At 35.7% G+C, this 72,089-nt stretch overlaps 2 protein-coding genes across 4 annotated transcripts in view; both read right to left on the bottom strand.

Annotated features, from left to right (window-relative positions):
* Positions 1-12,756, bottom strand: part of LOC136038086 (speckle-type POZ protein B-like) — a 77,199-nt gene extending 64,443 nt beyond the window's left edge. The window contains exons 1-2 of one of the 2 annotated variants that reach the window (XM_065721086.1): positions 12,477-12,756; positions 7,305-7,518 (exon numbers count right to left, since the gene is read on the bottom strand). In XM_065721086.1, the coding sequence (XP_065577158.1) occupies positions 7,305-7,518; positions 12,477-12,490 (228 nt within the window). In that variant the 5' untranslated portion in view covers positions 12,491-12,756. The remainder of the gene's footprint in view (positions 1-7,304; positions 7,519-12,476) is intronic. The other variant, XM_065721087.1, reaches the window with a different exon arrangement.
* Positions 12,757-28,884: 16,128 nt separating this feature from the next.
* Positions 28,885-59,875, bottom strand: LOC136038085 (chaperone protein DnaJ-like). 2 transcript variants are annotated; one of them, XM_065721084.1, is made up of 8 exons: positions 59,769-59,875; positions 47,521-47,678; positions 44,173-44,399; positions 42,236-42,484; positions 40,333-40,442; positions 36,743-36,924; positions 29,711-29,886; positions 28,885-29,417 (listed from the first exon to the last, which is right to left on the bottom strand). In XM_065721084.1, the coding sequence occupies exons 2-8, from the start codon at positions 47,641-47,643 to the stop codon at positions 29,300-29,302; spliced, it is 1,185 nt and encodes a 394-aa protein (XP_065577156.1). In that variant the 5' UTR covers positions 47,644-47,678; positions 59,769-59,875; the 3' UTR covers positions 28,885-29,299. The 2 variants fall into 2 exon arrangements, with proteins under 2 accessions (XP_065577156.1, XP_065577157.1); XM_065721085.1 differs by having other exon boundaries at positions 29,146-29,417; positions 59,815-59,863.
* Between the last annotated feature and the right edge of the window lie 12,214 nt (positions 59,876-72,089).

The following is a 72,089-nucleotide window of genomic DNA, read 5'->3' as shown; positions in this document are numbered from 1 at the left end:
ATCCCTAGTTCCGATACATTCAGAACTAAGGCTCTTATAACCCTCTCATTTTCTCGCTTAGTCCCGTATATTTTGTTTTTTCATTATAATTAATTTTTACCTCAAAAACACATTCGGAGCCAAGGCCCCATGGTTCACACCACCCCCAGAGGTTAGAACCCAAAAAGTCACAATGTATGGCTTTTACTTCCTACCAAGTTTGGGCGGGATCTGACGTCCCCAAACCCAACAAACCCCACATAAAAAAATGTGACAAAATTCAGTACCCCTCCTCCCAAAATAACGTCGAAATTGAACAGACCCCAAAAGTTAGAAGATCTGATAATCCCTCATACTAAATGCCATGAAAAAAATAATTTAGGGAACACCACAATGATTATATCGAATCCAGGGACCCCATGTGGGGTCCCTGGAGAGATTGGATTATTCCGGATTTTCAAACAGCCCAGCCAGAGTACTTCCCACAAAGTTTTATTGAGAGCCTAAAATCCCCTTTACTGTACGTTATTACGGCAAGATTTAGCCCCCTCCCATAGCAGAGGTCGGCTCCAACAAGAAGCTGCAAAAAGTGCGATTAGAACACTTATTACTTCTTTCAAAAAAGTTTGTTTAGACAACAACTTTTTCTGGTAGAATTCTTGAAGTTAAGAATATAAAATCGTACTCTCCTTTCCATCCCCCAAAGAGGTCAATTGGTGTCCAATATCTAAAAAAAAATAGATATGACATTTCTTATTAACAAATATAAACCGTCAAAGCACCCAAAGCTACATTGCATTCTGAACGGTCAAAGACGAGTCGAAGGTCAACAACCGATACCTGAAAAAAAGACTGATCTCTTACATTTTTACGAAAGAACCGGATCTTTTTGAACGTAGCAATCAAATTGCAGCCAAGAAAAGCCCAACGCTAAGTACGGACTGCCTGATCATGATATAATTAGAAACTAACAATATTGCGGAATAGGGATTTTACGATCATGCAATTTCATTACTTTTATTTGCCATCTTTCTCTCTATTAGTAATAGCAAAGGATGCCTTTTTCTAAGATGTCTTAGAAAATCAAAATCGTATTTCAAATATAAGAGAGGAGTAATATAATAAAGGTAATAAACCATAGAATTAAACAAAACCTAGGCCACTTAACCCCCGCAATCAATGTATTTAAGTTTAGTCAAAGAAGATTCCGGAAACGTGCATTTCCGTATTTTACTTGAGAACGTGTTAAACTTCATAAATTCATTATACAGACAGGATCAATATTGATAAGCCGAAGATAAATCTGAACTAGCAGGGCCTAGAATTAAATATTTGAATCGACGAGAAACATCGGAAACTGATGTTTCTTGGACATTTTTGATTATAAATAAATTTTATCTTCCATTTATACTAAACCCAGTGGATTGCTTGCTAGCAAAGTGGATTGATGTTCTGCTAGGAGAGTGCCTATTGGGGGTGCCCCCTCCACAATACTTTAGAGAAATAATTGCTTATTCGGATATGGACCCCTCTTGCCCCTCCCCCTCCAATAAAATGCTGGAGCTACGTTCCTGACGAGCGGCAGTCACGACCTGCAAGACACCAAAATATGAAAACACAAAAATAATCGTGGAGGAATAAATTTAAAAAATATAAAATTTTTAATCCGGCCAATTGGTTTTGAAGTTTTTTTAGTTTATAGCAATTCGAGTTGTTTAAATCTTCCATTTTTTACGTTCCAGACCCTTTTAAAAAAGCTACTAGGTTTCACTTTATTTCACAAGTTTGTTGTTGACTCTTTGCTTTTGCCCAGCTACTGCCAGGTTGAAAGACAAGCTTGCCACTTGTCCCTTTAAACGACGCCATATGTGCTGCCAAGGGCTCTGGACAAACTTTATCCTTATCATTTATACCAAATTCACTGTTTTCTTCGAGAGTTTAACCTCTTGTGGGTGGTATAATACTCCACTGTTGCATCTCCTCGCGACAAGGTAGCGGTGGCTATCTTCACACGGTAACCCCCCCCCCCTCTCGAAAGCATGAAGCATTCGGACCCTGACAAGGAGTATTAGCAGTACCATAAAATAACGCGGAGACATTCAGGGAATACGGAGCCAGGGATCTTGGAGATTCTTGGAACCCGGGGTCAACACTGAGAGAGGGCAAGGAGACGAAATGGGGAAAAAGATGGCCCATAAAGTTTGCTGTTTCTTTTCTAATGTTAGGAAATAGATTTTGCTACCCCACTCGTTATACATGGCGTGTTCACTTTGTGCTTTTTGATTTTAGCACTGATGACGGCTAAGCGGAGGTCTAAGCCAAAATATCAGCCTTATTCTTCGCTATTCACTGGCTGAAAATTATCCTTATTTTTTAAGAAAGGATACAGTCACGTGCGGATTAATTGCGACTAGTACACCCTATGAAGCAACGCCTAACCGTTTGCGACCTCTCATGAGAACATGGGAGTATTTCAGCGTTAAGCGGCTTCCCTAAGGTGGGAGCAACCTGTGTGGTGAGGCAGAGACATGAATATCAGGGTACTACTCCAAACAGGAGAGTAAAAATAATTATTTTAAGCTTTACGTAAGAACCGTTTTTAGAGCGAGGATGAGGAAACAATAAGTAAAAGTTGGGGTCTAGATGAATGGAGTTGCTTATTTATATAGTCTATACAGTTATGGTAAATAGTCTTTGAGCTAGAAGTAGTCTACTGAAGAGGTACAATCATGACTTGTCACGCCCCTAAGAAATAAATACAAGAAAAAACTTTTCTGTTAATTCACTATTTTTTAGTATTTTCCTTTTATTCACTACAAACAAAAAGATTGTTTCACCTAATATTTTATATCGAACACCTAGGTTTTTCCTGTATCCTTGGAATTATTTTATCTCTTACCGATACCCGTTAAGCGTAGACTTATCTGATTTATCTTATCGCTTAATGATAACTGCCCCATGCACCAATATATTAGGTTAATTCTACATTGAATTTTTTTTATCCTTTGAAATTAAACAGACTTGGGTAGTTTTATTTATGTTTACGTCTAATTTAATAATCAAACAAACTATTTCCAGCAGGACGTTAGTGGCGTTGGGTAAACGGGATTAGAAGTAAAAGAAGTGGTGGTAGTCAATTAATGGGAATTTCCCAAAGAATTAACATCCGCTAACGTTCTTTCTCCATTTTCAAGGAGTGTGAGATACTTTCTTTCGTTTCGGGCACGACACTGTATCATTAATATCAATTTAAAGGGACTTAAAAAGGAGATAAAAATTTGATGGTAAACTTGAGAACAGGACAAAGAATATGGGCAACGTACAAGAGTGGGAACTGGCGGTAGCGTCGAAAAACCGCAATGCTATATAGCGTTAGGCGACAAGGTGGCATTTTTAGAGTTAGGCGGCATTTTTTTAGTGTAATAAGGAGAATACTTAATTTAATTTGTGTAGTTGGTAAAATTGGTGTAGTAATAAGTATCTGATTTCAGTTCCTGACAGAAAAACGATTACAAAGCTTTAAAGAATGTCTAGTGTTGCCAAACGCTAGATAGCGTCGATGGTTTTTTGCAGACCCTAGCGCTAGTTTTCACTCTTATAAGTTACACATACTCTTTGGAACATACAGGAAATTAACTTAATAAAAATTTAATTTGTGTAGTTAGTAAAATTAGTGTTGTAATAAGTATCTGATCTCAGTTCCCGACAGAAAAACGATTACTAAGTTTCAAAAAACGCCTAGTGTTGCCAAACGCTAGATAGCGTCGATGGTTTTTTACCGACCCTAGCGCTATTTTCAACTCTTAGAAGTTATACATACTCTTTGAAACAGACAGGATATTAATCTGATAAAGCAATTTTTAAAGGTTTTTTTTTGTTATTTCTCTGACTTGAATCGCAGCTGCCTAGAGCAGAGCAATAGTAAACCGGTTGTATTACGGATAGATAATTCAGTCAAGCTAAACAATACCGCCTCAAAATTGTATGCTTGCCTTAAGGGCAACAGTTTGCTCGCCATCCAGAATTTGTCATTCTACTTTTTTTAAAGGCATCATGTCAAGGCCTATTAAACAGAACAAAACTCAATAGCTTCCGGCTTGCCTTGCCCTCATCTAATTTGACATTGAGGTTGTTCAGCAACTGGTCTTCAAAATATACAAAATTTTAGTTAATATGTTTAATTTGTTTGGGAATAAGAACTTGATTATCGACCTTTTCCCCAGTCTATATACAAATAAATTGGTCCAAAGACAAAGGGTCTCAAGGATATGTATGCAAGGACTCATAAGTGGACATGGTTCAATGCGTAGAGGGGTGTTCAGAGGATGTGCCCGGAGGGTGCATCATCCTTGAGCCTTTTCAGAGGAGAAGCCAGATTTGAGGCAGGTCTGTTTAGCTTGAGGTGCTAAGGCTTAATTGGATATTTGTAAACTAGAAACGAGAACACAGGATGATAGGCAAGCCTGGATGCACGGGGAGGGGTACACTACCAGAAAACGTAAAATATTTTCATTTGATGATTAAATAAGGGATCCCAAAGAAGAGGAGGGTAAACCTCAAAAATTTGTCAAATTGTGGGGAGCAAAGGACTGAAAAGAGTTTTTTTCAAAGAAAATGCTACACTGCATCCAAATACTGTGAATTTAGTATATTTTTGATCTTCAATGCGATTTCTCGCTGTTACCTTTTCAGGTGCCCGTTTAAGGATTAGATTAAGTACTAAATACAAACTGAGAACAAACTCAAGTATCCCAATATACATGCCTATGATAAGATGGGGGGAGAGAACAAATTACAGCTTAAAAGATAATCTTCGGTATTTGGGACACCTTCCTCCATCGTTCCCAAAAAAGCCCCTGATATCTCTCCAAACATTGGTTATGTGCACTTCTTCACACAGAACAGGTTTTTCGAGAAGCTATATATATATCTATCTATATATATATATATATATATATATATATATATATATATATATATATATATATATATATATATATATATATATATATATATATATATATATATATATAAATGAAGACCGGGAACCTCAAAGAGAAACTACAGACTGGGACACCCGGACACAAATCACGACCGGGACACAGGGACACAACTACAACAGGGACGCCGGGGGCACAGGCGGGATATATAAATGACGACCGGGACACACGGATTGTTCGAATAGAAATTACAGACCGGGACACAAATGACGACCGGGACACAGGGAATATAAATGACGACCGGGACACTCACAGAGAAATTACAAACTGGGACACCGGGACACAAATGACGACCGGGACACAGGGAATATAAATGACGACCGGGACACATCATTAGAATAATGAGGTATAGATCTGAATACGGATTGTTTTTCCCATGGACAATTATATGTTGCATGTTCAAGAGTCAGTAAACCTGACAATCTATTTATATGCACAGACAATGGGACAGCGAAGAATGTTGTATATTCGCATGTTTTACGTACTTAAAAACATATATATTATATATATATATATATATATATATATATATATATATATATATATATATATATATATATATATATATATATATATATATCTATTCACAGGTGGGACACAGGGACACAACTACAATGGCGCGTAACGACTTACGCGCACGGGGGGCTTGGGGGGGCGCGAAGAGCCACCCCAACAGCTAGTATATATATATATATATATATATATATATATATATATATATATATATATATATATATATATATATATATATATATATATATATATTGTTTGGCTGTAGATGTATAATCGCAGTAGTTCTTGGTAATTTTCAGTGGTTTTAAAATATTAAATTCCTTTAAATTTATGAGTTTTATGCTTATAGCAAGGTGCGTTTTGGTTCAAGGATATATTTGTGAAATATTGTATCTAACACTTTACTTTCTGAAATTTAGGAGGGGACTGCGCCCCCCTTGAAAAAAGCTACTTATGTATTATACAAAAAATACTCAAGAATTTGGATCGCAAAGATCAGATAGGACAATAACCGTTTAGTTTGCAGTGCATAGTGATAGAATATAGTGTCTCACCATGGATGTTCAAATTAAGATTGGGGATTTGCCAAGGATCGAAGAACCCCCAATTATATTTTTCCAGGATAAGGGGTTGTTGCCCAAAGCAAAACAGTGCGTCAATGGACACACCACTTCTCGAGTGTTTCTCGTATAACACATAAAAATCAAAATGTTTATGATTCTTTCACTAATCTGGTGCTAATCAAAGTTTTTGTCAGAGGCGACGCGATACCTTTCCCTGGAGCAAATATGAAACATAACTTTAGGCAAGGAAGGTTATCAATAAGTAACTTTCAATCTTAGGCCAATAGATAACTCCCATCCCTTAGTAAGAAATCTTTAAATCACCTTTAAAGCTATATATCACTACCCTATTAAACCAACCCATTTTCTTTGTCGAGAAGACCCACTTTCTATCTGGTGAATTAGATATGCAGTAGATGTTTGATACACAACTCAAGCACAAATTTATTTTTCTTAACTTTCACTCTTACCCGTCTTCTCTTTTTCAGTTTACCTTCCAAGGTTCATTAGCAAAACGAAAAAGTTGTGACCCCATTAGTTCTTTGTATTTGTGAAAAGTAATAAATGCAATTATTATGAAGGTCTCATTTAAAAAATACATAGGCAGCAAAATATTACAAGTTGATTAATAAATAAAAGGAGATGAGGATATTTTTAGAGCTAATTAAACGTGTAAAGCGAGAAATAAATCAAAATGTATTGCAGAAGATTAAAATAAGTCCTTTTTCAAACACAACAGCAACAAGTACCAAGCCTTTTTTCATTTCCTTGTCTCCTCAAATTCCAATAAAAAATAAATTTTGAGATTTAGTACATGTTACCTGACATCTGTATTATTTAGACTAATAATATGTATTTTTAAAAGTCCCCAAAGCATTGACAATTTGGATTCCATCTTTCCCCTGCTCTCATGACGCCTGTCATGAAGGGGGTTAAATTTGGTAGAAAAAAGAAGTTTTGGCACCCAAACTAACTAGGATAGCCTACTATTTCTGTTGAATTACTAATAACAGCGGTAAAAGGCATCCAAAGATATACATGTAGCCTCCCGTTATTGTGTCATGGACCATTGACTTCTACTAAAAAAGTGTTACGGGATCTAAAACAATTATAAATGACTGAAATTCTTCTTTAGTAGGCCGGCTTTGGCACACGAGGAATAGAAAGGCAAACCCCCAAGCCATATCTTCAAATTTCCTAACGTCAAAAATCTAGGCACTAAAAAAAAAGTAAAAATGAATCTAGGCACCTGAGTATAACACCAATTTTCAGCAACAGGAGTTGTGGTTTCAGATGGTGGAGGAGAAGGAACTCGTGACATGGGCATTCCAGACGTACTGGCAGAAGATGTAGAAGCGGAACTACTAAATCCACTAGTGCTACTTGCAGAAGAAGAGGCAGGAGCCTGTGCACCACTTGGGCTGGCCCTCTGGGTCTGAGAGCATTCTCCAACAGCAACCATCCTGAAACCATTAATTACTTGCTCTTTTATCAGATCAAAGGAAAAAAACAAGATCACATCTTAAAAGCTCGTTCGTGCAAACAATGTGCCATTCCCTTAAGATTAGTTCAAAGGACCCCCCCCCCAACATGTAACTATGGAGAATTCTGAGTAAAATTGCGTAAAAACCACACTTAGAAATTTCTGGTTGTAATAGGGTAGCTCTGAATGCAGAAAAAAAAAGTTTATTGAATTGGTAATTAGGCATCATGCAAAACCCATTGCATTTTATTTCACTAACTAAGGGAGGGAAAGTTCTGAACGATTTCAAGAAGATTAATATCTGAAGAAAGGTGTTTTCCCGATATTACTAAATTTCTGCCTGAAATCCAGGTATACCAAAATCAGTGTCCGACTAGCAACAACGTTACAAAAATGGATAAAAACGAATTTTTTATGCGTTTTTTATACCCCCCCCCAAAAAAAAAACATCCTGGATATGGCCTTGTATACAATGCACTATTTTCCCTCTGGCTTTGTGATATAGAACAGATGATAGTAGACACTTGGAGAGGGCTCATTTGATAACAAGTCGTTCTATTCCCCTTTACTTAGGACCTATACCAATTTGAATGTAATCTCTAACCCCGTCAATGTCCCAATAGCCCTCATGGCAATGGATGAGTATTTAAAGATAACCTTTTTAGTCAGAATGGTCAAAACGTGGGCTTCCTGGCGCAAGTAGTTGCAATACAGCCAACCCAAGTTTAGACTTGAATTTCATCATTTCTAAAACTTAACACTAAGAGTAAATTGAAAAAAATGAACCTAAATCCAGCTCAAATGCTGGAAACTGTACGGTAAGACCTACAGTGTAAGAGAAACTGAATCTAAGCCAAATATGATTTTTCTTTGCATTAATTAAATATTTTTCGCAATTAGACAAAGACTTGTGCTAATGGCTGAAAAATAACTTCTTAGGACCTAGTTCTGGAATTAAGACTAATTCCTAAAATTCTCTTTCTTTTAATAGGATTTGACCCCCCCCCACGCGCTGATAACCCCCATGAAGGAAAGGAAGGTAGGCTTATATACTTGAAAATACCATCGAAAAGCATAATTTAGGCTTTGGAGCCATTTATTGGTATCAATTCGCAAAAATATAGGATGGAAGGGGGAGGGAGACAAACTGTATTTTCAAAATCTAGGGTAGGGATTTTCGCAGAGATCTAGGGAGAGAAAATACCCCCAAGATTTTTCTGGCACCCTCTTCCCAGTTTTTTTTCTTTTTTCACTCTTTTATAGAATATATTTATCAATGTGGTCAATTATTAGCACCTTTTTCACATTACCCCCCCCCCCCATATTCTGCTCCTTGGTGCCCTTGTCACATTGGGCCTCCCTAAAGATTTTGCTCTAGATCTGCCCCGGATTATAACATTAACTTGTATTCTAAATTCTTTAAACTAATAAATCAGGATTTAGCAAAGATGTGAGACTTAAGACACTCACCTTGGCCTCATGTGTGCTATAGATCTGGGTCTATTTCTGGAAGTTTTACTTTTCTAATCGGCCTTTTCTAAAAGCACTGCACAGTCCATGCAGTGCTTAGCACACTTAACTATCCTCAGCATAAGCCACCTGATGTATATGACTTCTGAAAGTTGGCAAACTAGTACTTATTTGGTAATAACTTAAAACATATCAGATTACTGAATTGAACTTTTGCATGTGTATTAAGCTCATACCAATCGACAACATGTATTTTTCCAGATTTTAAAAGGTAGCTTTTTTCAAATTATGATGTTTTTTGGAAAACATTTTTGGGGGTAAAAACTTTTCATTTCCAAAAGTAATTATTACAATAAGTAATAATTTATGATTGTGTTGAAGTATTTTTCAGATTCTTTGGTAATCATTTTTCCCTGGAAAATAACAGGTGAAAGGAACAAGGTGTCATGCCAAAGTTCCCTTTAAGGGTTTGAAATAAAATTTAAAGCAAGCAATTAGTGTATTTGGAAAAAAAATAAAAATATACTCAAATAATTAAAAAACACCTGGGCTCAAATAGAAGGTATGTTTTTACTGCTAAGATCTTGCTCGTCTGCTCTTACATCATTCTGCTAAGATTTTCGTTTTGTATTTTTTGTTAACAAAATACTGAGATTTTAGAGCTCACTGATCTTTGCCAAAAGACCACTGATCAGAACAGAATAAGAAAAGATTTGTACAAAAAAAACAAAAAAAAACAATTTGACAAACAAGATCTGATTTAATTGAGAAATTGGTTATAATTTTAGAAGGGAAGCTGTATTATCCTGAGAAGTAGCCAAGGAAGGTAAATCAAACTTGGGAATCTAGAGTCTCAATGAACCCATAGGAGGGTATTTTATACACACCTTTATACCCTCCTTCTCCATAGGATACTAAGCTTTCATGACATTTTATAATATTTGCATTATAAACATAAAACTTTGCAAAAGAGACATACTGCTCAAATGAGGCTTGAAGAAAGTATTTTGAGCCTCACATACCTTTCCTTAATTTTGGTTTATAGGGCAAAGAGTTGACAATATACTTTATAAATTCATAAAAAAACCTCAATAAAAAGCCCTCAATAGGGTGTAGGGTTTCAGTCTCTAGCAGAGACTGAAACCCTACACCCTACAGAAAAATGATCATGGTAGAAAATGGCACAAAACAAGAGATCTAATGGTACATCTTTTAATTAATGAACATGTTTCCTTTAGAAGCAGTCTACCATAGCAAATTTGCCATGAAATCTTACAGGTTAAGCCCTTGAATTAAGGCAAGGGTAGAGATAGGGTATTGTTTTAGTTCTCCAACACTCTAAAAGGAAACACTATTCTACAAAATTCTCTAAATAAATTGAAAACACAAGATTCTAAAATACTGGTACTTATATACTAGCCAGGCAACATGCACACAAGAAGAGAAGTTTAGTTAATGCTAATGATTAAAATATGATAGTTTATGGGCAAATTGGGCTTTAATATTAGTTTAGATTAAAATGTATCTTGCTTAAACATAGACACTGGGTCCCTAATGTTGGACATTAGTCTATGCATATTTGTTTAGACATTTGGGACTAGCTGATGTTTAGGTGTAGACTAGTTGGAATTGGCTGACTACAATCTTGAAAATACAGACAAAACTAAGCTCTATTACCTAACAAATCTAAATACAATTATTCTGTTCTAGCCTTAGCACTTGTCTTATATTAACTATCTTGAAGATTCAATCAGTGATTTAGATAATTTGCTCAAAATTTAAGATCCTGTGTTTAAGATTGAACAACATTTTCCAAGATTAGGCTCATACTTCATATGTGTGGTCAAGATTAGGTTCCATTGATAACTATCAGTAGCCTATAGGCTATTTAAAATTATGAGTGTTGTATAGCCTATAGTTAAAACACTGAAGCTAATAACATACTCATTTAGAGAATTTTGAAAATATAATGAAAAAACAACCAACTTCCTTATTACCTGAACAATTGTTCAGGGTCATGAAACATAATAGGCTAGATGCATTTTGACTTTTGGAACATCTTTTCTCTCTTGCAAAACTGCCGCAAACTCGCTTTCATGGAGTTATTCTGGCCTAAAAATCCTGTATTGACACATATTGAATTGCAATCATTTCCATTTTTGTTGATTGGATAGGCTATTTGAAATCGCAAATCTGTAATAGTTTAGAAACAAATTTGGGCTATATATTTGCACATCGGGGGGTGGGGGTAAAGCATAGCATATATTAAATATGTAAACTAAACATTGCTGTATTTAATATGTGCTATGCTTTACCCCCCCCCCCTAAAGTGCAAATACATAATAACTCCATAACAATGAGTTTGGGGTAATTTTGCAAGAGAGAAAAGATGTTCCAAAAGTCAAAATGCATCTATTAGCAATAGTTTTATAACCCTAAACAATTGTTCAGGTAATAGGAACATTGACCAATGATAGGCCTACAGGCTGAACCTGCTCAATGAATTTTCAATAGTGCAACCCTTTTCTTCCTGCAGCTTGATAATTTTCAAGTAAGATTCATGCTATTAAAAATCCCTAAAATAGAGGCTATTTATTTGTCCATTAGAAGGATAGTTGGGGGGTATGTCTAGTAGGCCTAGTCTGCTTTAAGGAATGATAAAAGCATGCGTTTTTGAATACTTTAAAGTAGCCTAGGCCAATATTTCAGGCATTGAATTCAATCTAGCCTACTTCCTGTCTCGACAGCCCCAAATCTACAATAATACCTTCACCAGCATTGTCCCCAAAGCATTTATTTACACTGATAAAATTCTAATTAATTGACTTCTTGCTATCTTGGAAAGGGTTTAGGTTAGGAAAATGAAACTTTTGGGGATGGGTCTACAGGCTAAAGTATGTCCTGGGAAGGTATTTTAAAGTACCCACCTCCACTCCTTCTCCCTCTAGAGGGCCCTGAAATTTGCCTACATGACAGGTCTATACCTATTGAAATTTTGACAAAACAACATTTTACCTTAATTTTCAGTTACTAGTTGCTTTTTCTCTGCCTTTAGTTCTAAAAATGCAATTCCTGGTATTTGAGTCGATTTTGAGCCATGCAAATGTTTTTTTTTTCAAAATTTAGGAAATGTATTTGCATAGGCTATCTTTAAAACCTTACAAAATGGAATTGAGCGAAGTTATGAAGCTGAAAACAATTTTTTTGTACTTCAATTAAGCCGAAAATCTATTTTGCAAGATTTCACTTTTATAACACACATATTTTTAAAGGTCATCAAAGGTCAGGGCCCTCTAGAGGGAGAAGAAGTGTAGGTAGTTGCTTCAAAATACGTTCCCGGGACATACTTTTGTCTGTAGATTCATCCCTGAAAGTTTCATTTTCCTAACCTAAACCCTTTGAGATAGCAAGAAGTCAATTAACTAGAATTTTACCATTTACACTTGAGGTTATGCAGGGTCTCATTACCTGGAAGATGCCATTAAGGCTCTCAAGCCCTCTCCTTCTTGAGGTGCAAGTCCTACACTATCCGGCTCTAATGAAGCAATTTTGACTACTAATCCAAAACAAATATCACTACAAACTATTCAATTATTGAACAAAAACATAAACTTTAGTAGAAACAGAACACCAGTTAAGGAATTTTCAGGGTGACGATGAAAGTGATGAAGCTTGTTTATCTAAGATGCCTCTGGCATCAGTCAATCCAGCTCGGTTCGAATTCAACTAAAGACTGATAAAAGGTACTCGATTGTAGAGTTAATGAAAGCTTTGTTCGTGAAATCAAAGAACTAGCCGTAATTTTGTACTTTTTGCATGGCCTTAGGCTAACTTAAAAGTTTCTTCTTCTTACATTTAATTGAAATGAGGACAAAGACATTAATTGTTAGGATAAATACTGAACAGTTTTATGGTAATCCCACCTAATTTATTTAACTATTGAATCGAAAACTATTTTCAATATTTTGAAAATAATATGGAAATGGAGCTTTCGTGATAACCTTCAAACTTCCTTTACCAAAAGCAAACTACGAAACACTCTTAAAGGTACTGAAAAGCTTATTTAGAGGGGGATCTGAAGAAAAAAACGTTTAATTGTATGGTATTCTGCACTTGTAATCTTTTGAACGTAATAACGATTATTCCGCTCAGAGGATAGAGGTATGGGAAAATTCTTCAAAACAGGGGAGAAGAAATGATTTGCACCACAATTATAAAAAATTGTTGGAAGGATTGCAAAAAGCGTGGGATATTTTTGGTTATGGGGGGTTTCCTTTAGCTCCCCTTCACGCTTGAAATCATAGGAATTTAATTGATATTACATTTTCTTATACAATGTAGCACAAAGCGAACAATCGAAGAATTCGTGGTAATGAACTATAAGTAAAGAGCTACCCGGCTCAGTAGTAACCAAAACTCTAAAATAGGGAATTTTGATAGCAATAGATATATCAAAAATTTTTATTTTCATGCTGAATTCAAAAATATAGGTTTTATCAAGTTTAGTCTTACCCATTAAAAGTTACGAGCCTAAAAAATTCTTTTACGAGCCTGATTACGTGGTAGGATCTTTCCATGGAGGATATATTCATGGGGGAAGAAACATTTCAATAAAGGGGGGGAGGCGGATATCCCAGCATTATCTAAAAAATAATAAGAAAATAAATAAAAATCAAAGATTGAATTTTGTTCCAATTCTTTATGACTGACTCCTGAATCACAAAGGCCGTTTAAATATAATAAATAAATCTTTTGAAATTACCAAAAAACTTTAGCGTAAAGAGCGAGGTATTGACTAGGGGGAGAACCCCCTCATATACCTGATAATTTCTGTTCGTTTTAAGTTTTAATGTCGCTCCTTACTTTCAGTCGAAAAACTTGTTTTTTTTATTTAATACACAGTATACCATCATCGCTTTTGGAGATTTATGGCTTGAGAGATATCAGTCCTGACTAAAATAAGGGGAAAGCTCTGGATGGCCTTGACGGATGCCAGAAAGGGCCGGTAAAGCCATTTTGAAAGGCAAATGTACGTATAGCTGCAAACTTTTTTGTTTTCTCCTTAAATATTGCAAATGTCCAATTTGCTCAACGCGGTTGCTTTCCATCCCAGGCAAAAACTTATTCAGTTAATAACAATATCTAAGTATCTGAAGACACGACCTATTTTAGGCCCCTATACAGATCAAGTTTTATCAAGCATTTATACGGGGACCTATTTTGAAGGAAGGTAGCATAACCCCATCGTGGTTTTCCGCCACGTTTTAATGCAGATAGGTCAAGGTAGACATACATATAGACATAAAACATAAGAACAGACATAGACTGACCTAACCTGTCTATTCTGACCCACATAGACATAAGAACAGACATAGAAACAGATATAGACAGAAACATAGACATAGACTAACCTAACCTGTCTATTCTGACCTAACTAATCCTTCTGATGATGCAAGATTTCCTGGGTGGCGGTTAAACACCCAATTCAATTTGAAAGGTGGTGTAGGGTGTAAATTTGGATAAAGACCAAATAACCGGCAGATTATGCAGAATACATGTGAAATGTTGGGTCGGTTTTAAAAATCATGGGATTTCAGAAAGTGTAAAAAATTTAACTAGAAATTAAGATGCTGGTTGATTTTTATGGTCTAAGAAGTCCTTAGAGGTGCTTTGTCACCTCTAAGGGTCAAAATCACTCCGGAATTTTAAAGTTTGTAAGATGTTCGGTGTTCTCACTTTTAGTTTATTTCAATGCCACAACATTCAGATTTTAGAATTGTTTTTTAATGCAGCATCAAGGTTTATGTTTAATATTGAAAAAATATACCTTTTTGTCAGCCCCACAAACAGTAGAATTTTGTCTCAATGGCGAATACATTTCATCGGGGTGAGGGGAGGTGTGTGCAAACATATGAATTAAATGGAGATTACAGGAGTTTAATTTCGACAAATGAATTTATTTCTGATTATTTCCAGAAATCATGACCATTCAGGGATGGAGGCCACTCCCTCTATCCCTTCCCCATATGTGTGTAGTCGAGGGTAAAAAAAATTCTTTGGGATCGAAGTATTTGTTTGTTATGAGGCCGAAGATGAAATGACCTGGAAAAATCAAGATTTTCGCCTGTACAAGCTTATCATATTGCAAAATCCTTTCATGAACTAATTAATTTACCATAAATAATTTCGATCGTCTCAGCCTCCTGTGTCGCAAATGTGTCAAAATGTCATCGCTTTACTAATAATAACTCTTGACTAAATTATAATTAATCGCACAAAATATTTTTGTATCAGAAAAAAAACAGAATCAATTCCTGCGAACTCTTGTCCAAACGGCAACCTATCTTTTTCTAATCCTATGGTATGTATTATAGCTTAATTTATTATTGATTTGTTAAAAAAAAAGTTTCTATGCTCAAATTTTACATTTCATTAAATAAATTAACCTAATCCATTAATAACCTACTTGTATTTTTAGTAGTTGCTGTTAATTAAAACAATAGACAGACATTAAACTTATCGGATTGAATTTTGATTTTTATTGAAAGGAATAACCTGTGTGTTCTCATGACCTACCTTACTTTGATATCCGTCTTTCTGAACAACTGATAACGAGTAATTGAGCAGGCTAAAACTTGCAAAACATCATGGCTATGCAACCTAGTAAAAAGCAAACCATAGCCCATAGTAACCAAAAGTTAAAAAACGAGTTCGGAAAAAAACTACCAGGTGAAAAAAATTGCCATTTGACACTGGTTCAGGAATGGTAACTATTATTACAGTTCGCCTTAAAAGTAAAAGTTTATTGCTAAAAGAAACTTATGGCGATTTAGAAAAATAAAGACTGAAATCCCTCAAAAACAGCGTCAGATCAAAAAGAAAAGGGTACAATTGGAATCAGCACAGTCAAAACCTTATACAGGGAAATTACAGTCCCCCACCTTGAGCAACCAGAAAAATCGTTTCTTGCATGGGTAGCACTTGTCTGTCTCCCGTTTTTTTTTCAGGGCTAGCGGTCTACCAGAACATAATAGAAAGATACTTAATGACTCATTCAAAAGCTATTTCTCATAGTTACAAGCTTTTTAAAAATTAAACCATCTGCAAGTGCCATATGGTACTAAAAATGAGACTTTTTGTGCCATTTGTCAAGGGGTGGGGCTAGCGAGCTACCAGAACATCGTAGACTGATTTTTAATAGCTCATATAAAAGATATTGCTAATATCTACGTTTTTCCTATAATTTTTACTATCTGCAAGTTCCAAATAACACTAAAAACGGTACTTTTGGTCCATATCTCAAGAGGAAAAGCTGAGGCTAGTGGGCTACCGGAACTTGATGTTTAATGGCTCATTTGAAAGCCATTGCTCACATCTACGTGATTTTTATCAATTCTACCATCCGTAAGTGCGATATAGCACTAAAAACAACTTTTCGTGTCGCTTCTTATGTAGGGAAGCTTCGAAATATAAAACGCTATCATTGTAATAATTATGGTCCAAAACCCTTAACTGAAGATTTGAAAGAACACCACCGGTGTGTTTCTCCTCCAATTCCCCTTAGTAAGCAAGGCAATTATGATCCTACAAACACCAATAGATTAAACTAAATCATTAGAAACGTAAATATGTTAGTAGAGCGTTGGATTTCAAAATTTGAATATCCTACGTTCAATTCCTGCTTAGTTTTTTTTTCAATCACGGCTTTGTCCCTTCTATACACTAATTTTTCAGATAATTCACCATTTTTGTAAATGTGATGTACTCATTTTTTAAACTTCCCAAGTATTTTGATTCAAAAGGATTTAGAGGTCATCCTGTTCATGGTTTGCAACGATATTCTTCACTAAATCCATATCCCAACGAATGGCGTAATTTCGTCGAAATCCTAGGGGGGGGGGGGTAAAGTTGGAGCCAACTTTACCAAATCAACTGAAAATGACAGAGAAAACTGAAAAATTAGCCATGTAGAAATAAAAAAAATATATAAAAATGTAATGGACCCGTTTCTGTGGATGCTTGAATTATGCAGGCTTATCTTAGTTTTGACAACATTTTTGGAGAAATTAAATTTCAACTGAGGGAAAGGGTTGTAAAGTGGGGCTGGGGGGATGAGGTTTGGGAGGAGCTGTTACCCGCTCTTCCCCATAGAAAATTACGCCTCCAACCCCAACCCCTTGCCTCTTAGGGGTTGGAGAAGTGTAGGCTTGTGTTTCTAAAACCACTCAAAGTTGTATATTAAAAGAAGGATTACTTATTGTTATACTTACTCATTCAAATTAGTTATTTATTTTTACTATTTAATTGACAGCATGAAACTATTTGTAATTTATAGCCTATACAGAAATTATAGTACTAAAAACATAATTGTATTTTTTTTTCTGTGAGGTTACATTCTAACTTTTTTTTTTGTTTATTACTATTTCACAACTGAATGTCTAAGGTTTTTTTGTCTTTAGCAGGGGGAAGGGATGTTTAGTGAAATAAGGCAGAGATACGAAAATTTTGCTAATGTTTTGAAAACCTTGAAATCTTCTTTAGAAAAATAATTGCTTCTAGAACGCCAAGGAAATCGATGCACTATAATAACATAAATTATTTCTTAGTTTGCAGGTCATTTTTAATATAGAAGAGGGCATGTTTTCTTGCTTACTCTACTTGGCATTAAACTCACTCAAAGCGTTAAACCCAAACGAATGTCGGTTCCAATGTTGGAAAACTCAGCTAGCTCCATTCTACACCCCTTTTCTCAGTGACTAAACATGTATTATTTAGTAAAGTATGGATAATTAACTTTTTGCTGTAAACTTCACGTTTCGGAGGAAAACTCAGCAAGTTGAACATAAATATGGATATTTCAACATATTAATTAAAAAAAAACTTTCCGAAAAAGAAGTTTTCAAAGGAAAAATAAATTCCACATTAAACTTAAGACAAGAAGAAATAGAAACCTACAATAATTCAAACTGAAAATAAGTAGAAATTACTTTTAAAGAATAAATACAACCCAAAACGAACATAAATTAAATAAACAATCATAACAAAAAACATGCAACAGATACTAATATAAACGAATAAATAGATCTAAAAAACGAGTAAAGTTGAATATGCAACTCAAGCTTAAAATGAACAAAAATGTTGCGCTATTGAGGTATAAATGAAACCCAAAACGGACAGAAATTAAATAAACAATCATAGTAAATCAAACAAACAATAGTTACTAATATAAATGAGTAAATAAATCTTAAAACGAGTTAAAATTAAATTTAATATGCAAATCCAGCGTGAAACGAACAAAAATCTCTACCAAGAAGAGTTTGGATTTTGCCCCCTTCTTTCACTGTAAAAGTCTGAAACCTATTGCGTCCTTTACTGAAAACTATATGTCTTGAACAGTCTTGAAAATTAAAATTAAAATCAAATTGAATGTTTATGTATAATGCTATTAATTGTTGAAAGGTCATCAGTTTAAGATTTTATTTCACTGAATTTTCTTTCCATTTTCAATGCTGAAATAACTGAAAAAGAAAATATTTGTAATATAACTCGTTCTTAGTGAAGCACCAATGACGTAGTAGGTTTTAGACTTTTACAGTTAGGGAAGGGGACAGTATTCAAACTCTTGTTTGTAGTAAAGTCTATTTGTCTTGAAAAAAACTCTTGGAAAAAACTAATAAAATCGAACTAGATATTTGATGCATAATGATATTAATTGCTGAAAGGTCATCAGTTCAAAATATAATTTTACTGTAATTTATATGTTTATTTTCAATATTGTAATAAGTATAAAAGAAAATATCTATAATATAAGTCGATTTCAGTGAAGCGCCAGTCACGCAGTAGGTTTTAGACTTTTAGAATGAAAAAAGTATGCAAAACCCAAACTCTTATTTGTACAGATTTTTGTTCGCTTCAAGCTGGATTTGCATATTCAATTCAAGTTTCACGCATTTTAAGATTTATTACTCATTCATATTAGTACCTGTCATATGTTTTTGCAATGATTGTTTATTTAGTTTTCTTCGTTTTGGGTTTCATTTATTCTTTAATAGTAATTTTTGGTTGTTTTGAGTTATTGTAATTTTCTGTTTCTTTTGATCTTAAGTTTAATATGGCCTTTACTTTTCCTAAGAAATATTTCTTTTTCGGGAAGTCTTTTTAAATTAATTTCTGTTCATTTTTTATTTCCAAAGTTCCAAGTTTTTCAAAATTCATTATTTCAAAATATTTTTTTTTATATTCTAAAATAAATTAACAGTTCTGGCAAGAACTAATAAATTAAATTGAATATTTGATATATAATGATATTAATTGCTGAAGGCTCACCAGCTCAAAATTTTGCTTCGCCTAGGCCGGATTTAAAGCTTTGACGCTTCTAGGCCCAAGGGTTTTTGCCGCTCCGTTTCTGCGAGATTTTCGGAGAAATCCCTAAACTTCGGGAATAGTGAAAGCCACAGGTTCTAGTGGGCCTATTGGTAAATCCTGGCCTGGCTTCACTGCAATTTTATTTTCATTTTCAGCGTTGTAATATGAACAAAATAAAATATTTGTAATATAATTCCATTTAGAATTAAATAAAAAAACAAGTTTTTTTTCAATGAAAGTAAGGATCGACATTAAAACTTAAAACGAACAGAAATTACTTCGTATATGAAAGGCGCTGCTCCCTCCTCAACGCCCCGCTCTTTACGCTAAAGTTTGACTCTTTCTCTCAACTCTACTTTTTAAAACAGTAAACCCAACATTTTTTTAGATAGGAGCTTGAAACTTCTACAATAGGGTTCTCTGATACACTGAATCTGATGGTGTGATGTTCGTTAAGATTCTATGACTTTTAGGGGTGTTTCCTATTTTCTAAAATAATGCAAATTTTCTCAGGCTTGTAACTTTTGATGGGTAAGACTAAACTTGATGAAACTTATATATTTAAAATCAGCATTAAAACGCGATTCTTTTGATGTAGCTATTGGTATCAAAATTCCGGCTTTTAGAGTTTTGGTTACTATTGAGCCGGTTCGCTCCTTACTACAGTTCGTTGCCACGAACTGTTTGAAAACGCCAAATACACAGATGGCCTTATTCTTTCACCGTTAGAGAAACGGGCAGTAACCATACTCTCGTTCAAGGAGGCACACTCGTGCCTCTTTAAAGAGGCGAACCACGACAATGTTAAGCGATCTTCGGTTCCAGTGGTCACAGAGGGATGGGGAGGAATGCATTTCGTAGCCCGAGCTCCAAATAAGAAACCTGCCAAATTTCATCCCCCTCCGACTTTTCCTTCATGGGGAAAATCTGGCCGAAAGTTTCGACCCCCCCCCCTTTAACGTTGTCCGATCGGGCTGAAATTCACAAGTTAAGGTCCCCTAGGGCCCAGGAGCTTATCCGCGAAATTTCAGCTCGATCCGATAACTCCTTCCCTGTGTGCCAGAAACCACACATAGCCACTTAATGTTCATGTTCTCCTTTTGTTTTTTTTTCGACACGCCTACAGGTCACAGCCGACACCGGATCTGGGTGTACGAAGACTCATTCGACGCGGAATTCTCCAAGTAATTTTGCTTGAAAGTTTCGTCGGAAAATCTTAACCCCCCGATTTTCTAGCTTAGACAAACCCCATTTCCCCATAAAAGCCCATGTTAAGTTTTTTGTTGTTAAAAGTTACGAATTTCAACATCAAGCACATCAAAATGATCAGCTCGACATGGTGAGACTGACTGAAAGCTTCAAAAAATTCTGTCTTAATCCGTAAAATTTTTATTTGAGAAAAATGACAGAAACCTTTTTTTTCTGCCACGCCTACAGGTCACAGCCGACATCGGATCTGGGTGTACGAAGACTCATTCGATGCGGAATTCTTCGAGTAATTTTTCTGGAAAGTTTCATCGGAAAATCTTAACCCCCCGATTTTCTAGCTTAGAAAAACCCATTTCCCCATAAGAGCCTATGTTAATTTTTGAAATTCTTAAAAGTTACAAATATCAACATTCAAGTACATCAAAATAATCAGCTCGGCACAGCCAGAATGACTGCAAGCATCATAAAAATCCAGCTCCATTCCAGAAATTAAATTATGTAATTGGAAATTCTCCTTGATTGGAAATGTTTTCCAAACTGAACGCACACGCCATCTAGCATATTAGAAATGAACTTCCTAAACGCCATCTGTCCTTTTTTGAGAGATTGTAGAAAAACGTACAGAAATAATATGAAAAAAACTTCGTTTTCTTAAAGAGTTAAAGAGGCTGCGTCCCAAAGTCGAACCTTAAAACGCACAGGAATTAGGAGAGGCAGTTGGGGGGCTGCCGCCCCCCAAACCCCCCGCTTTTAAAGACTCTTTTGTACAGGTTTTTTGTTGTAACCCCCCGCTCTTGGCTTCGGAAAGGCCCTCTTTTAATTAACAAAGAATACAAAACAGGTTTTTGTTTGCTAACCTACCCCCACCCCCAGCTCTTAGCTTGTGTGCTTTGTGTCTGGGAAACAGTTTCAATAATTATGTTAAAATGTAAATGGAGTGGTCAACTTCATTGTTACTAATTACTAGTTTCGGCGCAATGGTTCTCCTGTCCTCTTGTGTTTAACATATTTCGAAGTTATTCCATTATTCATTCATTTCAATTTTTTGTTAATTAAAAGAGGGCCTTTCCGAAGCCAAGAGCGGGGGGTTACAACAAAAAACCTGAACAAAAGTCTTTAAAAGCGGGGGTTTGGGGGGCGGCAGCCCCCAACTGCCTCTCCTAATTCCTGTACGTTTTAAGGTTCGACTTTGGGACGCAGCCTCTTTAACTCTTTAAGAAAACGAAGTTTTTTTCATATTATTGAAGTGAAGACACCATTCAGTAGAAGTACATAGCCCCTATTCCCTGAAAACGACCACGGTCTAGCAACCACTCCTTAATCCAATTCTCACTTGTGATTGAAGTCTGTTCTCCTAGTTATTATAATAAAAAATCTGAACTAATTTTGCAGAAGCTCACTCAATTAATAGAATGATACTTTTACCGTCAGGGAAACGGGCAGTAGCCATGCTTTTGTTTGTAGTGAAGACACCATGCATTAGAGGTAAATAGCCCCTACTCCCTGAAGACGACCGCGGTCTAACAACCAATCTTTTCCAATTATTACTTGTCTTTGATTTCTGCTTTCACAATTATTATAATAAAAAAAAAGGTAAACTAATTTTGCAAAACTTTATAGCCACCTAAGTAAGAGAATGATAATTCTAAGCAAGAGAATTGCTTATTTAATTAAGTAAGGAAATGATACTTTTACCGTCTGGCAAACGGGCAGTAGCCATTCTTTAGTTTGTAGTGAAGACACCATTCATTAGAGGTACATAACCCCCAATTCCTTTTGAAAGAATTGGGGAAAAAACTTTCGTGAAGCTTTATTAATTAATTTCTGTTCGTTTTTTTATTGCAAAATGTTAAATTTAAGGAAAGACTCCGTATTTCAAAATAAATTTTTTTTTTCAACATCAAACATTCATCAAAGTATCAAAACTAGTATCAAAGCAACAATATCGAAGTACCAAAGTAAAGAAAAGATTAAAGTTAACAAAGTATCAAAGTAACAATAAGTAACTTGCACAACTAACAGTCCTTGCACTTTAAATCGAAGTTACCACGTAAATCACTGAATCCAATTATCAAAGTAAACAAAATATCAAAGTAGCAATAGTTAAGTTCCATAACTCAGAGCCATTTCCCCAGGGCTGGGGAGGGGGGCAGTTCAACACTGGGAGTATAGTTATTTGGCCTTGGAACAATTTTGAACAAAATGGCTACCTGTAGTGATTTATATCTGTAATGTGTTTGATTTATATCTATTTTTATTTTTGTTTATTATGTAAATAAGAGTAAAAAAAAAATTTGACGGGATGTCCTTTAGGAAAGTGATGTATGGGCTATTTGGCCATTGATCACTTTTGACTCTTAAAAAGATCTAGAAGTTTCGATTTCCGATCGAATATGCCCCCTCCAAAGTTAATACGAAACTATTTTTAACAAAATAGCTATCTCAAAATTTTGATTGGATGCATTTGGGGAAAGAGTGTCTTAAGGGGGGGGGGGGCTAGTTGCCCTCAGATCACTTTTGGCTTTGGGGACAGGCATTAGAAATTCTGACATACAATCAAATAAGCCCCTTCCGAAGTTTATACCACCACCCATTCTACAAAAAACTTATATGCCCCAGGGCACATTTTATAACACTTACCCCCGGATTCTGGGAAGGAGGATTATTTTACCTCAGGAGTTTTTGTTATATTGTCTTTCGTCTATTTTGAATAAAATGGCTGCATAAAAAATACGATTGGACACATTTGGGGAAAAAAGGTTGGGAGGGAGGCGGGCTAGTGGTCGTTGAATCAATTTTGGCTCTTAAAGCTGAACTAGAACTTTCAATTTCTAATCATTTGAGTCCCCTCGAAAGTTATTACGACCACCTCTTCAATTAAATCCTTATATGCCCCCGCGGCATAAGTTACAATCCTTTCCCTGGCTCTCGCAGGGGGGAGGGGGGGTATTTTGACAACAAGGTTTTTTTTTATCTTATCGTTGGACTATTTCAAACACACTGGCTATCTCAAAATTTTCATTTGATCCACTTGGGGAAAAGAGTGCTAGTGTCAGGGGGTAGATGCCCTCCTTTAACTTTTGACTCACGAAAAGGTAACTAGCACTTTGAACTTCCAATCAAATGAGCCACCTTCGTAGTTTGTACGATCGACCCTTACATAAGAAACTTATACGCCTCTGGGGCATAAGTTACCCCGGACATAAAACACTTGCCCCCGCGCTGGGGGGGGGGAGAGGTGTCGACCTTGGAGTTTTTCTTATCTGATGTTTGAACTATTAAAAGAAATACTATCTCAAATTTTTTATCGGATGGATTTGGCGAAATAAGGGCTAGGGGGGGAGCTACTTGCCTTGCACTTGGATTTTTTCAGACTTTTAAAAAAATGAACTAGAACTTTCAATTTCCAATCAAATGAGCCACCTTAGAAGTTTATACGACCACCTTTACATAAAAACCTTATACGCATCCGGGGCATGACTTAAAGCACTTACCCAGAGGGCTCTGGGGGTTGTGTCGGGTCCATGGTTTTTATTATCTCATGTTTCATTTATTAAAAAAAATTACTATTTCAAAAATTTGCACCGAATGGGTTTGGGGAGAAAAGGCTAGTGGGGCTAGTTGCTTTCTGATCTCCTTTGGCTCTTAAAAGTGAACTAGAACTTTCAATTTCTGATAAATTGAGCCCTCTCCGAAGTTTATACGAGCATCCCTACCATAAGCGCCACATACGCCCCCGGAGCATAACTTACAGTGTATGCCCGTGGGCCTTGAGTGGTTGCGTCGGCACCGGAGTTATTCATATCTGACCTTTGAACTTTTTTTTAACAAAATGGCTATCTCAAAATTTTTATCGGATAGGTTTGGGGAATGAAGGGCATGGGGGACTAGTTGCCCATCGATCTCTTTTGACTCTTAAAAAGTTAAATAGAACTTCCAATTTCCATTCCAATGATTCCTCACTGAAGTTTATTCGAGCATCCCTTCCATAAGAACGAACCATATATGCCCCAGGGCATAACTTATAACACCTGCTCCCGGCACCTGAGGGGTTGTGTCGACACCGGAGTTTTTGACATATGGTCTTTGAACTATTTTAAAAATGGCTATCTCAAAGTTCTTATCGGATGGGTTTGAGGAAAATAGGGCGTGGAGGGAGGGGGCTAATTGCCCTCCTTAAAATGTAAACTAAAACTACCAGTTTCAAATTAAATGTGCCCTCTCCGAAGTTTATACGAGCATCCCTTCCTTTACGCAAAAGTTTAACTTATTTTTCTAATTTTTTAAGAATGGCTCCTGGAACACAGGGACCATTTATGAGAATAGGGAGCTTTTTTTAAAAATATTAAAAGCTTTAGCGTAAAGCACTGAGGAATGGGGCAATTTTCATGTACGGAATTTTTTTCTCGTTTTGGGTTTTAATATTGATGATAACTCCAGTTAAAACGACTTGTTTTTTATTATTTAGCTAAGCTAAGGCTAAGAGCAGTAAGATATAAATTTACGAAGTATGTGAATATACAGGTTATCAAAAGACACATCGGCAATGTCACAGCAACGACTAATCATATTAAGTTGATATATTCAGAGCTTGATAAAAAAGTCTGTTCAACTAACCAGAAGGCAATAAGTTAATACTAGTGCAATTACTATTGATGCTATTACTGTAACTACTATTACAAGTATGGCTAAGGGTATGAAGGTAAAATTTGCGGGGAGTTTTGAGGAGATGAGGTGAACAAAATTATAACATACCATTTCCATGCATGTTATCAAAAGGGCGAGTCAGCAATATCTTAGGAACCTTCTCAAGACCGGGACATAATTTCCACTTTACTGCAAGCAAAATACATTTAAAGTGATTTCAGTTCGTTAACTTTAATAAATAAAAAATCACTGAAACTTATAAATATTATATATTATTATATACAATGCTTATTATATTTATATTAAACTGACAATCCTTGTTCATTTATGTAATTGATGAAAAGCTACGAACTTGAGAACATTTGCTAAATTTCTGAAAAAAGGGGAAACCTTCAAGAAGTTTAATGATTTTATCGAAAATTACACGTTGAGTTTGAGCCAGAGAAGACCTGCGTAGAAGTTTCTATCTGCAAAAATCTAAAGGAAAATGTTTATCTCTAAAAGAAATAATATTAATTGACTCTCACCCTAATAGATGATATTCAACTCTACAGAAGCAGCAAAGGGCAACAAGAAAACCATGAAGCAGAACGTTACCAAAAAACATTTTTAGAACTATAACACACAGTCAATCCGACAAGCATAGCTACAAGTTTATTCGACCTAATAATTTATTGGGTCCTCTGCTGCCTTACTCTCACCCATTCTGAGACTATTTTTTTTGTCTGCAAGTCACAATTATTGCAAATATGGATGACTAAAACAAAGTAGTCCGGGGATTTTTCCCCGGACTACTAGGTCTCTACCACTACTAGAAGTAGGAAGCAAGACTGTCGATGACATTTTGCAGTCGTACATGGTGTACTGGTGCTACAGTTTGCCACGGTCGAAATGAAGTGACGCACTTTGAGATGTTGAAGGACAGAAGCCACTTATCTGCCCATGCTTCAATGTGGTTGAGATCAGCTTGTAGGCCAGTGTTGTCCGCGGTACCAAATAGCTTGGAGTCGTCGGCGTAAAGTCAGGTGTTTTTTTTTGTTTCAGCTACCAGGTCATTGATGTAGATGAGGAATGAGGTCGGCCCGAGGACAGTTCCTTGATGAACACCACTCAGACCTTGGCAAGGTGTTGAATAGACCTCTCTGTCTGTGGTAAGAAGCCAAACCTTTTGCGTTCTGCCACCAAGGAAGTCGACTATCTCTTTGGTAATGCCCACGGCTGTAAGTTTGGAGCGCAAACGACTATGAGGGCTTTGTCGATGTCTAGTAGAATTAGGTCGGCAGGAAATCCTCTGTCAAGAAGCTAAGTAATTAGCTCGGAAGTTTCGAGTAGTTTGGTTTCGACTGACTTCCCGGGAAGAAAACCATGTTGTTAGACAATTCTCTTTAAAACCTTAGCGACAGCAGACGTCAGGCTTTTAGGTCTGTAGTTTTCAGCTTTAGACGGGTTCCGCTTTTTGAATGCGGGTGTACTATAAGCAGTCTTCCATTGTTAGGGAACAACTCTGCTGTCGCGAGAAAACTGAAATAGATGGCACACAGCGGGGAAATCGCGGTGGCTGTTTCTTTAAGCAACCTCTGGTGGATTCCGTCGGGACCGGCTGGTTTCGTGGCATCGAAGTTTTTAAGCTTCTTTTCCACCTTATGTTAACAACTGTGCTCCTGGGAGACGGTATGTCGTATTTTGGAGGGGGCGGAGGCTCACTATCTGGTTCTCTTGTGAAGCGGAAGCGAACGTAATTACATTGTCTGAAAACAAAACATAGTGTGCACCATAGTGTCAGTCAGGTCAAAGTTTTCTTTTATTAAGAAAGGTATAAAATTATAGAATAATTTGGATAATGAAATAAAAAAGATAGAAAATTCTAGTTATTTTAAAGAAAAATTATTAGGTAAGTAATAATTTCAGTTTTGTTTGTTTTGGAGGAGATTTGATTAAAATTAAGTAGCAATTGTTTATTGGTTGGTGAGCGTGACCTCACAGTGTGGATATGGTATGTAGTTCCTACCCCCGTAGCATTATTATTATTTCATATTTTATTTTTTTCTTTCTTTCTTATTGTAGTGAATTTGAATCATGATATATGTATGTGTTTTCTTACAAGATCCCCCAGAGTCAACCATTTGGTTTTGTATGTAAATCGCTTTTAAAGTCAAATAAATATACCATAAATGTTCTACAGTGTCTTCCAATTTTCCTAATTAGCATTAAGGCATCTCTGAGTAACAGCTAAAACAAGGCAAATCATACAAAAAAAGTAAGAAATTAGAGGAAAAACTGTGAGAAAAGACAAAAGGAGAACAAATAGGACTCAATCTACATGTGCTGGGAAAGAATATGATCAATTGTCAGAGCAAAGCTTTATTTCCTTCAGTAGAAAGTAATTTCTGGATTGGTATTAAAACATGTTCCTACTGTCAATGGTTTAAACTTTAAATCTTCCTCATGGCTTCACTGGTCTGTTCATTTGAAGATCTTAAGTAAACTTTATTAAGGGATTTGAAACAAAAAAGGATAAAGATATTTTTTTTCGATTTTTGGTTATATATCTGGACTATGAATCCACCTTAGAATCACACTAGAACTATTATTTGAGGCTTAAGGGATATTAGAAAGTTTTTTAAACTTGGAAATCCCAATTTAGGGTGGCGGCTTCTCAAGATGTCACGCTACGATTTTTTCAAATCAAATGCACTTTTAGGAATGAATCGACAGATCAAAGAGTACTGCATAGATGTTTCCATTCAGACATACTGAGCATAGATTTGTTAGACATTTTCATTAAATAAATATAATAAAGACACATATTTAAAAAAAATAATGATAAATATTTTAAAAGTTTTTCTCTTTAAGGTATTCTATAAGTCTTAACCGTCGTTCGTGAACCTAAACCTGGAAAAATAAAAGTTGAAATGGGAGATCTGACAACATCGACCTTTTAGAGGATCTTTATCAGTGGCGCCAATAGTTTCCTCTAACTTAAGTTCGAAGGTTGTCCCCTAAACGAAAACGACAATCTCGCCGCGATACTACTAGGACTACTACTAACAACTCACTACAGCACCAAGTCGTCTGAGGCCAGCACAGCTACGCACACTCCTCCTCCACCCCAATCTATTCCAAGCCTTCCTCGTTACACCCTCCCAGGAAGTTCCTGTTTCTTTTAAGCCTTTCTTTATTACATCCTTCAACCCCAACCATGGACAACCTGCTTTCCGTTTAGCCCTAGACGGTTGGCCGAAAAGAAAAATCTTCGGCGATCTGACATTTTTCATACGCAGAACGTGCTGTAGCCATCTCAACCATTCCGTCATTATAGCCCTAGAAAGCGGGATTGACACACTTTTAGTACAGCCTACTCTTTGAAATATGGTCAATCAGTCGACTCCCCTACAAAATCTTCATTATTTCTAAATAAACAAGAGAAAAATCCCAGGAAGTTGCAGTCTTCAGATATGAATAGCCCTATGATGAGTCCAGAGGGTCAATGCTTTTATTCTGACGTTCCTGATACTTTTAGGACTTGAAATTTTTTCTTGACGTCTCTACGAATCATAAAACTAAGATACTATTATAAATTGATGATAGTTCAAACAGGCTTTCGACCCTGTAGATTTGAAAATAACTTCGGCAGAATTTCTAAGTATAGATTAAATTTCGAATAAACAGAGGCTTTACTGCTTAAAAGCTTCGTATAAAAATTAAAACATTCAAATACACATCTAGTTTGAAAAAATGGACATAAAAACAGTATAGACTTACATATTTCAGAATCGACAATATATTCAAGTCTGCTTAGCGATGGAGTTTAAATAGGATTTAATCCATTTTTGTATGAAGCCAAATTGGTTTATAGTTATTCAAACGGTATAAAAAATCCTTCAATATTACATTTTCTTTTAAAATCTCATTCAAGTTATTTTTCTATTTTTTATAAGTACCCAAAGTAAAAACTTAATCACTTTGTATCAAGAGAGATAACCAATAGATTTGGTAGCTGGACGGCCCATATTGAAAACCACTAAAAATCAAATAGATACGTTGGGTTTATTTATAGAGGGGAATTACAATCACTTCTTTTTCTGCTTCTTCTTTGGTGAAGATACACCTCTTCCCTTTGTCTTTTTGATGAATTCTTCTGATTTTGAAGATTTTTTTCTTTTCGCTGACGGTCCTACCTTCTGATCGCTGTAAATAGAAAAACATACTTTTAATTGAACTCACTTTTGATTCAGATCTTTTTTCACAAATTAATACAGCATGTTCAGTCATATGTACACGCCAGAGTTTTTCGAATACAGGCAGTGAAACAAACACGACAAATATAAATAGGACAAAGAGGAAGAGAATTTTACTATTAGCTTTTGTTTGCTTGAATTTAGGTTTTCAGCAATCAATTTTTCTTATTCATATGATAATTAGTTGGTGGCAAAGAACATATACTGACTACCATTTACTAATAGTCTTTGGATAACACTTACCTCTTATCAGTTGTATTTTCCTTATTGTCAGGTACTGCTTGGAAAACGATAGCTATATACAGATCTCCATTTTCAGAATAAGGCTCCCTGTGTCCTTGTCCTCCCAGTTTCGTTTTTTCACCAGAAACAGCACCACGAGGAACTGAGACTGTGCGACTACATGGAATCAATACAGTCTGCAAATGAAAATAAAATATATTGTAACGGCAGCCGTTGGGTGCTTCAGTAGCTACTTAGAATTGACTCGGTACAAAAAAAAGAAGAAAAAAGTAATCTGGTAAAGAAAATACTTAGCTACTTTCGATTACGATATGCACGTCATCCCGACTTTTCAATTTCATTCTGGTTTGGTTTAATCACAACCAGTAGTAACAATTCTCGTATACATCATAATCACTGCTTTTTACATTATCAAGGCAAAGAAAATACAAGAAGGGGAAAAGAACACAAGGCATCAAAGTGGCAGAACAGAGATTACGAACAAAGATGAAAAGAGAAAAAAACTGGCACTTGAATACTAATTAAGAACTAGGGATACCAGTAATAGACAGTGGCATAATTTCGTCAAAACTCTGGAGGGGGGGGGGGAGAAGTTGGAACCACTTTTCCAAAATCAAGTGAAAATGACAGTGACACATGAAAAATGAGCACCATAGTACTAAAGAAGCGAATATATACTAAAGAAAACTGACCTGTTTCTCTGAATACTTGAATTATGCAGGCTTATTTTAGTTTTGACAAGATTTTTAGCAGAAACTAAATTTCAGCTGGGGGAGACAACCCGGGGTCTGGGGGGAACTGAGGTCTGGAAAGGGGCAGTTACCCCCTACCCCATATCAAAATACGCCCCTGGTAGTGTTTCTTAGCAAAAGTAGACATAATTTAGTTATTCGTCTTTTAATTAAATAAACTTAATTTCAGTTGATTGAAATTTCAATTGATTTCAATGAAAGGACTATCCTTTGTTTGAATTTAACGGTTTTAATTCAATTAGATGTGTGATTTTGTTCTCAAGCTTTTATTATAATAGGCAGAGCAACAGCGCTGTCTAAGTAAAGAACGATTTTTGCAATACTTTTTTCTTGTAGTAGAAACTTCAAAAAAGGATCACTTGATTGGAAATTGAAGGGGCTTATGCCCTTTTTAAGTCGGAAGGGATTGGAAGGCAACCAACCCCGTCCCACGCCTGCCATGTCCCCAAACACATCCAGTCAAAATTTTGAGACAGCCATTTTGTTTGGTATAGTTGAAAGTTTCGGAAGTTATGTCTTTGAGGATGACTCTCTCTCCCCCACAGCCCTCAGGGCAAGTTACGCCCTGGGGTATATAAATTTTTTATAGATAGTGTGGTTGCATAGGCTTCGGCGGGGGCTTCCTGGATTGATAATCAGAAGTTCTAGTGCACTTTTTAAGAGTCAAAGTGATCAAAGGACAGCTATCCCCCTCCCCACACACACCGTATTTTCCCAAAATGCATCTAATAGAAATTTTGAGATAGTCATTTGATTCAAAACAGTCCAAAAATATCATATAACAAGGCTTTTTGGCTTGAAACAAAGCCTCAGAGCCTGCGACAAGGGTTGCAAGTTATACCCCAGGGGCATTTAAGGTATTTAAGGAAGGGATGGTTGTATAAACTTTAGAGGAGGCTCATTTGGTCGGAAATTGGAAGTTCTAGTTCCCTTTTGAGAGTCAAAAGTGACGGAAGGCAACTAACCTTTTCCCTAGCCCTATGGGCATATAAGGTTTTTTTTATAGAAAGACCAGTCGTATATACTTCGGTGGGGACCCATTGGATTGGTAATCAGAATTTCTAGTTCCTTTTTAAGAGTCAAAGTGATCAAAGGGAAACTGCTCCCCCCCCCAACACGCCATTTTTCCCAAAATACATCCAATAGAAATTTGGAGACAGACATTTTATTCGAAATAGTCTAAAGGAAGGTTTTTGGGATTGATACAGACCAAAAGAGCCTGGGGGCGAGGGTTAAGTTACGCCCCAGGGTCATTTAGGATTTTTTATGGAAGGGATGGTTGTTTAACTTTAGAGAAGGCTCATTTGGTTGAAAATCGGATGTTCTAGTTCTCTTTTAAGAGTCAGAAATGATGGAGGGTAACTAGCCCCCCCCCCCCACGAACAACATCTCCTTTCACCAAGCACATTTGATTGAAATTGTGAAATGGCAATTTTTTCAAAATAGTCCAAATAGCATACAACTAGGGTTGAAATTGCTCCCCAGCGACCTGGGGATAGGGTTGTAAGTTAGGTCCTAGGAGCATATAAGGTTTTTACGGAATAAGTTTTTTAAGGTTTTTATGGTCGTATAAACTTCAGATGGGGCTCATTTGATGCCCCATCAAGTTATAATGACTCCTTTAAGTTATAATGACCTCTTTAAGAGTCAAAAATGATTTGAGGGCAACTACACCTCCTCCTCCCACGCCCGTCATTTCCACAAACTCCTATAATCAAAATTTCTGGAAATTATGTCTACGACAAAAACAACACCCCCATATTCTCAAGGCAAGGGTTGTAAGTTATGCCCTGGGGGTATATAAGGTTTTTTATAGAAAGGGTGTCGCATATGCTTTAGAGGGGACTCATTGGATTGGTAATAAGAAGTTCAAGTGCCCTTTTTAAGAGCCAAAGTGATCAGAGCGACGCTACTATCAATAAAACTACTACTTTTGTAGCGAGAACTGCTACTATCACTAAAATACTACTTATATAGCGAGTACTACTAAGGCTGGATATGCTGAACAAAATATCTAAGGATACGTTGAGGGGAAAGTTGAACTAAATTAAAACATACTATGCGTATACAGATTGCTGATACGGGCGTATTAGCAATATTTTTGGAACAGCTTAGAGTATCAGAAGGAAACTTCAGGGGCATCATGAGTGGGATGTTGAGTGGACGAAAAGACAAAATCTACTTGCTACTACTGTTATTAATACTGCCACCACTACTGTTACTACTAATAATAATACCTTGTTACTGCAACTACTGTTCCTGCTACTACCACTACTACTATGTTACGTTTATGAGGTGGACTGTGGTATAATTAAGGCTACAAGCATGAAGGTGAAAATTTAACAGAATACTGTTTTGAACTAAATCAAAATACACTATGCGCTTCAGATTGTCAAAAGGACATATCTCATGAATGAATCTGGGTATTAAGTTGGAACTTTCAGAAAATACTTAAAATGGATACCCCAGTGACAAAAAGGTAATATACCCATGTGACTTCTAACACAATAAAAGAAAGTTTAAGAGAGACTTGACCTTATCTCAACTATCACTTACACGTTTGTCAGCTGTTCGAGCACTATCATGTACATTACTACTGTTAAATTTTTTTACCTGTCCCTTAATTATACTATTATAAATTAAACTAATTCTAAAATCCCCCCTCGTCTCTATTAATTCTGATCACCACTTAGATAAATTTTTAATTTGAAAAATTTCTACAAAGCTTTGTAAGAGGCCTATTATACATGTCTACAATTTTTGCCTGACCAAATAATATATTATGATAAGGAGAGTCAAATAAATGTTCTGCTACACCTGATTCAAATGTTTCTGCTTTTTGATTATATTTTAGCGAACGGCAAATGGCATTTTTGTGTTGCTGTACTTTGTTTTCTAAACTTTGTTGCGTCCTTCCTGCATAAAATTTACCAAAGAAAATGGAATTTTATATACACCCCTTTGTATGCTTTTGGATTCCTATCTTTTCCCTTATTTAGTAACAAGCCAGTAATTAGTCGAGATTTGAATGCTGTTTTTATATTATGCTTGCTTAGTTCTCTTCTTAATTTTTGTGACAGCTTTGGGCCATACTGCAAAGTTATTTGTTCGTAAAGTTATTTGTAAAATCATCTTTTCAGGGTGTCCATTACCTATCAAAATATCCTTAATGAAAATTAGTTCATTACTTATGTTTTCTCGTGATGCTAATTTCCATACTTTATCAACTAAAGAAATGACCACTACACCTTTTGCTTGGTCTGGGTGATTTGACATGAAAGACAATAGAGACGAAGGGGAATTTAGAATTAGTTTAATTTATAATAGTTTAATTAAGGGACAGGTAAAATTTTCTAAGAGTGGTAATTTACATGATAGTCCTCGAACAGCTGACAACCGTGTAAGCGATAGTTGAGATTAGGGTCAAGGGTGGCAGGAGTTAACGAAAGGCAGCCAAACTTGCTAATGAAAAAATTCACTAAGTATATAGCATGAGTTTCGTTGACTTGTTTGCTATATCTAAATAGTTCAAGGGTTTTAAGCTATAGATTTAATCAGAGGTGGTGACCTGAGATTTGTTTTTATTCAAATAAAAACGTTTTATTTTTGATAGATCCCATTTGCCAATCAGATCTTATAGACGAAAATCATCTAAAGATTTTGGTGTCTTATCTGTGATTAAAGTTGTGCCGTACTTTGGAAGTTTTATTAAGATGTATTTTATTTATTTTTTTGTCTTTTGTTCTTTTTAATCGTTTGTTTGTGTTATTCTTTGTCTTTTTCATTAGATGATTAACTATGTTTTTTTCTTTTTTTTCCCGTTGATGACGGCCCCGGATGTAGAGTCGAAATATTTGGAATTTTTTTTATTAATTGATGTTTTGTTGCTGCTTTTGTTTTTAGTACGTTTTAGTACGCCTGCCACTGTTTTATTTAAATTTAACCAGTTTTTTTCTCTCTCTTAAACTCTCTTGTAAATGGAAAATCAGTGTTGTCTAAGAAATTAACTACTAACACTAATATCCCTGCTACTTTTACTAATACTACTTCTGTTACTAAACTACTCCAGCTACTACTTCAATTGCAACAATTAGTAAGGCTTAGAGTATTAAGACGAACAGGGTGTCAAAAGGGCACATCAACAATATTTTTGGAGCGGCTTAATTGACCAAAAGGCAACTGACAAATATGTACACACTACTACTAATACTACTACCGCTGCCATATTTACTAGTTCTACTACTACCATTGCTCCAACAACTACTTCTAACACAATTACAGGTAAGGTTAAGAGCATTAAGATAAAATTTCAAGAAGTATATGAATATACCGGTTATCAAAAGGGCATGTCGACAATGTCATAGCAATGGCTAATTGTATTAAGTTGAGTAGTAATGCTATTGCTGTGACTACTATTACAACTATACCCAAGGTCATGAAGGTGAAATTTTATGAGAATATTTCTGGTAATTTTTGTTGTACAGATGACAACCTGCCATCTGTATGCAGGTTGTCGATAGGGCATATAATTAATATCTTGGAAACAATTTTCTATGTTAAATTAAAACTTACAAGGCTTGTTGTTGGGGATGTTGAACTAACCAAAAGACAATATTTACATCATAGTATTACTACTTCTTCTCCTACAATTGCTACTATTATTATGACTACTACCACTACTATTGCTACTACAGCTAAGACTACTACTATTAACTCTGCTACTACTGCTATGACTAAAACTACTAGTGCCGCTACTACTTCTAATAAACCTAAGGGTAATAAGGCGAAACTTTTGGGCAATATTAAAACTGTATTGAAATAAATCGAAAGATAAAGCTTTCAAGCAGAAATTAACATGAGTAGGGCTAAAAATCCCTTTGCCTTCCCAAGGCCAGAACATAATTTGCACTTTGCACTACTGAAAAAATATAAATGAATGTGTAATGTCACTTTGCAATACACATGCTGATATTTATTCCTTAAAATGTTAATAATTTGATTTATTAAAGTTTTAAAAGAGAAACCCAGTAAATTATTTTCTGGCCTTGGGAAGATATAGGGGTTTTGAAACCTACTCATGTTAATTTCTGCTCGTTTTGACTTTGACTCGGTTATTTACTGTAGTTTCGGTTTGTTTTGGGTTTCATTTATTTATCGATGTTGATTTGTAATAGTTTTGCGCCTATTAGATTATTTGATTCTATTTCTAGGTTTAGTGGAGTTCTTTACTTCTCTTTGAAAAACTTATTTTGTGGAAAAAGTTTTTTTTTTTTAATTGATTTTTTTAATTTTTCAAATTTATTTAATTTTTTAATGAATAATTTTTTAATTAATTAATTAGTTAGGGCTAAGTTTACATTGCAAAATATTGGCTAGTTAAAATAAATTTAAAACACTTACTTATTGCACCATTTTAGTAAAGTGGGGTTATATGTAGGGGAAAAAAAGGTGTACTTTTATTTTGCCTCTATTATTAAAATTTATAGTCTTGTTCGGTAACACTAAACGGTGCGTTCTATTTTTCCTTGTTCCCTTAGATTCATATCCTGTTATTCTTCCAGATCCTTTACCAAAACTTTTTTTTGTATTGAATAAGTGTAAATGATATCATTTCTGAATAAGTGTAAATGATATCATTTCTTGTATTCTTGGTTTTCAGGGTCTCTCTTCTTTTTCAGTCGTCCACCGTCCATCCATTCATTTACATTTATGAATGTGTGACAACCACGCTCAAATCATCTTCGAATTTTACCAAGCATTAATTTTGTTATTAAAAAAATAATCTTTGGAAATAAATTTCAATAACTTTATAACCCAAAACACGTGTCTCATGTGACTGGTGCCAAATAACCCCTTTAGAACTTATTCATAGAAAGAAACAAGCAACATTTTTTCCAGAAAAGCTATTTAGGCTTTGGGGTCATTATTAGGACTGATCAGATAAAATTCAAAAATTCACATTTTGCCTAGCGAAGTCGTTGTAGGTAGAAAAATATATATGCATTACAACATTGTAGAATTAATTCCTTCCACTGGATCGCTGAAGTTACTTCTTTTAATTTCAAGGAAACAGGATTTTCATTTCTTATTACTCACAATCTTTAGTCAAAACGTGATAACCCAGATCAGCTGGAAATCGAGCCTTATGAGGACCAATTTGTTTTATCTAATAAACATGTAAGTAAATAAAAAGCTGTTTACATCAATATAACCATTATACCTTCCCTCGTTCTCTTAGCAAAATAAGAGTTACGGGTAAGCAAGAGTAAAAACAACTTACTCTCTGTCCACTGCACTTTTTACATTCCGTCCCAGGTCTAATTCTTGGTGGTATTTTGCCATAGCCTTCACAAATAGGACATTCAAAAAATTCATTACGACCAAAACTGAAGATGTAGCCAGACGCACTGCACCGAGAACAATCTATAAGCGGTTTCTTCCTTGAGCCTTCTATGCCAGATCCTGGAAAACACAGAAAAAAATTCTTTGATCTAGTTTTTTTTTTCAAATTTAACCCACGTATTATCAGTCTTATTATAGCTCCTTCTTTTTAAATATTGATTTCTTTGAAAAAGGATCATTAGAGAACCATTGATACATCTCTCGGGTATATTTCGGCATCTTCAACCTATATTCTTCCTTTGCATATATCATGGCAGTACCATCAGTATGACGTCATTTTAGCTATAAAGCCATTTCAAATTACAAAATCGACATATCTCTTGGGTATATTTCGGCGTCTTCAACCTATAGTATTCCTTTGCATATATAACGGCAGTACCATCAGTATGACGTCATTTTAGTCATAAAGCCATTTCAAATTGTATAAACTTCATAGCTTCATACAGAGTAACATTTTTATACAAACGTCACAACTGGGCAATAATCATGATATTGTAATAAAAGTATAGCGTAACTTCTCATGCAATATCAATTTTTTTGAAAAACATGGCTGATAAGGTCACGTTATTTACATATTAGTCGAATGCGCTCTGGTGGGCTTTTAGATAACATAGACAATGTTTATTCCGAAGTAATCAGACACTGAAATTGAATATTACTCTGAACTTTATTCACCAGGACCAATTGTTGAGCAAGAGGTTTTGAATACCACTGGCTTGTATGGTATAACTGGTACAAGAAAACAAATTGACCGTATTAAAGAAATTGTCGATAACAAAAACAGTATTCTGTTTTAGTTTCCATGGTTTTGTTACTAAAGTACTACATCACTTTACCAAGCCAGAAAAAGGAATTCCATTTTCCAGAGATATTCTTCTTTACAGTCCACCAGACCCGAGAAAAATTCTAATAGCTAGAATTTGATGAAAAAGCAAAAGCTTCTCTTTCATTACACCCTACGAAAAATATTGATTAAAAAAAAAAACAAATCAAAGTTTTGCTAACGAAAGTTAAGAGCAAATTTGAAACCTAAAACCAATCCAATTATTAATTTGTTAATATCAATTAATTCCAGTTAATATTAATAGTATTTTAATATTAATATATTATTAATTCCAATTTCTTCCCGTTATTTGAATGAATAAGAGAACAAGAACTTGAGCACGAAAACTTGTAATTACTTGAACCGAGATATACTCTTTATTCAAGATTTTTTAAATTTATTTTTATTGGTTTTATATTTGAAAGCAGCTGTTTAATGCAAATTTAATGACAGGCAGCTGGGCAGTATCAGAAAAATAAATGTTAAAAGATTTGCAAGACTTGAACTGAGACACTTATACGTTTGTTTTTTAAGTGAAAACAATCCTTCTCCCCCAAAAGACGGTGTTTCACAGTCGTATTTTAAGCAGAAGAAAAAGTTTAGTCAAGGTTAACCTAAAATGTGCAAAACACATTTTACGTGAAAGAAAATCGTCTGAAAATACAACAATTGAATAAAGCAGGCTAGAATGTGTTGCCATCGATATGGGGCCTTCTTTTACTTGATCAACGGCCTCGAAAATTTGCCAAAGATGGCATAAGAATGGAATGTATAAGAGAAACTTAGAGAGGCCTTCGAAAAAGCTATCATTTTCGTCGACGATCTGGAATGCATTGCTCCCCAAAAAGACACACCACACGGAGAAGTAGAAATACTCCACTCATGGGTAACTGGACGTATTCGTGTCCAGTTAGAGAGATAGATGGTTGGTTGGTAGCCACGTAAAAAGGCTATCATAATGTCTTCAACTAATAGACCTGTTTCAATCGACCCAAATTTAACATGTAAAGATCGTTTTTGTCACAAAGTGGACATTAGCATTCCAAATGCAACTGGACATATTTAAATCCTACACTATGTTCTGGCTAATCCTGAGTAATGCACTGCCAACCAAGATATTACTCTTTCATCACCTTTTGCAGAAAAGGAAGAAATGATTGAAATGGCTGAAGTACCTTCTAGCCTTCTAACTCAGAAATTCGACGATCGACGAAAGTCGACGTTGAATCTTTATTAATCAGAAAGTCGACGATCTGGAATGCATTGCTCCCAAAAAAGAGACACCACACGGAGAAGTAGAAATACTCCACTCATGGGTAACTGGACATATTCGTGTTCAGTTAGAGAGATAGATGGATGGTTTGTAGCCACGTAAAAAGATTATCATAATGACTTCAACTAATAGATCTGATTCAATCGCCCAAATTTAACATGTAAAGATCGTTTTTTGTCACAAAGTGGAGGTTAGCATTCCAGATACAACTGGACATATTTAAATCCTGCACTGTGTTCTGGCTTATCGCGAGTACCGCTCTGTCAACCAAGATATTACTCTTTCATCGCCTTTAGCAGAAAAGGAAAAAATGATTGAAGTGGCTGAAGTACCTTCTAGCCTTCTAACTCACAATTCCGCCTAATCCTGTGATGCCCGTCGATTCTATTGCTGATCTACCTTCGCCTACTGTTGTCGTTGAGCCCCTTGAAGATGACATCTTATTTCTCTGTCATCTTTCTACAAAAGATGACAGAGAAAAATTCCACAGAAAAACTATCAATTTGACTTAAGAGAAAAATCCCGACGGTTTTAATCCACCTGCATCCAACAGAGGCGGGCACTTACGTGTTATAGCGACCACACTTTGTTCTTAATCGGTAATGAAACCGCTTTTCTGGGGTCACTCGGAGATAATCAGCTTAGCTTAAGCAAGATAAAGTACTATGTAGGTATGTTTTAATGAAATATATATTAATATATAATATTGTATTTATTTAAACATTAATATACAGAGGTGGTTAGGTAATCGATATATTGCGTTCTGTTCTAATTTTCTGTTATATTCCATGATGTTGTTATTAAAGTATTATATTTCATCGTATATTGGTATATTTGATTAGGAGCACCTAATTATACTGCTTTGGTATGGTCGCTATAAGACGTAAGTACCCAGAGGCAAATAGGAAAAATTGTTGAACTAATGAAGAGTAGATGTTTACGAAATAACCTGGAACCAGTTAAAGAAATTAAAATTTTGGAAATCATGGAGACATATTTAGACCAAGAAAGAGGAAAAACTATGGTTGACAGTTGGATGACAATCTTGAGAGAACTAGAAAGATACTACTTATATGGTTGAAACTGTCAAAAACGATTGCGACTTAATTGTAAGAAAAAGGTGTAATTTTTTGGCTTAACATAAAAAAAAACATTTTGGCTTAACATAAAAAAAAGTGACAATGGTTGACAATTGCTGTAAGAAAAGAGTGTAATTTCTGGCTTAATTATAATTTAATTTTAACCCACGTCAAAAAAAAAACTGACACTTGTCGATTGAAATAATAATAAAAGCAACAATACACTACAATTATACAACACTTAAATTCTTCTTGGAACTAATAAACTTGTAAAACGTTTTATATAGATTTACCTGAACACTGGGGACAAAGTTCACGTCTCTCAAATTCTACCTTAAGTCTTCTCTTTTTCTTTATTTCTTCATTTGTCAAATTTATAACAATATCTAGATCTTCACACTTTCTGGAAAAAGAAAAAAAATATGTGAGCAAACATATTTTTGCACTGTTTACATTTACCTGGAAAAAAGATCAGCTAAAAAAAGGAAAAAAAATGCGAGTAAACATATTTTTACACTGTTTACAGTTACCTGGAGAAAGTATCAGTTAAAACAATTAAAAAAAAATTGAGTAAACATTGTTGACAGTTCTCTGAGAAAAGGATCTGCTAAAAAAAAAAAAAAAAATGTGACTTATATTTTTATTCGGTTGACAGTTACCAAGAGGAAGCATCAGCTAAAAAAGATCAAAAAAAAGAAAAAAAGAAGAAGAGAGGGGTATTTAGCAGATTATCTTTTTATGTACATGCAAAAAAAATGATACGATCACTGAGATTGGGTTTGAAATAGGCTAGAGAGGTAGCTAAAGCCGAGTAGTCTTATGTCAAAGATAATTTAGACCATTAGTTTCTAAAATCCAGGCACTAGCAGCCTTCAAATTTTCATATTCTAGAAACTTTTTATTCTAGAAGCTTTTATTGGATTATATTTTAGGATAAAACAAATTAATTTCTATCCTAGAGTGGTTTTGAGTAAATACCATTCGCTTCCAATCTTTGACAGTTGGAAAATTTGTCTTCATGCAAGTGGCTACGCAACATAAGCTTTTACAAGCTGCATTTCACATATAAGAACATATTCTGGATTACGTTTTGAGTTTTTGGGCAAAGTAAGACGGTATTAGCTTGTACAGACGGTGCGCGTTTTTTAAAAAAATTTTAGACCCCACTACTTTACGAGAAAAATTGGTTTCATTTAAATAAAGCGGTGACAAAGAATAACAAATAAACAACGCATTAACTAATAAAAAAAATCTGAATATTTCACAGCTCTATTTAAATTAAACCCGATTTCTCGCTTAATTTTTCGTGTACGATATTTAAGTAGTAGGATTTGTTGGTAGTCAGGAAATGGAGAATATGGTTGGTTATAAGTAGAAACAACGTATTTTAAGACCGTTTATGGAAGAACATGTCATTATTCTTTTTGAAGAAAAAGTTTTTCTTGGGAATACTATTTTAAGTTTCTAAAGGTTGACAATAATAGCATTTATTCGATGGCGGAGGAATAAAACCAGACACTTTTGATGGCCGACCAAAATTTGCTACAACAATTCAAGCTCCTTAATATAAAATAAACAATTTACTCATTTGCTTTTGTATGAATTCGTCGAGCAGAAAAAAGAAGAGTGAAAGGCAGATAAGCATTTCAATAAGCAAAAATTGGATACTAACTACAATCTAAAGTATAACTTACCATAATCTACTATACTAACTATAACATAATCTAGCTAAACTAACTACAACCAACAAACTAACTGTAATCTATTTAGTATGTATCCAAATAACCGAACAACATATTCACCCGTTACATGTTCAAGAAAACATTCGTCATCTGATCTATGTTAATGTGACGAGAGACAAACTTTATCGACAAACCCGGATATTTTGAAAATAAAGATTTTTATTAACTATTTTTATCAATGTAATTTTAATGTGTTTTTTCAACCTTCTCAAAATTACCCCTATTTGTTGTGAGCGCGTTTCTTTTTTTACAATTCCAGCACAAGTTTATTAATTAAGTTTATTTAAAACTAATTATACTAACTAAGTTTACTATTTAATTACTTATCTAGGGTTATTACTTATGTAATTTTTTTTACACAGTATTCACGAGGCCCTCATGAAAATTTCTCTACATTATCTTAATTAATCCCTCAATTAGGAAACCTCTTATTTTCAAAAAAAAAGTTGACAACCTGTTTGATTTCAGCGACGGCTTAGGATTCACCTTTTCTTCATAGACCACTTCAATCTCTGACTCATTAGAGCTCTCATCCAAGTCAGACTCACTATGGTTGCTGTCTCCTGAATCTGAACTACCTTCATCACTCTGAAACATATCATTCTCTTCTTCTTCCGAAGAGCTTTCGTCAGTTGCTCCATAGTCGTTCTTCCAGCTCCGGTCACTTTCACTGCCATCTGAATAATTAAAACCACCTCCCTGGCTAAAAAAGAAGCCAAATTATTAGCAGGATTAAGAGTTATCACTTGTACGTGAAGCAGCATTTACTTATCAAGTTCTGATTTAAAGTTCCCAGGCATCTTCAAAAACAACAACTCAAGAAGTCAATATTAAATGAACCAACGCTGTTGTACTACATATAAATGCGTAGAGCCTTATACGTAGAATAATGTAGTATTCAAGAGAAATTGTGTATATTTTTATGATCCAACGGGTTTATTGTATAGAAATTTGTATTCTATTGTCATCTTACGCAGTAGTTATGGCTTTCACATTTAACACACACTTAAAAAGTTACCATTTATTTTAAACGTTAAAAAGTCCTACCTCAACCGTATGAAAAATTCACAGCGAATATTGTAATATTTCTAATAAAAAATTCACAGCGAATATTGTAATATTTCTAATAAAAAGGTGACCACTTAGAGTCATCTTAGCGCTGATATCCTTTGCATCAGCTTGGAAGGTTCCAATTAATTCCTAAATTAACGAACTACCTTCCCCCCATCCCACAGCACGGTCAGAAGTCACGTTCCAAGAGACTAAATTCAAAAGTCCCTAATCTCCAATTCATTGCAAAATGGAAAAGCATACACGGCGCTTTATAAAATGTTTAAAGTTTTATTACGGGATTTTAAAGTTCATTTTATGCATCATTATGCCGGTTTTGTATTTTACCCTATTTCTCTACGACGTTTTTTGGTTAATGGTCTTCTGAATTTAGTTTGGGTTTTACTTATTTAATTTAGGCATTAGAATTCGTACATTGGAGCGCTAATTCATGATTTTGTGGTTCAGTGGTGGATAGTGTAGTAATTTGCACAAGTTTGACGAAATATAGGGTTTTTTCATGCTTGTGATAGTATCTTAGAAAAGAAAAGGAAACTCAAAATGACTCAAATGACCTTCAAATATCAATTTAGACTTCATGGATCATAAGCCTAGAAATGACAAAATATGTTCTAAAAGTACTAAGCAGTAGAAAATAAGACCAATTTTTGAACACTAAAAACTATTCTGTGATCAGAGCGCAAAAAAGGAAGAGGGAAGAGGAGAGGTACACGAAATCCAGTAAACTTAGCAACAATTCATTTTCCACGTAATTTACCTGGTGAAGACTCTATGAAAGACAGGTTGTTTTTATTGAAGTAAAACCATGGTAAAATAGTGGCATCTCAGCGCTTAAGTGAAGAATCGTAATAAAGTAGCAATTTTCAGACTCTCAGAAACCAAAAAGTTTGCCTTAACCTTGTATTGTTTCTATCAACTAAATTACGTCATGATCAGAATGTATCATCGTCATCATCATATGTTTAAGATATATATTACACTCGGAAGAAATGCAACGCATATCTTTTGTTTGACGCATATTGAATTCCACACCTCAATCATCTCGTTTATTCTTTTTCTTATTCCATAACAATAACAAAAAAATTTCAACCTTTGAGTTAGTGGATACTCATTGAAGAGCAGTACTTAACAGCCTAATGAATATGGGCAGTTTCTCATTCTTACAGCATAAATTTCAATATAGATGGTTCATCATTACATTCGATTTTCAACTTTTTGCACAAAGCCACAAAAAACTTCTACCTTTTTGAAAAACTTTCCATAAAATAATTTAAAATTCCAGTAAATATCATCTGCAGGGATACATCTAAAAATACTCACCACCCATGACACTGACAACGTCTGAATGACCGAAAAATGAAATCAAAAATATTTCCTCCTCCTCCATGAAATTCAAAGCCACTATCACTTTCATATTCTTCAGGAGAATCTCCAAATTCTTGAAAATTCCAGCTCCCGAAGCCTCCAAATCCTGCCTGATTTGGTTCATAATTTCTTCTTTTTACAGGGTCTATCAGGATGCTATATGCATTCTGTATTTCCTGGAACTAAAAAAAGGGAAAAAAGCATGACATTTTTTTATAAGTAACTTTATAAGTAACTTTCAATAATATTCTTCCCTCTTGTTTCGAAATTTTTTTCTCCATTAATGGTGATCTCCATAGCTATGATACACGAGTGGTATCAAATCTGGTACACCATTTACAAATAAAGTTAGAGCTTCTTTGGTAGGAATTGAATAAGAAATTTGACTCGTCAGACATCCTTCAAGGTTGCAATTAAGAGATTTTTCCTTACAAAAGGATAGTATATTTGTATGTATATATATGTACATCTATCTATCTATATATATAAAAATAAGTTGTATGTTTGTGTGTTTGTCCGCATATGAGGTCATTATAAGTATACAAGACTTTGTATATGACGTCATTATAAGTATATAAGGGGGCGATTCAAAGAGAAATTTTAGTATAAATCTTACAATGGCAGGAGAAACAGCCAAGGAAGCTGCTCAAAGAGTTAATTCAAAGAGAAATTATAGTATAGATCCTACAATGGCAGAGAAAACAGCCGAGGAAGCGGCTCAAATAGTTAACGCCAGAAGGCTTGTGGCTAAAAGAGAAAGTAAGAAAAGAAAGCGCGTCCGAGGAATCACATGAACAACGTGAAAACAGGCTTGGGTCTCAAAGAGAAATTACCAAAAAAATCGTGCCGAGAAATCACAAGAACAACGTGAAAACAGGCTCGCGACTCAAAGAGATAATACCAAAAGAAAGCGTGCCGAGGAATCACAAGAACAACATGAAAACAGGCTTGAGGCTCAAAGAGAAATTACCAAAGAAAATCATGCCGAGGAATTACAAGAACAACGTGAAAACAGGCCTGCAGCTCAAAGAGATAATGCCAAAAGAAAGCGTGCCGAGGAATCACAAGAGCAACTTCAAAATTATCGCCTGGCATTCGGGTACAGCCCAGTCGATGATTATAGCTTGAGTAGTCGGGACTATGTCTAAAATTTGTCCCTATTGCAAGGCATATAAATTTAATAGTGAAACAATGGGAATGTGTTGCGCCCGAGGAAAAGTTAAACTTCCTCAACTGGCTGCACCACCATAGCCATTGAAGACTTTATGACGTTACAGACCGGGGCACAAGGAAAATAAATGACGACCGGGACACTCAAAGAGAAATTACAGACCGGGACACAGGGAATATAAGTGACGACCGGGACACTCAAAGAGAAATTAAAGACCGAGACACCGGGACACAAATGACGATCGAGACACAGTGAATATAAATGACGACCGGGACACAGGGACACAACTACAACAGGGACGCCGGAAGGGCACAGGGGGGATATATAAATGACGACGGGGACACAGGGAATATTCAATTAGCAATCACCATCAACAAATCTCAAGGGCAATCATTAGAAAAATGCGGTATAGATCTGAATACGGATTGTTTTCCCATGGACAATTATATGCTGCATGTTCAAGAGTCGGTAAACTTGACAATCTATTTATATGCACAGACAATGGGACAGCGAAGAATGTTGTATATTCGCAATTTTTACGTAGTTAAAAACATATACGTTTTATCAAAACATATATCTATCTATATTCACAAGTGGGACACAGGGACACAACTACAATGGCGCGTAACGACTTGCGCGTGCGGGGGGCATCATCTAGGTGTTGGTGTGGCACGAAGCGCCACACCAACAGCTAGTATTGTATATGTGTATGTGCAACGATTCGATTTTACTTCAAAAATCAACCGACTCAGTTTTTATAATTCGGTTCTATAAACGGACAACAGACTCGGTATTTTTATAATTTTTATTCAGTTTTTATAAGTAGATAATCAAAAAAGGACAGAAATGACAAAAAGAAAGTAAAAAAGAAAAAAAACAATAAAAAAAATCGTTCGCCCGTTAGGTATCCGATTGGTGGAACATTGCAAATGTTGCACCTTTGGTGTATTTTTCATCATCAGTGACGAGTGGAATGTATTATCTTTTGATGTATGTATTTTTTTTAAAATCGACAAGCAAACGAGGAGGTAAGGAAGTTTCTGTTGGATTTATTGATTTTTGGCATTTTATCTTTGGTGGTATCTTTTCAACTTCCCTATTGAAAAAAAATCTTCGTATCGTCAGCTTCAAGACATTTATAAATTGTTTTAAGTAATTCTTCTGTAGATCATATAGTTGATTTGAGACAATCCGAAATACCACACTTATTCTATCAGGCTAAAATTTGTGAGAATTACAGGCACTGAAGTTCCCGCGATTCTTTTTATAAAACAAAATCCCTTTAAAATATTTTCTTTTTAATATTAAACTTTAATAAATCCAATATGATAAGATTAAAGAATGAATATCAGTATACATATTAAACTGTCAATCCACGGGAATTTAATCCACATAAATTCACGGAGAAGACGGAATCAAATGAGGAAGTAAAACTCTCCTAGACTTAGATTGTGCTGACGAATTAAGCATCCTGGATGAAAGTGTTAGCAAAATGGACGAATTTTTGGAGGTTTTGCGGGTTCAAGATACAAGAACTGGCTTAGAAATTAATGTCAAGAAGTCGTGAAGACTGAGAATAAGTGATCGTGAAGAGGTGATGTTGGGTAACGAGACGACCAATCAAGTGGACAGCTTCCCTTACCCGGGCGTATTACTAGTAATGACGGTGGGTGCAGTGAAGATGTTAAAAGCCAAGACCCAGTGAATTAGGTCCAGGCCCAGGCTGCAGTGAGGTAGAATAGCCAAGGGCCAGGGTATTTTTTACGGTTGAAAAAAGTTAGGAAGCATGAAAAATAAGTTTCTGAGCCAAAATTAGAATATTAGAAGATGTAGCGATGACCGTTGTCAGATATGGTTCTGAAGGGCGGGCGCTCCGAAAGATGGAAGAGGATTTACTGAATGTTTTGCAGATTGTCTATTGATTGTTTTATGTACTTGACTGAATGACCGTATCTTAAATAGTAGGCTGTATGGAAAACGTGTTTCAATTATGCTTCCTATGGCTATAATGAGAGAAAAGATAAGATTATATTTCAAGTTCACTGAAATATTAGAGTTTGTGTTCTAACATCATTGATTCCTTCTCAAACACATTTGAGAATTTATGGTGTAGGCTATTAGTCCCAACTTACTTTTTCTTTTCCTGCTGGATTCTTGTCCGGGTGGTGAATCAGAGCCAATTTCCTATAAGCAGTCTTAATTTCAGTCATTGAGGCACCCTTTGGTAAGCCAAGAATGGTCCATGGCGTCTCCATAGTTAAAACAAATTCTATATATCATCAGCAACAGCCTAAAAAAAAACGCATATCACGCTTTTGGGAACCTGCTCCTTTTTTGTAGTTTAAATTGAAAGGCATTAGGGAAGAGTAACGTTTTAAGCTGAAAGCAGATATACAAGTAAATACGGTGGTTTTCCTTTCACTTTCCTATTATTCAGGCTAAAGTTTAACTTAGAGCTCCACTGAAAGCTCGCTATTTAGTCATTGCAAGTGCTTAACCACTTGATTAGTAACTACAAGGGTTTTATCTACCTCTCGTCTTTCAAAATAAGAAAATTTTCCTGTTTCACACATACTAAAAACGCCATAGCATAGATACATAATAAAACAAAATTTCTAGATGCATCATACAACAAAATATATGTTTAGATATTGTTTTTTTTTTTTTGTCACTGAAGTGCAACTTAAATATTATAATAAAATGCAGTGGATTGTGTGAAACTTCCAAAATACTATACAATCAGTTTTTATGCTGGATATGGCAGAAAAACTACAATATTTGTAAACTTGAGAAAAGCATTAGCTATATCGAGGATAGATAGCCCCTTTCTTTGGCTCGTCCAATAAAAAACAGAAGTTTGGATTTGTCCTAATTCGCATTGTGCAAGTTCTGTTTTTGAAAATCCCATTCTCACCTAATTTGGATGTCCTACTATTAAAATCAAAACTAAACATTTGGCCATATCCATAAAATCAAAGGATCCCGGACTTTCATTTTGAAAACAAGAGCTAAGAGCTCATATGGCACTTGTGACGAGGCGAGAAGAGCTAAGAGCCAAAAGATCATATGGTATGAGCTCTGACAAAATTCTATGAATCAATAGATTGATTTAAAAAGGAAAATAAGAGGCTTAATGCCGGTCAGGATTTAAAATAAGAGCTCTGAGTCACGATGTCCTTCTAAATATCAAAATTCATTCAGATCCGATCACCCACTCGTAAGTTATAAATACCTAATTTTTTCTAATTTTTCCTCTCTCTTTAGCCCCCCAGATGGTCGAATCTGGGAAAACGACTTTATCAAGTCAAATTGTGCAGCTCCCTGACACGCCTATCAATTTTCATCGTCCTAGCACGTCCAGAAGCACCAAACTCGCCAAATCACTGAACCCCTCCACCCAACTCCCCGAAAGAGAGCGAATCCAGTACGATCCTGTCAATCACGTATCAAGGACATTTGTTTATTCTATCCACAAAGCTTCATCCCGATTCCTACACTCCAAGTGTTTTTCCAAGATTTCCCCCTCCAACTCCCCCCAATGTCAAATGATCTGGTCGGGATTTGAAATAAGAGCTCTGAGACATGAATTCTTTCTAAAAATCAAATTTCATTAAGATCCGATCATCTATTCGTAAGATAAAAATACCCGCATTTTCACGTTTTCCAAGAATTCCGGTTTCCCCCTCCAACTCCCCCCAACGTCACAGGATCTGGTCGGAATTTAAATAAGAACTTTAAAGCACAAGATCCTTCTAAATATCAAATTTCATTAAGATCTGGTCACCCTTTCGTAAGTTACAAATACCTCAATGTTCGAAATTATCCCCCCTCCAATTCCACCAAAGAGAGCAGATCCGGTCCGGTTATGTCAGTCATGTATCTTAGACAGGTTTTTATTCTTCCCATCCAGTTTCACCCTGATATCACCGCTTTAAGTATTTTCTAAGATCCCCCCCCCAATTACGCTTGATCCGGTTGAGATTTATAATAAGAGATCTGAGTTACGAGGTCCTTCTAAATATGAAGTTTCACGAAGATCCGATCACTCCTTCGTAAGTTAAAAATACGTCATTTTTTCTTATTTTTCAGAATCAACCCCCCCCCCCCCCAATAGATCGGATCCGTTCCAATTATGTAAATAACGTATGTAAGACTTCTGCTTATTTTTCCCACCAAGTTTCATCCCGATCCCTCCAATCTAAGAGTTTTCCATGATTTTAGGTTCCCCCACCCCAAACTTCCCCCAACGTCACCAGATCCAGTCAGGATTTAAAATAAGAGCTTTGAGACACGATATCCTTCTAAATATCAAATTTCATTGAGATCCAATAACCCGTTCGTAAGTTAAAAATACCTCATTTTTTCTAATTTTTCAGAATTAACCCCTCCCCCAACTACCCCAAAGAGAGCGGATCCGTTCCGGTTATGTCAATCATGTATCTAGGACTCGTGATTATTTTTTCCACCAAGTTTCATCCCGATCCCTCCATTCTAAGTGTTTTTTCAAGTTTTAGGTTTTCCCCTCCCAACTCCCCCCCCAATGTCACCAGATCTGGTCAGGTTTTAAATAAGAGCTCTGAGCCACGATATCCTTCTAAATATCAAATTTCATTGAGATCCGATCACCTGTTTGTAAGTTAAAAATACCTCATTTTTTCTAATTTTTCAGAAATAACCCCCCCCCCCCAACAATCCCAAAGAGAGCGGATCCGTTCTGTTTATGTCAATCATGTATCTAGCACTTGTTTTATTGTTCCCACCAAGTTTCATCCCAACCCCTCCACTCTAAGTGTTTTCCAAGTTTTAGGTTTCCCCCACCCAACTCCCCCCAATGTCACCAGATCCGGTCGGGATTTAAAATAAGAGCTCTAAGACGCGATATCCTTCTAAACATCAAATTTCATTGAGATCCGATCACCCGTTCGTAAGTTGAAAATACCTCATTTTTCTAATTTTTCAGAATTACCCCCCCCCCCCCCTACACCAAAGAGAGCGGGTCCATTCCGATTACGTCAATCATTTATCTGGGACTTGTGCTTGTTTTTCCCATCAAGTTTCATCCCGATCCCTCCACTCTAAGTGTTTTCCAAGATTTTAGGTTTCCCCCCTCCAACTCCCCCCAATGTCATCAGATCCGGTCAGGATTTAAAATAAGAGCTCTGAGACACAATATCATTCCAAACATCAAATTTCATTAAGATCCCATCACCCATTCATAAGTTAAAAATACTTCATTTTTTCTATTTTTTCCAAATTAACCGGCCCCCACTCCCCCCCAGATGGTCAAATTGGGAAAAAGACTATTTCTAATTTAAGCTGGTCCCGTCCCTGATACGCCTGCCAAATTTCATCGTCCTAGCTTACCTGGAAGTGCCTAAAGTAGCAAAACCAGGACCGACAGACAGACAGACCGACAGAATTGGCAATTGCTATATGTCACTTGGTTAATACCAAGTACAATAAAAAATGAGAAACTTCACATTTCCATTGATAGAAATCTGAAACTTCTTTGCAACAGATCTTAGATATATTGAATTTGATGATGCAAACTTCAGCAAGATCATGCTCTCTTTTGGGGGTACACATTTTATTGTGACATTTTCGCAAGGTATAAAATCTTGCAAGTTTGGTATATTTGAAATTAGTATTCAAATTGGATTCTTTGATTAATAGAGTTTTCAAAATTTATATTTAGAGTTAGTATTGCTGTTGGCAAGGGATGTTCATTGCTATAAATAGCGTAAAAACATTCATTTGCTGAATTTCCATTTTTTTCACATGATGTTTCATGTCTTGATGAAATAGCAAGAAAACAGACTGAAGCTGAGCAGGGATCTTGAAAAATTACCAGGATATCCATAAGCAACATAATATACTTTCCTCAGACCTTAACCCCAAACGAACTCAAAGGGTTGTCATGTGGCCAGCCCAACACCTATGATATATAACCGCAAAATGTATGCGTTATGAAAAAATGTTTGTTTTGAGTTCTATGAATGAGCACAATTTTACCCTTTAATAGGTTGTGTATTTATATTTTTTTATTTTTGACCTATACGTTATATTGACTATTGATATGTATTTATGATGCAAACCATACTAGCAATGGCCATGAAAGGTTTTTTTTTTAAAGAAAACGATTTGATTGATTTGGATGATAGTAACAAAGGATGCATTTAGGTCTTTTCAACTTGTTCACAATGAAAACGTAATATCAGTTTTTCCTCTCTCTATCCTATTGCTGACCAACATAAGGTATAAAATTTACCCAGCTTAATAATATTCAGAAAACAAACTTACAAAATCCAGCTTATATTGAGCCTGTGTATCCTTTCATTCAATCCTACTTTGACACATCTCCAATATTAGCTCATTGACTGCAAAATTTCTTTAGGTTCTATATTCTCCTTGAACTCCTTATTCTACATCCTCCTTAAAACCCTCATTACAATTCTATGTCATCTACTATGTTCCTTGTAATTTTTGTGTACCTACCCCCCCCCCAAAAAAAATTAAATTCTTGCTTTCTTTTCTTGCCACATCCTTTAATCTATTAAATTTTGTGCCCTTAAAGTTTTTTTCTGCTTGTGTTATATTATACTGCTAAATCTTTAAAAACATTGGCTTCTAAAGCTTTCTTGGCAGCATTGCTATTATTTGTAGTAGAGGTTAAATAATTAAATACCCAATAATGTTGTATACCGTATTTGATGCTACGAATAAGTATCTCTTGACTAGCCATACTAGCTTGCCCAAAGCTTGTTTATTTATTTAACCCTTACTTTACCTTTAAACTGCATTAGCAGACCATTTTCTAAACAACACACAAGCCCTTGAGAGATTAATTTCATTTTTGATCTTATTAATAGCTAGTAGAGAAATATTTCACTTTCGGAATATTGAACATTCATGTCCTCTCCCCTATTATAAATTAAGCCTGAAAATCAAACAGTTCGTGGTAACGAACTGTAGTAAGGAGCGGCTCAATAGTAACCAAAACTCTAAAAAATGGAATTTTGATACCAATAGCTATATCAAAAGAATCGCATTTTAATGCTGGTTTTAAATATATAAGTTTCATCAAGTTTAGTCTTACCCATCAAAAGTTACGAGCCTGAGAAAATTTGCGTTATTTTAGAAAATAGGGGGAAACACCCCCTAAAAGTCATAGAATCTTAACGAAAATCACACCATCAGATTCAGCGTATCAGAGAACCCTATTGTAGAAGTTTCGAGCTCCTATCTACAAAAATGTGGAATTTTGCATTTTTTGCCAGAAGGCAGATCATGGATGCGTGTTTATTTGTTTTTTTTTCCCAGGGGTGATCGTATCGACCCAGTTGTCCTAGAATGTTGCAAGAGGGCTCATTCTAACGGAAATGAAAAGTTCTAGTGCCCTTTTTAAGTGACCAAAAAAATTAGAGGGCACCTAGGCCCCCTCCCACGCTAATTATTTTCCCAAAGTCAACGGATCAAAATTCTGAGATAACCATTTTATTCAGCGTAGTCGAAAAACCTTATAACTATGTCTTTGGGGACGACTTACTCCCCCACAGTCCCCGTGGGAGGGGCAACAAGTTACAAACTTTGACCTGTGCTTACATATAGTAATGGTTATTGGGAAGTATACAGGCGTTTTCAGGAGGATTTTTTGGTTGGGGGGAGGGGTTGAGAAGAGGGGGATATGCTGGGGGAACTTTCCATCGAGAATTTGTCATGGGAGAAGAAAACTTCCATGAAGGGAGAGCAGGATTTACTAGCATTATTTAAAAAAAAATTAAAAAATAAATGTGAAAAAGCTTTTTCAGCTGGAAGTAAGGAACAGCAATAAAACTTAAAACAAACAGAAATTATTACCCATATGAGGGGCTCACCTCCTTATAATACCTAGCTCTTTACGCTAAAGTATTTTTAGTAATTTCAACTATTTATTCTACGGCTTTTGTGATTCAGGGGTCATTCTTAATGAATTGGGATAAAATTTAAGCTTTAGTGTAAAGAGCGAGGTACTGACGATGGGGCGAATCCCCTCGTATATGTAATAAAAACATGAGAATACAAAAGATCTTTATGTAAGCTAATTTATAAGTTACGTAAATCTTTTACCAATAAAAAGATTCGTAAAAAATTAAAAGTTCTAGTTGCCTTTTTAATTAACCAAAAAATCGGAGGGCAACTAGGCTTCGCCCCCGCTCTTTTTTTCTCAAAATCATTCGATCAAAATTATGAGAAAGCCATTTAGCCCAAAAAAAAAGTATGCAAATTTCGTTTTGATTATTCCTCTGCAGAGAGCCAAAATCAAAACATACATTGATTCAAAAACGTTCAGAAATTAAATAAAAAAAACGAGTTTTTTTAACTGAAAGTAAGGAACGACATTAAAACTTAAAACGCACAGAAATTTCTTCGTATATGAAAGAGGCTGCTTCCTCATCAACGCCCCGCTCTTTACGCTAAAGTTTTTTACTGTTTTAAAAAGAAGAATTGAGAGAAAGAGTCAAACTTTAGCATAAAGAAAGGGGCGCTGATGAGGAAGCAGCCTCTTTCATATACGAAGAAATTTCTGTGCGTTTTAAGTTTTAATGTCGCTCCTTACTTTCAGTTAAAACAACTCGTTTTTTTATTTAATGGACACAAAGAGATACCGAATTTCAAGAGATTCAGCAGGAAAGATAGAAACTGAGCAAATAAACGTTTTTATTTGGTTGTTCATATACATAACTACCACTTAAGCTACAGCAATGAAAATTTAACATACAAGCATTTCAGATGACTGTGTGACAATTTTACTTTGTTTAATTTAGTCCATTCATTGGTTTGTACATTTTGTTCTTGGCTGGCTGAAAATGAATAGCCTGTAATGTAGATAAAACCTCTATGACCTTATGTTTAGAACAAGGTAACTAACAGTCCATGTAAGATAATTGAATAAATAATGCTTATTTGGTATTAATTTTGCCCAGGTACCTTCAATATAATTCCTAGATAACATTAATTTTTTTCTTTCCTTTATTTAATGTAGTTAATAGCATTCAATAATCAGCACTGTCACATCCAGACTATTAAAAACCGTGATAATAAATCATTGACAATGCAATAATACTGCCTAAGTAAAGACCAAAGTGGGCTCTATGTATTATTCAGTTCTCAAATGGAGAACAACAATTTGAAGGAAACACAAACAGTTCTGAAAACTAGGCCTACCTGAAAGTAATTAATTAAAAAAAAAAACAAAGTTTTTCCAAGGGAAGCATAAAGCAAAGCTGATATATATATATATATATATATATATATATATATATATATATATATATATATATATATATATATATATATATATATATATATATATATATATATATATATATATATATATATCAGTAAAACTAATGCAAATAAACCAAATAATTATATTTCCCTATGCTTTTAGCATTATAGAAAACTAGCGCTTTACTGAAAACACAAAAGTAAAGCATAAAAGACAGGAATATTGTTTTGGGGGTCAAAAGTGAGAATGTAACCTCACAACAATAAACAAATCTATAAAGCTTTTCATAGTCTTACACCAGCTGTGATATCAGTAACTTTCAGTATACAATTATCTTGAAATCTTAAGTGTAAAATTAATTTTTTTTTTTATAGCCGCGAAGTAACTGAACAGCATACAGAAATATTGGACTGATTTATCAGGTAGCATTTTGGTCTTGTTAGCTATAATACCAATAGTGAGTAATATACAGTCTTAAATTGTAAGAAATATGCTTCAGTATTACTTGAAATGAAGATAAAATAAGACATAATATGAACTCTGGAAATCTGATTATTTCTCTATACAACAATGGATTTCAAGCTATGATACAAACTCCAAAGCTTGTCTACAGTCCTAATACTATCAAGATGGCTTTACTTCGAACTTGTGTACAAACTAATCATGACACGTAATTTTCAGAACCAAATTTACGTTATTTTCTGACCATTTTAACATCAAATATTTGACATTTTGAACATTTTCCATTCCAATATTCAACAATATTGAAAATAACGTAAATTGAATGGATTAATGATGTAGTCCAGAACCCATATTTTACATACAGCTAACAGCCAGTCCCAGGGGTTGTGTCAACCCCAGAGTTTAAATATATGATGTTTAAACTATTTTTTAACAAAATGGCCAGCTCAAAATTTTTATTGGATGGGCTTGGGGAAAAAACGCATGGAGGGGGTAGGGATTAGTTGCCCTCCGAACTCTTTTGACTCTGAAAAATTAAACTAGATCTTTTAATTTCCAATCAAATGAGCCTTCTCTGAAGTGTATATGCGCATCTCTTCTATAAGACCCATATTTGCCCCAATAAAATAACTTGCCAGCTGCCCTTGAATGACTTTTGACTCTTAAAGTGAACTAGAACTTCCAATTTCCAATCAAATGAGCCCTCTCTGAGGTTTATACAAGTATCCCTTCCATAAGAACCAGATATACCCCAAGAATAACCTGGATATACCCTCGGTTATCGCATTGACACCAGAGTTGTTGTTATCTGATGTTTGAACTATTTTAAAATAATGCATATCTCAAAATTTTTATCTGATGGGTTTGGGAAAAAAGTGAGTTGGCGGGGGGCTCTTGTGAATAGCAGTGAAGACCACACTGCCTTTCCATCATAAGCAACATGTAGAACAACACGGTAATTTTTTATATAAGACAGTGAAACATTTAACAAGATAGCTATCTCAAAATTTTTATCTGATGTATTTGGGAAAAAAGGGAGTGGGGGGGGGGAGGACTAGTTGCACTCCATTCTCTTTTGACTATTAAAAAGTGAACAGGAACTTTCAGTTTCCAAACAAATTAGTCCTCTCTGAAGTATATACAAGCATCCCTTCCAGCTTAGAACCTTTTTTTTTAACGAAATGGCTATCTGATAATTTTTATTGGGGAATTTATTTGGGGAAAAAAGGACGTAGAGGGAGGGGCTAATTGCCCTCTGATCACCTTTGATTCAGAAAAACTGAACTACAATATTTAATTTCCAATCAAATTAGCCCACATTTAAAGTTTATACCAGAATCCCTTTTATAAGAACAATATTTGTCCACAGGACACAACTTACAATGACTGTCCCAAGCCCTGGGATATAGACCCTGGAATTTTTTTATAAGATATTTGAACTATTTTTAACATAATGGCCAACTTGAAATTTTTATTTGATGTATTTGGGGAAAATGGAGACTAGTTGTCCTCCAATCACTTTTGACTCTTAAAATAGGCACTAGAACTATTGATTTCCACCTCTTCCATGAGAAGTACCACTTGAAAAAAAAACACTGGAGCTGCATTGCCTTTACTATAGGCAATGCTTTAGTGTTACCTCTGATCATGGTGTGGTGCCTTCAGTATGATTTTTCATTAAAAACAGGCAAAGATTAATTGAAGAAAAGAAGTTTTCCTGAGGGAAGTAAAGAGCAAAGTTGAAACTTAAAACAAACATAATTTATAAACTTCACAGCCTCTCTAATATATGTTGATAAAACTAGTGCACATAAAAGTAGAAGTACTGATATAGCTTGTATTAATCCTGCAAGTATTCTCATAAATAAGGTTAGCTAGCTTACCACCACATGAGTGCCATTTTAACTTATGGGGCATTTATGACTGAATGCTGTATTTATTATAGCTATACTGTCATACCTGCAAAATAGAAATCTAAAATAGTTGTTTTTTTATTTTCCTACACCAAATTTACCTAGGCTAGGACACCATCTAACCTTATTTATACTGACCAGGACATTAGGATCTCCTCATGAAATACAATATTTCTACCTGGGATCCTCTCTATTAGTTCCTGTAGCTGTAAATAGAAGTCCTCACTATTGTCCCCTCCTGTTGGCTCTTGAGAGGCTTGTCCTACTATGACTGGCTCCTTGAACTTTTTAGTCATAAAATGAGCAAAACATATTCATACCTTCTACTCCCTGCCTGTGCACCTTATCCTTCCTGTCTAAGTAAATAAATTCTATATAATTTAATATAATTTTTTCTACCCTTGTACCATGAGTTTCTAATACATGGTACCCAGCAAATCTAGTCCCAAACATGAATTTGTCAGTCATAATATCAACACAGCATATGTGTCTTAAGACTGTAATATTCAAAGTTATTTCAATCATTAAAATAACCATGGACTCAGTAAATTAATGGGTTCCAAAGTAGAGCATGACAGGAGCTAATACATTATCTCAAGTCTGCACAAAATGTTTAAGTCAGCTTTGAACCTGACAGACAGCACAAAGTACCAGGGACCTCCAGCATCAATGGAGACAGTGAAATCCTGGACTCATCTTGGTCAAAAGATGGGTTTCCACACTCATGAATGGTCTTTTAACACCAAGAGTCAATATTCAGCAAAAGTAATTTTAGGTTTATTACCTCCAAATCATAATATATTCATACCTATAAACATTATACTACTATGGGAAGGCAGAACAAATTAGATAAACATGGCCAGGAAGAAGTTTTTTTTGCTCCAGAAAATCCAACAATAAAAGGGAACTATTTATCAATGAGAATCTATAGTATAAGCCTAGAGAAGGTTCAAATACCATGTTGTTACAGTCTTTTCCATAACTTTATTGTTTTCTTCCAAGGAGGCCAACCACTAAACCAGTGCTAACATATTAGCATATTGCTAATAACAGCATTGCTGCCTGACAACAAAGAATGGAAACATGAAAATTTGCTTAACAGAAGCATGCTGCATATTATACAATAAGAGTTTCATTAGGCCTAGGCTATTATAACATTTTCTGCATAGGCTAGGGCAAGTATAAAGAAAATACATTTTCTGTGTAGTTCCATGTACAGCCTTGCATAGGGAGTTATCTGGGACAACTAGGGGAGGAAAGGGGTTCTCTAATTAACACATAGCTTACTAAATTTGGAAGATCTTGAGGCAGATTTGAGTGATATTTTTATTTTGTTGGGCAGTAAAAATTCTACTTTAGCCACTATTGGCTATCATAGAAAGGGGTTAGGTTAGGAAAATAAAACTTTCAAGGATGATTCTATGAAGGTATTTTAAAGTACCTACCTACTCTCCTTCTAGGCTACATGTAGAGGGTCCTGACTGGTAAATTTATGACAGTTCATATTATTGACTTACCTATAAAGTGAATATACCACTTGATGCCTTTTTTATGCTTTTAGTGAATATAATAATTGCTTCAATTGCAAATTTCAATTTAAGCACTTTTTGACCTAACCTAACCTTATTACAAATAATTTTGGCACTGAAAAAAAAATGTAGCATTATTTTATCAAAGACAACCAAGAAAAGTGCTGAGAAAAGGTAGTATTATTTTGTCAGAAAACAAAGAATAACTCATACTTAAATCGAAAATTTGTCATTTTTAAGTGCTTGAAAAGCACTTAAATTTGAATTTGCAACAGAAGCAATTATTTCATTCATAAAGAGCATAAAAAAGGAATCATGTGGTGTGTTCACTTTTATAGTAAGTCAGTAACATGAACTGTCATAAATTTACCTGCTGACCTTTAAAATCTGTGTGTTATAAAAGAATTTTACCAAAGTATTTGCATATCTTTAAAACCTTATAAATTAGGATTGAGCAGAGTTGTGAAGCTGAAAAAATTTTGTTTGCACTTTAATCATGCAGAATATTTATGTTGCAAGGTTTTGCTTTTATAACACACATATTTTTAAAGGTCAGGGCCCTGAAATTCACCTACATGACAGGTCTATACCTAATGAAATTCTTGAAAAACAACATTTTACCTTAATTTTTAGTTACCAGTTGCCTTTTCTCTGCCTTTAGTTCTGAAAATGCAATTCCTGTTATTTGAGTAAAATTCTGAGCCATATCAATGTTATTTTTTCAAAATTTAGGAAATTTATTTGCATATCTTTAAAACCTTATAAATTGGGACTGAGGAAAGTTGTGAAACTGAAAACCATTTCAGGTAAAAATACTTAAGCCTTTAGACCCATCCCTGAAAGTTCCATTTTCCTAACCTAACCCCTTTCCAAGATAGCCAAAAGTCACTAAACTAGAATTTTACCAATGTTTTTTTGTTATAATTTCTTTGGGTATAGACCTGATGGTTGGCAAATTTCAGGACCCTCTAGAGGAAGGAGTGGAGATAGACACTTCATAATACCTTCCTGGGACATACTTTAGCCTATAGCCAAAAGTAGACATTTAAAATTTTCCCTTAAACTTTCTCAAGTCATTTAAATATGAGTTCTCAAGAAATCAATCTTTTTTAGACTGCTGGTAGTCTACTAAAGATCTGACAATATCATTGTACAGTACCCATCCAATAACTAGTGTACTGTAGCCCTAAAACAACAAATATAATTACTGCATAGGGTATGGTTTGATGCAGTATGTATAAGACTAAAACATACTGAATCAAAAGCATGTATTTTATATTTAAAAATTGTGTTGTGACTGCTTGAGACATCTGTTCTCTTTGAGAGCTGGTTTATTTTTCTGGGTTATATGAAGTGCAACCATAGGCAAAATGTGAGTAATAGTAATCCTGACGACCAACTGAAATATTTTTTGGTACCAATGAATTTGTCATTTGTGCTTGTCTATCCCCAGCACAGCCTATATAGACACATATTATGCTGAGTCGTATTTGACCAATAGAAGGCAGAGGCGCCATTTGGGCCAAATCTTGGGGTGGGCATTTGACAGAACTTGAGACTTTTATTATGAATCTAACCTACTTTCAAAGTTTACAATGATTAATAGCAAATAGCGTAGTTACCCCAAGGATCGTCAGGTAATTACGCTCTTTGGCTAATAGGCGTACAGTTAGTTCAAATCATTTGTTCAGAATGGATTATGTTGGACGTAATCGATAATTATGGCCGGAAAAGGGCCCTTTGTGGTGGAAGCTTGGGCTCCCCTGGAAAATCTGGGGTGGGCTTTGCCCACCCCTCACCCCCCCTCAAATGGCACCTCTGATAGAAGGATTTCAACACACTTCTTTAGACTAGGCGTTAACCTTTGACGCTCCCACAGTAGTCCCCGAAGCCGCACCGAAAGTCGGCGGCCCGCCGCCGAAAACATGTTGGCGCGCTGCCGTGAGGTTTGGCGGCGGCGGTCCACCGATAAATAAGTGTTGCAGTTTTTTATTTAGTCCTATATACCTTATCCAAGTGAGTACACCTGGAACTACGGACGTTCTATTGTCTGTGCCATCTCTGGACGATTTTCAGCGATTTTACGCTGAATTTAGCGACTAGTCACTGCCAAACGTCCGATGTTAGCTCCACATCACGTGAACAAGCTCATTTTTATACGTGATAATTACAAGGTAGTCAAAGCTTTCAAAGGAATAATTTAAGCTTTTACACTCAGCTACAATGGATCTTTTTTTCTTTTCTTTGTTATTATTATATTCATTCAATATTAAAGGGTATTTGGTATTTGAACACGGATTCCAAACTCTCAATCTTGTAAATAGTCCTACACTCATATTTTCTAGTCTACCACTTGCTGAGTTAACCGTATATCTCACGATCTAGAAACCTCTGCTAGTTTTTGCAAAGTCATGTCGTAAGGCGAATATTGTATATCTAAGTAGCCTATGTATAAATACTGCCTAAACACTCAGACAAGATATTATATAAGTAGGTAACGATGAAAGAAAGAGAATTCAGGGCTTATAAATATTGTGATAAACGCTAAGAATTTCTATAAAGACAGTATTAAAAATTCCAAAGAAAATTAAAAAAGTTACTGAAAAATGCCTTAAAAATTGCGAAAACGCCAAAAAATAGCTTGCGCACCGCCGATAGTTTTTCGGCGGCACACCGCCAAAATTTTTTTCGGTGCACCTGAAACGCGCCGCCACCGACATAAATTCTTTCCGCCGCCACCGAATTTCGATTCGGCGCGGGACTATCCCACAGCCAACCAGCGCGGAAAGATCTTGGCTCTATTCCGGGAGTGAAAACAGAAATTTTCGTTGTGACTACCGTCAAATTCTGACATTAACCCCCTCTCCTCCTTATTAGGATTGCATAAAAATGATGTTAGTTCATTTGTTACTATATGTGTCTGTCTATTATTTGTCCCTGCGTTCTACATAGGCTGTGGAATCCAGTTTCCAACTGCGAGAGTGTCTGGATTTGACGCAGCGCTAATTAATGCTGCGATGATAGCTATGTGTTGCTTTTGAAATTTATTTACGCAAATTGTGTCTATATAGGCTGTGATTCTCAGCTTTTCAGGCTTCTAGCAAGCAGTAACACTATAATATATAGCCAAAACGATCCCAGATACCCGGCTCTCATTTTTAACATTTGAAGATAAGGCACTTCTCTATCTGTGTAATACAATTTTTGTCTATAGCTAATGCATAGCAAAGGACGAACCACAGACCATAGTAACCAAAATTTAAGAAATGGGTTTAAAAATTAGAAAGTGAGACAAAATTACACCTGTGGTCATATAAACAAAAAAGAAAAAGAGAAAAAAAGACAAAGAAAAGACAAAATAAGTTGAACAAATCAGAAAGTAGTATTCGACACTTTTAAATTATAACTTCCGTGCCTCTAAAAGATTGTTTATAAAGCCTTGAACTAGAATAATTAGTTCCATAGAAGAAGTCTCCAAGATATCTGGGAGTCTCAGTGCATCACCCCCTCCCCCCAAAAAAAAATTCCTTAAATTGTCCTAACTTTGGCAATTACTCATAAAATGGTATGGGTTATCCCCATACTCTCCACAAAGGGGACAGGCACACTTACCTCCCGGCCCATCAACATCGCAAAAATTCCAATGCCCTCTACCCAATGGCACACAATTTGCTAGCACTTGAAGCCAACATTTTAACGTTCTCCATGGTACGGTCAGTCTCAAGTAAAACTCCTCTCCAAACATTACTTTAATATACTTGTAAAGCTTAAAGCAACTGACTTTTCCACAGCAGTAAGCCCAACTCGGATTACCTGGTTCCTAAGCCGCGAAACCAGAAATTTAAGGAAATCATCAGGCTTGCAATCGGGACCCTGGCCTTCATTCCGTACCAATGAGAAACCAGCTTTGTCCAGCGTATTTTTTGGCCATGTTACCTTTCTAGGAGATATTAACATCTCTCTATAAGCCACCTTCAGTAGATGGCTATCTGGCAAATGTAATATCTGTAACTAGAATTTGATCGTCTGCATATTCTCTTATGACGTAAATTTGGCAAACCCAGGTCATCTCTAAGAACCAAATATTATTCAAGCCAACAACTTTTTTTAAAATAGCAATAGTGCAGAGGCTCCAGCTGTCTCATTATAGTGCCCCCCTCAACTCACAGCGATATTGGGCAACTGGTAGAGCCTTAGTCATAAAGAGGTGCTTATGCATATTCATATTCTTAATAATAATTATACCGGAGTTTTTGCCGGAGTAGAGCACATGCATCGGCTTTTCCACAAAAAATCATCAGGTTAATGCGTTCGTTCCAGTTCCCATTTGTTGCAAGCACATATCCCAAATACATATACCTGGGAGCTACCTTCATTGACTCACCTATATAAATAAATGAAAAATAATAGTGTCCGTTGGGTTAATCGCTATGAAACATGACGATCCCGGTCTTGGATGTATTTAGCTTCAATTTCTTTGTTTCTAAGTAAGCTTCAGCTAAATCCAGGAGAGTTTGAAGTTCCTCGACGGACTTAGCCACCAAAGCCGTGTCATCAACGAACAGTAAGCAACAAAACAGAGTAATGACTAGTGAGACGGCCAGGGCTCATAACTGTTCAGGGTACTCTGCCAAATCGTTACTGCATAAAGTGAAGAGCTTTGGTAATAGTGTGCCTCCTTGACGGACTCCTTTAAAGGTACTGTAAGGCGTAGATAATCCTTGTTTAACAATGACAACTATGGACGAAGTAATCTCATACCTAATAATGAACAATTTGACAGATGGCCTACGCAGTCCTATCTTAACTAGATAACAAAACAAAATAGGCCTATCAATGCTATCAAATGCTTTCTCTATGTCGATGAAAGCAACATAGAGCTTACCTTTTCCTATACAATGTTTCCCCATCAGACCTTGAATTATGAAAACCCGGTCTATTGTTGAGTATCCCATACGACTACCCTTTGCGTCTCACCTATAATGTTTCCCCTATTGAGCCAGCACCCTAATCTAGAATCCAACACCTTTTCCAAAAACTTACTAATAGTTGGCACTAGGCTCATTGGGTGATAATTACTAAGAATAATGCTGTAACCCTTTTTAAATAACGGCCTTATTATCGAGACGATCCTCGCTGCTGGCCATCCGCATAAAACTAGGACTGCATTGAACAGACTGAAGAGAATTGGCAGCAGGGGTCTTATTAATTTTTAATATGTAGATGCCCTCTCTAAATTCTTGTGCACAATGTCAACTTCTGTTTTGTGAGCATGTTTGGAACTAATAATAGTGTCTAATCTTATCTTTGATTTTCCGCAGGTAACCATTTTGTGGTTTTGATTAAGACAAGCCCCGTATTTGCTGGTGCTGACTCCAAAAATCATACTTTGAGAATTTAGAACTCCTGCTACTTGAGGGTTGGCTAATATAATAGGTAATAATAATGATAATTTCACTTCTGTACTTAAACACGTACAAAAACCAAAAAATGTACATTTCATTCCAGTTCAAAATAATCAACCTTTGATTTATCCAACTACTTCTAACTATCAGTATTCGAGAAACAACATAAAAAATGTTTTGAAAAATATTTTCAGGTAATACTCATGTGTTTAAAAAGTATTATATAAATGATTATAGTGGGGGGAGTTCAGCCTTATTCCACCTGAAAGGAATCACATACCTTTTACAGCATACTGACGAAGAAACTCACGCGCTAGAAAACAATACATTAATTAGAAAGACCTTATGAAACCCCTTAAAGTTGCAAGTTATAGCTAGATGAACATTTTTCAGTAGAGCTTCTTTATCACAAAAACTAATAACCGGTATGTTGGCACAAGAAGCTTCAACAACAGTTAAACGATCCAGTAAAAGATTTGCAACGATAAGGAGCTGGGGCTTAAAGAAATCATCCATATTAGGGTCGGTAAACATGCCTGGAAGGAGTATACAAGTAATGGAAGTTGCTTCAGTGTATTTAGCATGGTTTAACACTGCAGTCTGTACACACTAACTAGTGGCAAATACGCGTACAACAGATGATTTTTTACCTGCAACAATGCGTTTTGATGCCAGAATCAGTTTTAAACTTAAAACTAAAGCTGTTAGCACTTTTGAAGAAGCTTCCTATTCTAGTTAAAAAGCCCTCAAGTTTCAGTAAACGCTCTTAAAAATTGGGACAAATAGTTAAACTTTAGCGTAAAGACAAAGGTGAGGAGGGGAGCCCCCTTCATATATGCAGGGGGAAACCCTCCCCCTCATGGAAATCTCCTTCGGTAAAATTTCATCTAACGTAAAATATACCCTTCCCCCGTCAAATTCCCTCCAGACAGTTCCATCCTCGCTGAGAATACTCCTTCCTGTAAAATTGCTTGCAGACGATTCAGCCTGAAAAATTCTTCCATTATTTAAACAAGACTTTAATCTCTAATCGGTTCGTCAATCACTCCAGAGATGCCCCATTCCGTGGAAATTATTTCCCAGAAACCAAAACACGTGAAAAATTGCCCCCAGACAATTCCGCCAGAAAAACTCCACATGAAAAATTGGTTGAGAGGCCGACACTGATGTTTTCAATAATTTTGTATCCGTTATTAAAAAATTATAATATTCAATGCTACTACTGCTACTACTAACAACTCACCGCAGCACCAAACCAACTGAGGCCAACGCAGCTTCCTGTATTCCCTCTCAGGAAGCTCCAATTTCCTTTAAAATCTTTGTTTATGACATCCTCCAACCCCGACTCCGGAAAACCTGCTTTCCGTTTAGCCCTAGACGGTTGACCGAAAAGGACAATCTTTCGCAATCTGTCATCCTTCATCCTCAGAACGTGCCCAAGGCATCTCAAACTTTCTTTTATTTTTGCCTAAGAAAGCGGGATTGAACCACACTTTTTGTACAGCCTACTATTAAAAATACGACCAGTCAACTGGATATCCGGAACAATCCGTAGGCAATCTCTTTGGAAAACATTTTCATATGCTTTTCAGAGTGCCCATGGTTCCGAGCCATACTTGACCACAGTCATCACTTTAGCTTCCAATATTCCATTCTTGGTTTGCCGAATTATCTTCCCATTCTTATAAAAAAAATTTTAACTGTAAAAAAAATACCCTAAGACCATGCTATTCTACTTTTAACATCTTCACTGCTCCCACCGTCTTTACCATTAATGCTACCAAGGTAAGTGAACCTTTCCTTCTGAGCAATCTTTTCGTTACTTAACGTCACCCTTTCATCTTCACGTATTTCTAGCCTTTATGATTTAGTCATCTTAATATTTATTTTCAAACCTATTCTAAGACCCCTAACTCGCAAAACCTCTAAAACTCCTTAATTTTGCTCACATTCTGATCTAGGATACTTAAATCATCAGCATAATCAAAGTCCAGGAGATTTTTTTCTCCTCATTTGATTCCGTGGTCTCCCATTGCCTTTTCTGTGCTTCTTAAGACAGATCCGTCAAAATGATCCATATAAAGGGGGATACCCTAAAAGGATAAAACTTTACTAAAGATCTTCTATCAATGTAATCGAATGCTTTTTCATAATCTATAATACTGAGGACTAAGGGTGTTGGATAATTCAGGCACTTCTCAAGTATTAACCCCAGAGTGTAAATTTGTTCGGCACATCCTCTATATTTTCTAAAGCCACAATGTTCTTCTCTTAAAACTTTGTCTGCAGAATCTTTCCGTCTAAAAAGTACCTTATTAAAAAGTGATTTGCTACCTTCAGATTCAAGACTAAAAACCTTGATAATTACCACACTCACTCCTATCACCATTTTTATATAGTTGTTTAATTAAGGTTTTCCTAAAATCACTAGGTATTTCCCCTTTAAAAAAAAAAATCATATCTATAGTCTCCAGCAGCTTATTTCTAACCTCTGAGCTGCCATGCTTAAGAAACACATTTGCCACACTATCAGCACCGTGTTCCGTGTTATTTTTTTATTCTTTTAGTACTCTCGCTAATTTTTCCTCTAAAAAAAAAACAATCTTCCTTCACATCTAAATGATCATAAACTTTTCATTTTCTTTGATATCTTTTCCTGTAACTCTATCTCGCTTAAGCATATTCTCGAAACCTTCTACCCATCTCTCTTTAACTCTCTCCTTATTACTAACTGTCGCCCCGTTCTTATTGTGTTGCGAGAGCAACACTTTGGTTTTGTCCCGTTTTTTTTTCCTATACCACTGATGTCGGCTTATTCCTGGAAACTGATAAGGGTCTAACCTGTGCGGTTTTTACGGAAAGTGAGGACCTCAGGCCGGATTGATGAATATGGCATTACATTTTGGAAAGCTCCACAGAACTCTTGCCTGGGGTTCAAAAAGGATGGTTTTTCCTTGTCCGTGAGCTAGAGCCTATGGTGTGCGAAGTGAAGTGGAGTTATGTAGCCTATGTCAGAGAGGAGTATCTGAAGTTGTGCAGCCAAGCTTTCGTTTCATCAAACCATGTTTTTGCTTTCGAGCGGAAAGCTCCGTTCTAACAGGCAAGCAGGCAGGTACAACTTTCAAATTGAAAATGGACTAAAATCTATAAGTGTTAAATATATGTGGCAGTTACCCGGCCCCACAGCCAATATATCTTCTTTGAGTGATAAATAGAAAAATTTACAGAAGCAAAAAACCGGCATTTTCCTACAGGTCCAAAAGTGCTGCCATGATTTTTGGCTGGGTTTATCATTTGTTTTTTTTTCGGACTTGGGATTGAGGTAGAGAAATGCTATCAGATATACCTCTTAAAATTTAAAAGTTCTGTCATTGGTACAGAAATTGGAGCTTATCCTTTGCCCCTTTCTAAGTGGTGACGTTAGAAAGTTGGTCTAAGGCAAAAAAAAATCAACTTTTGAACTAAGACAGATATAAATTTTTTTTTTACGGCAATCGATAGCTCTTGATGAGGTGATCAAAGTATATGTCATCCATTTTTTGGTACCAAAATTCCTTCATGATATACTAGTTTGAAAGTTTCAAGGGGTTGACAACTTCAGTTGTAGGGTACACAATGAAACCAAAAATAAGCCAATACCAATTATGAGACATGTAGGGGACTTGTAAGGAAGGTCGGCTGTTAGCTCATAATCATTTTCAGCAGTGAGGGGTTTGCAAATGTTGCTATTTGGTGTACCTATTATTTGTTTCCTGTGTATCAAACAGTTCGTGGTAACAAACTGTAGTAAGGAGCGACCCGGCTCAATAGTAAACGAAACTCTTAAAAAAAACGGAATTTTGATGCTAAAAGATACATCAACAGAATTGGATTTTCATGCTGATTTTAAATATATAAGTTTCATCAAATTTGTTCTTTGTCATCAAAAGTTACAAGCCTGAGAAAATTTACCTTATTTTAGAAAATAGGGGGAAACACCCCCTAAAAGTCATAGAATCTTAACGAAAATCACACCATCGAATTCAACGTATCAGAGAACCCTATAGCGAAAATTCAAGCTCCTATCTACAAAAATGTGGAATTTCGTAGTTTTTGCCAGAAGACAGATCACGGGTGCGTGTTTATTTGTTTTCTTTTTGTTTTTTTTCCCAGGGGTCATCGTATCGACCAAGTTGTCCTAGAATGTGGCAAGAGGGCTCATTCTAACGGAAATAAAAAGTTCTAGTGCCCTCTGTAAGTGACCAAAAAAATTGGAGGGCACCTAGGCCCCCTCACACGCTCAATTTTTCCCAAAGTCAACGGATCAAAATTTTTAGATAGCCATTCTGTTCTGCAGAGTCGAAAACCATAATAAATATGTCTTTGGGGATTACGTACCCCCCAGAGTCCCTGGGAGAGAGACTGCAAGTTACAAACTTTGACCAGTCCTTACATACAGTAATGGTTATTGGGAAGCGTACAGACGTTTTCAGGGGGATTATTTGGTTTGGGGTGGGGTTGAGGGGAGGGGGCTATGTGGGAGGATCTTTCCTTGGAGGAATATGTCATGGGGGAAGATGAATTCAATGAAAAGGGTGCGGGATTTTCTAGCATTACTATGAAAAAAAATGAAAAAATAAACATGAAAAAGTTTTTTTAATTGAAAGTAAGGAGTAGCATTAAAACTTAAAACGAACAGATATTATTACGCATAAGAGGGGTTCTAAAAATACTTTAGCATAAAGAGCGAGGTATTTATTAGAAGATAAATACCTCCTTAAGATAATTAAGAGATAGAGATAATTATTCTTATAGATAGAAGATAATTATTCTTAAATAATTGGGACAAAATTTAAGATTTAGTGTAAAGAGTGAGGTATTAACGAGGGGACAAACCTCCTCATATACATAATAAAAATATAAGAATATAAAAGTTTGTTACGTAAGTTAATTCATAAGTTACCTATAATTTTTACTAATAAAAACGTTCGTTAAAAATTAAAAGTTCTAGTTGCCTTTTTAAGTAACCGAAAAATTGGAGCACAACTAGGCCTCCTTCCCCACCCCTTATTTCTCAAAATCGTCTGATCAAAACTAAGAGAAAGCCATTTAGCCAAAAAAAGAATTAATATGCAAATTTCATTTTAATAATTTATATGCGGAGAGCCAAAATCAAACATGCATTAATTCAAAAACATTCAGAAATTAAATAAAAAAACTAGTTTTTTTAACTGAAAGTAAGGAGCGACGTTAAAACTTAAAACGAACAGAAATTACTCCGTACATGAAATGGGTTGTCCCCTCCGCAATCCTTCGCTCTTTACGCTAAAGTCTGACTATTTGCCATAATTCTACTTTTTAAAACAATTAAAAACTCTAGCGTGAAGAGCGAGGGATTGCGGAGAGGACAACCCATTTCATATACGGAATAATTTCTGTTCGTTTTAAGTTTTAATGTCACTCCTTACTTTCAGTTAATAAAACTAGTTTTTTTTATTTAATTTGATGCTAAGACCGAGTTGGTTCCAGTGCTAAGACATGTAGGGGACTTGTAAGTAATAATCGTCTGTTAGGCTACAATCATCTTTAGTGAAGAGGGGTTTGTAACTTTGCTAGTTGGTGTAGCCTACCCATACTCACTGTAACCTAGAATTAAGTGTTTACGCAACGGGTACAAACGATAGCGTAAAACAATAGTAATATTTATATTATAGAAGTTTTAGTAATAATATAGATAGAAGTTTAGTAATAATTAATTGAGTGTCATCTATGGTATTTTGATTCTGAAAAGTTACGGATAGCTTTATAATACCAACTAGATTATATAAGATGCTAGCTGTTGGTGTGGCGCTTCGCACCCCCCAAGCCCCCCAGTGCGTGTGTCTTTACGTTCCATATTAGTTACGCGTCATTGTAGTTGTGTCCCTTAGTCCCACCTGTGAATATATATATATAAATATATATATATATATATATATATATATATATATATATATATATATATATATATATATATATATATATATATATATATATATATATATATATATATATATATATATATATATATATATATATATATATATATATATATATATACTAGCTGTTGGGGTGGCGCTTCGCGCCACCCCAACACCTAGTTGGTGGGGCGCTTCGCGCCCCCCCAAGCCCCCCCGCGCGCGTAAGTCGTTACGCGCCATATTAGTTACGCGCCATTGTAGTTGTGTCCCTGTGTCCCACCTGTGAATAGAGATAGATATAAATATAGGTTTTTAACTACGTAAAACATGCGAATATACAACATTCTTCGCTGTCCCCCTGTCTGTGCATATAAATAGATTGTCAGGTTTACTGACTCTTGAACATGCAACATATAATTGTCCATGGGAAAAACAATCCGTATTCAGATCTATACCTCATTATTCTAATGATGTGTCCCTGTGTCTCGGTCGTCATTTATATTCCCTGTGTCCCGGTCGTCATTTGTGTCCCGGTGTCCCAGTTTGTAATTTCTCTTTGAGTGTCCCGGTCGTCATTTTTTATTCCCTGTGTCCCGGTGTCCCGGTCGTCATTTGTGTCCCGGTGTCCCGGTCTGTAATTTCTATTCGAACAATCCCTGTGTCCCGGTCGTCATTTATATATCCCGCCTGTGCCCTCGGCGTCCCCGTTGTAGTTGTGTCCCTGTGTCCCGGTCGTCATTTATATTCCCTGTGTCCCGGTCGTGATTTGTGTCCGGGTGTCCCAGTCTGTAATTTCTCTTTGAGGTTCCCGGTCGTCACTTATATTCCCTCTGTCTCGGTCGTCATTTGTGTCCCGGTCTGTAATTTCTCTTTGAGTGTTTTTTCTTTTTAGTTTTTTTTTAGTTTTTTACCTTTTTTCTTTTTTCAGTTTTCTTTTTCTTCTTTATTTTTCAGCGTCACTATGAAGTACATATCGACGAACCTTTTTTTTTTAACTTAAATCTGGTAGGCATTGATGACCTTATCCAAGTCAAAATCCCAAACCCAATCATCATCGCTATCATTTTCAGTTTTGATATGTTTTGACTCTCGCTGTCCAGGTGGATTTTCATCTAACTGCGCGGTTTTGCGTTCAAATACCGTTAATGACGTCACCGTCATAGCAAAAATGACGACAACTAATTTCATGACGTCAGTCAACACAGAAACATGACGTCACCTGAACCACAGACAGACAGACAGACAACTTATTTTTATATATATAGATATATGTTTTTAACTACGTAAAACTTGCAAATATACAACATTCTTCGCTGTCCCATTGTCTGTGCATATAAACAGATTGTCAGGTTTACCGGCTCTTGAACATGCAACATATTGAATTGTTGTCCATGGGAAAAACAATCCGTATTCAGATCTATAACGCATTTTATTAATGATTGCCCTTGAGTTTTGTTGATGGTGATTGCTAATCGAATATTCCCTGTGTCCCCGTCGTCATTTATATACCCCCCCCCCCCTGTGCCCCCCGGCGTCCCCATTGTAGTTTTGTCTCTGTGTCCCGGTCGTCATTTATATTCCCTGTGTCCCGGTCGTCATTTGTGTCCCGGTGTCCCAGTCTGTAATTTCTCTTTGTGTGTCCAGGTTGTCATTTACATTCCCTGTGTCCCGGTGTCTCGGTCATCATTTGTGTCCCGGCCGTCTTTTGTGTCCCGGTCTGTAATTTCTCTTTGAGTGTCCCGGTCGTCATCTATATTCCCTGTGTCCCGGTCGTAAGTTGTGTCACTCTTGAAAATGCAACATATTTTATTGTTGAACATGGGAAAAACAATCCGTATTCAGACCTATACCGCATTTTTCTAATGATTGCCCTTGAGCTTTATTGATGGTGATTGCTAATCGAACATTCCCTGTGTCCCCGTCGTCATTTATATATCCCCCCTGTGCCCCCGGCGTCCCCGTTGTAGTTGTGTCCCTGTGTCCCGGTCGTCATTTATATTTCCTGTGTCCCGATCGTCATTTGTGTCCCGATGTCCCAGTCTGTAATTTCTCTTTGAGTGTCCCGGTCGTCATTTATATTCCCTGTGTCCCGGTGTCCCGGTCGTCATTTGTGTCCTGGTCTGTAATTTCTATTTAAGCGTCCCGGTCGTCATTTATATTCCCGGTGTCCCGGTCTGTAGCGTCA

The sequence above is a fragment of the Artemia franciscana genome, chromosome 17 (genome assembly GCF_032884065.1).
Source record: "Artemia franciscana chromosome 17, ASM3288406v1, whole genome shotgun sequence".
Taxonomy (NCBI): Eukaryota; Metazoa; Arthropoda; class Branchiopoda; order Anostraca; family Artemiidae; genus Artemia; species Artemia franciscana.
Note: the sequence above shows the minus strand (reverse complement) of the source record. Positions and strands in the feature narration are given on the sequence as shown.

Coding starts and splice junctions, on each gene's coding strand:
- LOC136038085 (XM_065721084.1), bottom strand. CDS start 47,643: ATGGAGACGCCATGGACCATTCTTGGCTTACCAAAGGGTGCCTCAATG. Junction 36,925..40,332: donor ACTTTGTCCCCAGTGTTCAG/GTAAATCTATAT, acceptor TGTGTTTTCCAG/GATCTGGCATAGAAGGCTCA. Junction 29,418..29,710: donor GAAAATACAACTGATAAGAG/GTAAGTGTTATC, acceptor TTCTATTTACAG/CGATCAGAAGGTAGGACCGT.